Genomic DNA, 72,089 nt, shown 5'->3' with positions numbered 1-72,089 from the left:
AGAACTTTGTCATCTACCATAAATATAACCTATCAAGCCAGGTTATTTTTATAATGTAGTAGAACAATTGTCTATGTGCTACTTACTACCTCTTATACTTTAGGTGTGTGCTGTTACCTGGGGTTTTAAATAGTAAGTAGCAGTTTAAAATGAATCACATTTCAGCAGCTGTTCCCTGCTCATGTTATTGGTATAATGTCTATTCTCAGGATTTATGCAAAGGGCACTATTTTGTAATGCTACTTTCCTTCTAAAATCCTATTCTTCTTTACTAGGTATTGGTCCCGTTCATAAAAGTCAGATTTGAAAGTAAGCTTTCTTTCACACTTTTACCTTCCTTCTTTTAGAGATGAGGGTGATTACAAAATATTTTGTAACAATTCGACATTCTTATACATGGAATCTTGTATCAAGGGTTGTAACACCATTTTAAAACCTCTAAATAAAATTTCTGACAAAATTAATGATACAGAAGTCTAATTAAGCAGAGTTTTCACAGTCAAATTGGCAAGTTGCTGAAATGTATATTCGGTAAAATAGTAATATGATAATATAGTGATGATTCTGATGCTTCCTTTGGTCTGGATTTTGTCTCATGTATTAGTTGAGGATGGGGAAAAAGATCAACTCATCCAAACCCTCAAAATTTGTACTTTAGTTGAAGTAATATTTCTAAGTATGCTACAAATGTTTAGTTTTACTTTTTATTCTTAATTGTTGTATTGTACATTTGAGTTATGAAAAGCAAATGGGGTCAGTCTCTTAAATTAACTGGCCTGACGCATCACCATTGCAATGACAATTTCAAACAGCTTATGCAACATACTGTTTGGTATCAGACATGGGCTGGTTTCTCCTGTGTTTGACATCCTCTGAAGAAAAAGAGAAAATATTTTAAAGCAACTTGGTTCATCAAGTTGGCTCTTGGCATAAAACCTTTCTCTTACATTTGCTTGCATTTCTCGTTATAAAAGAACTTTGTAAGCTTTGGAAATGTATCCACTGTGTTGTCTGTGAACTGTCTTTTTGTGTGACTCTGAAATGCTTGATCACGTGCTGTGAATGGGAGGTTACAAATAAACATCTGCTCTGCATCTTGTAATGTCAGTTTTATTTTTCAAAAAATTCTCAACTTTGAATATTAGAAATCTAACTGAAATAGGGAGACTTCTGTGTGTGTGTGTGTGTGTGCGCGCGTGTGAATTTTGTGCTCAATGTGAGGAATATTAGTGCTGTGGAACATGCTCCACGTTGGGCACCTAGCATCAGCATTGAGCATTTCTGGGTCAGGTATAGCATGATTGGATACAAAGTAAAGATCTTTCTGCATTGCCTCAACAGTGTGCCTCAGACTAACAGGAGAGCACACCCTCTGCTGCATCATTGTGTGATATTTACCTCTTGGTGAGATAACCACTTTACTGCTGAATTAGAACTAGGTTTGGACTATGAGCCCATGCCCAGTAGGACCTGGACTGCACAAACTGATTTCATGTAATATGCTTACAGCTGTCCAAATTTCAACTCATTGATTTGGGATGGATGCAAACTTAAATTGTGGAGGTGAATGGCTCACTGTAGGGGAAAGTTATATTTCTTTTCATCCTGTAATAACTGCACAGCATTCTTTCACAAAGATGTACAGTGTGTACAGTAACTGAAAAACCCATGCAACAGTCCTCAGAGTTGGATTCTCTCAGTTTCTAAAGTGGCACACTAAGTATGTGCAATATAAACTGTTGAATGGCTTTTTTTAAAAATAAGACCTAAACTAAACTGACCTTTATTTCACTGAACTCAATAATAACTAATAGCCCACTCCCCTTTCAAGGTTTCTAAATGTCAGGTAGAAATTCATTTTCTCACATTTCCAGAGTTCATCACTGGTTACTAGTTCTGCAACTTTATATCTAGCCTGATCTAAAATATCCTGTGCCAATTATGTATGCTGTTCCCTTGATAATAAGGGTAACTTTTTTTCAGAGCATTGCCATTAATTCAGGGCCTAAATCCTCCCATCTCATTTGGATCCTCATCTAATAGGTAGCTACCTCTTGGAGCCAATATATTTCCAGAAGACATATCAATGCCCTTAACCAGTCATGCATATTTTTGAATATTCATACTAACTGCAATGTGAATTAACCACGGCCGATGAGAGAAAGTTTATGATCTAACTGTATAAATACATCTTTATCACATCAACATAGTAATTTGTAAAGAATCCTGAAAGCATATGAACAATTTAAGTGAGAGAATTGTGCCACAGTGAGACCCTGTAATATTTAAAGAAAACATTTTTTGCTGCTGTAAGGGAAGGGTTAATCAGACAGGCCTGAAGTCTATTCATTCAGTACTACTGTTGACTTTTTACATTGCAGTAAAATTACTTTGAAAAACTTTGTCTGTTAAGCTGGGAAGTAGATGTCAATTTAGATACAGTTACCAGTGAACTGTTGAACTAAGACTGATCTTAAAGCAATGCTTAGTTTAATCAGGTCAGTAAATTCAATTAAAAGATATGCCATTGCATAGTGATTCATATATTTAATCAGTTATAATTGGGGTTTCTGTAGAAGAGGAAATCAACAGTACAAAATGATACTGAATCAAAGATAGATTTATAACTAAAGGTTGGACTTAATGGATTGGCAATTATATCCTACAAGCGTGAAACTAGCGATAATACCGGCACAGGCACAATGGGCCAAATGACCACCTTCTGCACTGCATTATTCTATAAATGTAAAATAACAGAGAGCTGTACTTCAGAGAAATCTACAGAAAAATAGCTTGTTAAGTCAGGAAAACTGAAGTTATCAAGGGATAAATCAACTAAATTCTCCTTATGTGGAGTTGTATATATTGTATTACTTTTATATAATTATGTAACATAGAATTGCGTGGATAATCACACGGAGCAAGTAAGGGAAATGTATAACAATTTGCTGATAATGAGTATTTGGATCCGATTAAGGTCTGATCATCCCACGAAGCGAGCTTGGAATTGCGAAGCATTTGAGTCCCTCAGCTAAACTAGCAAGCTTCAGTTGTAAGTACAGTCATTTAGGTGTATGTTTAAATACTATTAAATGTGCAGTATACTTAATAAATTTGTTATGTATTCAATATTCATGAACTTAATTAATTTGAGGAGTAGATTATAAATAAGAACATATCCTTTAACACTGAGGTTTTAGTATTAAGTTATTTTCAATCTCATTATCTGTTCCCACACTCTGCAATTTCCACCTTCCTCCCCTGCAGGTGGGGATTCACGCTGGGATACTGTTCCACAAACACCACCCACCAACCTCTAGTACAGGGTTGTCCAACATACGGCCCGCGGTCCAGGACCCGCCAAAGGTTTCCTTCTGGCCCACGGATGTAAACTGTACCGGGCCATTCCTCATTCTCGCCAGGGTTTGGCAACGTATCCGTACACAGACATCAGTGTCCATGGCAAAAGAATTTGAGGTCCGTGACTGGTAATTTCAGAGATGAGAAGTTTCCCATTGGCATCTTCTTCCACACTGGCCTTTAAAAAAAAAAACCACTGCCAGTTTCACAGCTGACAGGTGCTGAGAGCAAGTTCTGACTTTATTTAAAAGCTCACCAGAAAACCCCAAATCTACCCGAAGTTCAGAAACCGCCATTCCCGCTCCCAGCACCTGTCAGCTGTGAAACTGACATTGCGTTTTTTAAAAAACTGACCAACCACAAAACTTCTCTGCTGAGCATTCCCGCTCTTGGCAACTGTCAGAGAAAGAGAGAAGGGGTGGGAGGGGCGGTGGCAGAGAGAGAGAAGGGGGGACAGAGAGAGGGGGGCAGAGAGATCCGAAATTGTCTCACTGGCCTCCCCATGTAAGACATTCATTGTAATGTGGACCCCCACACAAAAAGGTTGGACACCGCTGCTCTACTACTTCCCTCAAATGACCATCCTTTTTATGGGCATCAGAACAGTGAATGTCAACTGATTATTCATAGGGACCATGACAGGGACGCCTCTTCCAACCCCATTCCCATTCCCAATGGGAATCGTGTGAACTGCACGTGTACCCCCTCCTCACCTATAGAAAGATCTTAGTAGGGTATCGGAACATCCAAATAGTTACCTTCCTTATTTATAATACGGTGATTTAATTTCCTGAAAGAATTAAAAAATTAATTTTCTGTTCCTTAGTACTTATAAACTTGTAATATAAGAAAAGCCATTTAAAAAAATGATCTTATAAATTTGCATTTTAAATCAACAACTACATTGTTTGCACTGCTTAATGTGAGCGCAAAATTTAAATTCATATTTTAAGTTTCGGAATTTCTGCTGGTATTTCCTTTTATCTGGTTCTCACTGTGGTATGTATGAGTGCCCTGTTCCCAAGGTGGAGGAGCAGCTGGAGCGTTCTTTTAGTTCACTTTTATCATGGGATCACAATAGGGACTTGGTGAAACTTTCTGATCGCTTGTTTTTCTCGTGTAATAAATTGATTCTTTCAATTTTGCTGTATTTAAATGAACAGTTTGTCTCTCACATAATCATTACTTGAAATACCTTGATCGCTGCCAAGGCGAACCAGATGTTTTTCCGATACAGGCACTGGGCAAGATAGCTCATACTGCAGGTCTGGACTTTGGGAAATTCCCCCTACATTTAGAATCCCAAACTAAGGTATCTGCTATCCGAATTCTTTTAAGATTCCAAAAATGAAATTATTGTAAGTGTTATGAAGTTTAAAAAATGTTCTCTCCTGATGGTGTACAGTTCTACTGATACCTGCAGTACCCCCCACACCCCACCCCCCGGCCCCCACAACCATAACTGATCTGAGAGGCCGTTTACGTGAGGGTAAACAATCATTATGATTAAATTATTCTTTTGGGTGGGAGGGTGAGAGCTGCAACAGAGCCGGATCCAAACCGGACCAACCGATTTCAAAAGGAGCAGTCTTGTGTAGTATGTGTGATATCTCTCGGGACTTGATTGAGGTTTAGCCAAAGTGTGGTATAAGTCCGAGATTGAGACAGCAGCAGCAGGTTGTTGAACACAAAGGCTTCTTCTTTATTCTGTTTTAGTTTCACTTTCCCTTTGCTAGCATGTGTGTTCTACAGTAGCCTCTAGTGTACACAATGCACAATGCAGTTGCAATTTAAAACATCAAACATGCTACATCAAAGAGAGATGTCTTGTGTAGTATCAATAGGATTGCCAAACCTCCTGTATTATATGGGAGTCTCCAGGAATGGAGGATTGCTCTCCCAAGCACTGCAGTTGGTAAACCGGGAGAAAAGTACTTTGCATTGGCAGTTTGTGCCTGTATGCTTTCACTGCTTTCAGGTCAGAGATAGGCCTTGCCTGCTGTCAAGGAATTTAAAATAATAATTAGTTTAATTTATCGACTGAAAAGTGCTAATAAAATAAAAATAAATAACAACTATTTCAATCAAAACCCCTCTTGAGTTATGCTGTTATGGTATGTGCATAGAGCATGACTTGTGAACCTTTAAGACCCGGGGCTGAATTTTACCGGCCCCTCGATGCTGCAGGTTGCGGCGCTGGGGCCGGTAAAAAGCTGTGGGGGGAGGCCCGCCTCAACCCGCGACGTCGAGAATAATCCGCTACATATTACCGGCGGTGGCGGGACCGTGGTGCGGCCCCCCCCCACTCCCGGCTGCCAGGCGGTGGGCCCTTCATCTTCATATTAAAATAAGGCCGAATGAAATGCAAATTCATCTACCTGCAGGCGGTGGCCGTCCCACTCCAATATTACGGCCGCCGTTTATGTTCTGTGCACCTTCATAACTCCATACGGAGTTCCGGGCGAGAAACTGATTGGGAGGGGGAGAAATAAAATTGTCAGGGTGGGAGGGCTGGAGGAGCGGGGAGAACACTTTTTATTGGATGAGGGGATGATGGGAAGGGGTTAGAGGCCAAATGCTCAAAGGTTCAGGGGGAAAGTTCAGGAAGGGAACAAATTATTTTTTGAGAATAAATGCCACTTAAATGACCATTGGGGGCATTGGCGAAGGGCCTCAACATCTTTATTCATTGTTAATAAAACTTCCCAATGACGGCACCTTTAAAAATTAAAATTACATTGTTAGGGCTGAAAGCCCTTTAAAAATGGAGTCGTTGCCAGGGATGTGGCAGCTGTCCCCTTATGTCATCGGGGGCACTTGCTCCGCCCCCTCTATTTAAATGAGCCCCTGCACTTAATGGGGGCTCAGGGACAGCACATCCACGCGGGATGCACGTCGTTTTTAGACGAACGTCACTCGTTAGTTTAAACTAGTGTGGCAGGGGGGTGGGAACCAGAGCAGTAGGACAGCAAGTGAAATAAATGAGGGGGAACTAGTAAATAAGGCCAGTAAGGCTGAGAGGAAGAGCAGGCAGGGAGATGTTGCGGAGCACAGCGGGACTGGTGGTCTGAAGTGCATTTGTTTCAATGCGAGAAGTATAACAGGTAAGGCAGATGAACTTAGAGCTTGGATTAGCACTTGGGACTGTGATGTTGTTGCTATTACAGAGACTTGGTTGAGGGAAGGACAGGATTGGCACCTAAATGTTCCAGAATTTAGAAGCTTCAGGCAGGATAGAGGGGGATGTAAAAGGGGTGAGGGTGTTGCAGTACTGGTTAAGGAGAATATCACAGCTGTACTGCAGGAGGACACCTCGGAGGGGTCGTGCAGCGAGGCAATATGGGTGGAGCTCAGGAATAAGAAGGGTGCAGTCACAATGTTGGGGGTTTACTACAGGCCTCCCAACAGCCAGCAGGAGGTAGAGGAGCAGATATGTAGACAGATTTTGGAAAGATGTAATGGTAACAGGGTTGTAGTGGCGGGTGATTTTAACTTCCCCTATATTGACTGGGACTCACTTAGTGATGGGGCAGAATTTGTAAGGAGCATCCAGGAGGGCTTCTTGAAACAGTATGTAGATAGTCCAACTTGGGATGGGGCTGTACTGGACCTGGTATTGGGGAATGAGCCCGGCCAGGTGGTCGAAGTTTCAGTCGGGGAGCATTTCGGGAACAGTGACCATAATTCCGTAAGTTTTAAGATACTTGTGAATAAGAATAAGAGTAGTCCTCGGGTGAAGGTGCTAAATTGGGGGAAGGCAAATTATAACAATATTAGGCAGGAACTGAAGAATTTAGATTGGGGGCGGCTGTTTGAGGGTAAATCAACATCTGACATGTGGGAGTCTTTCAAATGTCAGTTGATTAGAATCGAGGACCAGCATGTTCCTGTGAGGAAGAAGGATAAGTTTGGCAAGTTTCGGGAACCTTGGATAACGCAGGATATTGTGAGCCTAGTCAAAAAGAAAAAGGAAGCATTCGTAAGGGCTGGAAGGCTCGGAACAGACGAATCTCTTGAAGAATATAAAGACAGTAGGAAGGAACTTAAGCAAGGAGTCAGGAGGGCTAAAAGGGGTCATGAAAAGTCATTGGCAAACAGGATTAAGGAAAATCCCAAGGCTTTTTATACTTATATAAAGAGCAAGAGGGTAACCAGGGAAAGGGTTGGCCCACTCGAGGACAGAGAAGGGAATCTACGTGTGGAGCCAGAGGAAATGGGCGAGGTACTAAATGAGTACTTTGCATCAGTATTTACCAAAAGAAGGACTTGGTGGATGATGAGCCTAGGGAAGGGAATGTAGATAGTCTCAGTCATTTCATTATCAAAAAGGAAGAGGTGTTGGGTGTCTTGCAAAGCATTAAGGTAGATAAGTCCCCAGGGCCTGATGGGATCCATCCCAGAATACTGAGGGAGGCAAGGGAAGAAATTGTTGGGGCCTTGACAGAAATCTTTGCATCCTCATTGGCTACAGGTGAGGTCCCAGAGGACTGGAGAATAGCCAATGTTGTTCCTTTGTTTAAGAAGGGTAACAAGGATAATCCAGGAAATTATAGGCCGGTGAGCCTTACATCAGTGGTAGGGAAATTATTGGAGAGGATTCTTCGGGACAGGATTTACTCCCATTTGGAAACAAACGAACTTATTAGTGAGAGGCAGCATGGTTTTGTGAAGGGGAGGTCATGTCTCACTAATTTGATTGAGTTTTTTGAGGAAGTGACAAAGATGATTGATGAAGGAAGGGCAGTGGATGTTATCTATATGGACTTCAGTAAAGCCTTTGACAAGGTCCCTCATGGCAGACTGGTACAAAAGGTGAAGTCACATGGGATCAGAGGTACGCTGGCAAGATGGATACAGAACTGGCTCTGTCATAGAAGACTGAGGGTAGCAGTGGAAGGGTGCTTTTCTGAATGGAGGGATGTGACTAGTGGTGTTCCGCAGGGATCAGTGCTGGGACCTTTGCTGTTTGTAGTATATATAAATGATTTGGAGGAAAATGTAGCTGGTCTGATTAGTAAGTTTGCGGACGATACAAAGGTTGGTGGAGTTGCGGATACTGATGAGGATTGTCAGAGGATACAGCAGGATATAGATCAGTTGGAGACTTGGGCAGAGAAATGGCAGATGGAGTTTAATCTGGACAAATGTGAGGTAATGCATTTTGGAAGGTCTAATGCAGGTGGGAAGTATACAGTAAATGGCAGAACCCTTAGGAGTATTGACAGGCAGAGAGATCTGGGTGTACAGGTCCACAGGTCACAAAGTGGCAACGCAGGTGGATAAGGTAGTCAAGAAGGCATATGACATGCTTGTCTTCATTGGTCATAGAGTATAAAAATTGGCAAGTCATGCTGCAGCTGTACAGAACTTTAGTTAGGCCACACTTAGAAAATTGCGTGCAATTCTGGTCGCCACACTACCAGAAGGACGTGGAGGCTTTGGAGAGGGTACAGAAGAGGTTTACCAGGATGTCGCCTGGTCTGGAGGGCATTAGCTATGAGGAGAGGTTGGATAAACTCGGATTGTTTTCACTGGAACGACGGAGATGGAGGGGGCGACATGATAGAGGTTTACAAAGTTATGAGCGGCATGGACAGAGTGGATAGTCAGTAGCTTTTTCCCAGGGTGGAAGAGTCAGTTACTAGGGGACATAGGTTTAAGGTGAGAGGGGCAAAGTTTAGAGGGGATGTGCGAGGCAAGTTCTTTACACAGAGGGTGGTGAGTGCCTGGAACTTGCTGTCGGGGGAGGTGGTGGAAGCAGGTACGATAGCCACGTTTAAGAGGCATCTTGACAAATACATGAATAGGATGGGAATAGAGGGATATGGTCCCTGGAAGTGCAGAAGGTTTTAGTTTAGACAGGCATCAAGATCGGCGCAGGCTTGGAGGGCCGAATGACCTGTTCCTGTGCTGTACTGTTCTTTGTTCTTTGAATTGCGACAAACTCATAAAATTCAGCTCCCTGAGTGTGACTTGATGTGAGAATATGTATATTGGCTCCCTCCAGTGGCGAAGGGCACATACGCTGAATAAAGCTGGAAACGTATCATGTTGGAATGCTGAATGGTGTGCAGTTTTATTTGTGAGAACAAAACATGGTGGGAGAAGTGGCAGATTTCATCAAAAATATGAAAGTTTAGGACATTGCTGATGTCTTAGGAGCAGAGGTGTAACAGCCTGAAAGATTTCTATTTTTTTCTTTACACAAAGCTGGTTGGAGTCGTGAGTACAAAATGGCATATTGCTAGATTCTGGCACCGCAGCTGATATGCTGCAAGGAGAATCTAGAGGTGAATTGGAAAGTTTTTAAAGAATCCTGACAAGATTTTTTAGTGGCTACAGAACTGGATAAGAAGCCAAAGACAGTCCAGATAGTTACTCTGAGAGCTATAATGGGTCAGGAGAGCAAAGAGAGGTTGATCACTCTTAGAATGAGTGAGGATGATGTAAAGGATAATTGACAAATTTACTTGACTAATTCTGGGGATGATGGATTTATCTTACGAAGAAAGGTTGAACGGGTTGGGCCTATACCCATTGGAGTTTAGAAGAATGAGAGGTTGCCTTATTGAAACATATAAGATCCTGAGGGGACTTGTTAGAATGGATACTGAGAGGATGTTTCCTCTTGCGGGGGAGACTAGAACTAGGGGACACAGTTTAAGAATAAGAGGTCTCCCTTTTAAGATGGATTTGAGAGGAAATGTTTTCTCTCAGAGGGTTGTTAATCTGTGGAATTCTGTTCCTCAGAAAGCAATGGAGGCTGGGTCATTGAATTTATTAAAGGCTGAGTTAGATTTTTAATAGATAAGGGAGTCAAGGGTTATGGGGGGCAGGCAGGAAAGTGGAGTTGAGATCACAGCTAGATCAGCCATGATCTTACCGAATGGCAAAGCAGGCTTGAAGAGCCGAATGGTCTACTCCTGCTCCTAAGTCCTATGTATATATAGCAGAAAGGCTGATCCAATAGACAATGAAATCAAACAGACTCATCAAGCAGACAACCTGAGATTGAGCAATGCAACATCCATCTAGGTCCAGAAAGAGATTTTGAGGGATCAGACACTACAACACTGATGTCCATGATGATGAGTGGATGGCCAGATGACAGAGCAGAATTACCAGTCTCAGGTCATGAGTACTTCAATTTCAGAGAGGAGATAACAATGCAGTATGGAATTCTCTACAAGGGCCTAAAGCCCAGAGTCTACAACAGTCAGCTTGGAGTAGATGCTTGCATCAGACAAGCCAGAGATGTACTATTCTGGCTGGGAATAGTCGCTCACCTGAAAAGAACACTATGAGCACTTAAGGACTCAGGCTCAACTGTCACCAGTAACTTGTCTCTCGATGCAGAAATCAACAGGCGCATGGGAATGGCTTCCACTGTTATGTCCAGACTGGCTGAGTGAGTGGGAAAATGGCACACTGACACGGAATACAAAAGTTCGAGTGTAGCAAGCCTGTGTCCTCAGTACCTTGCTGTATGGCAGCGAGGCCTGGACAACGTATGTCAGCCAAGAGCGACGTTTCAATTCATTCCATCTTTGCTGCCTCCGGAGAATCCTTGGCATCAGGTGGCAGGACCGTATCTCCAACACGAAGTCCTTGAGGCGGCCAACATTCCCAGCATATACACCCTACTGAGCCAGCGGTGCTTGAGATGGCTTGGCCATGTGAGCCGCATGGAAGATGGCAGAATCCCCAAGTACACATTGTACAGCGAGCTCGTCACTGGTATCAGACCCACCGGCCGTCCATGTCTCCGCTTTAAAGACGTCTGCAAACATGACATGAAGTCCTGTGACATTGATCACAAGTCATGGGAGTCAGTTGCCAGTGATCGCCAGAGCTGGCGGGCAGCCATAAAGGCGCAGCCAAAGTGTGGCGAGTCAAAGAGACTTAGCAGTTGGCAGGAAAAAAGACAGAAGCGCAAGGGGAGAGCCAACTGTGTAACAGCCCCGACAACCAATTTTATCTGCAGCACCTGTGGAAGAGTCTGTCACTCTAGAATTGGCCTTTATAGCCACTCCAGACACTGCTTCACAAACCACTGACCACCTCCAGGCACTTACCCATCGTCTCTCGAGACAAGGAGGCCAAAGAAGAAGATAAAAACATATATCATACACTTATACATTTGTTGTTTGTTATTGTTCTATGATTGGAATCACTGTACAATTTTACTATTTTTTTGGACAAGTAATTCTCAAAAAAAAGGGAGATGTTATGGTATGTGCGTAATGGATGTCTTGTTTGCTGTACTGCACCTTTAGGACCCTGAGTATAACTTGAGGTGAGTCTATGTATATTGGCTCCCTCTAGTGCCTACAGAGATGCACAGAATAAAGATGGAAACTTACACAGGGAGGCACATGTTCGAATGCTGAATCGTGTGCTTATTTGTGACAACCAAACCAAACGGCTGTGACACTATATGTGGGTTTCCTGCACACTGCACCATACCAAGGATACTCAAATTTCTGTTCTTTTTTATTTTGTGATCTGCCCCGCATTTCCTGCCTCAAAGGTGATTCTCTCCAGCCTCAATTTGAATTGTGATCTGATTCTTGATTATAATCGTTAATGGTGGATGCCCCTACCCAGAATGCATGGCTTGCTGGAATACGTCCTATCCGTTTTAGAGGTGGCCGGCGCGCAATCGTGGATGGGTCAGATGATTAATTTAATAACTCGCTCTAAAATTTCCTGCATGAAGGTATTTGTATTTCTGAGTTAACAATAACATATCTTGCTATAAATAAATAAAAAACTTGTACCCTGAAAGTGGTGGGGAAAAAATAAATTAGCTGGGAAGTTCCGAGGAACAAAGGGACCTTGGCGTGTTTGTCCATAGATCTCTGAAGGCAGAAGGGCAGGTTAATAGGGTGGAGAAAAAGGCATATGGGACACTTGCCTTTATCAATTGAGGCATAGATTACAAAAGCAGGGAGGTCATGTTGGAGTTGTACAGAACTTTGGTAAGGCCACAGCTGGAGTACTGTCTGCAATTCTGGTCGCCACATTATAGGAAGAATGTGATTGCATTGGAGGGGGTGCAGAGGCGATTCACCAGGATGTTGCCTGGGATGGAACATTTAAGCTATGAAGAGAGGTTGGATAGGCTTGGGTTGTTTTCACTGGAGCAGAGAAGACTGAGGGGTGACCTGATCGAGGTGTACAAGATTATGAGGGGCATGGACAGGGTGGATAGGAAGCAGCTGTTCCCCTTAGTTGAAGGGTCAGTTACGAGGGGTCACAAGTTTAAGTTGAGGGGCGGGAGGTTTAAGGGGGAATTTTTTACCCAGAGGGTGGTGACGGTCTGGAATGCCCTGCCTGGGAGGGTGGTAGAGGCAGGTTGCCTCACATCCTTCAAAAAGTACCTGGATGAGCACTTGGCACGTCATAACATTCAAGGCTATGGGCCAAGTGCTGGCAAATGGGATTAGGTAGACAGGTCAGGTGTTTTAATGCATTGTTGCAGACTCGATGGGCCGAAGGGCCTCTTCTGCACTGTATTATTCTGTGATTCTGTTCTGTAAGTTTACAGATGCCAGGTGATCAGATGTCACGTCATCAAACCCTATGTTGAAAAGTCACACCATAGTTAGGGATGGGCAATAAATGCCACCTTGCCAACATTGCCCACATCTTGAAGAGCAGAAACAAATTCTCTTTGCTCTGTTGGTGAAATGGTTATTGCCTGGTACTTAGTGGCACAAAACTGAACTGCCACTTCTCAGCCTAAGCCTAAATATTCTCTTGGTCCTGCTGTATGCTGGCATTTGAAGATGTTTGTACCCAGTGAACTCTCGCAGCGAAGTCCTGGCGTTCTGCAATTAGCCTCTGACAACTATGGCCATCTTCCTTTCCAATTAAATATTGGGATGGCCAAAGCCATTTTCTTTAGGCCCCACTACAAACTCCTTTCTCTAACCACCAACTCCATCCCTCTCCCTGGTCCCTGTCTGAGCTGAACCAATCGTTTGCAAACATGGTGTCCAACTTGACCCTGAGCTAAGGTTCCGACACCATATCCTATCCATCGCACTGCCATCTCTGTAACAATGCCGTTCTCCACCCCGTCTCAGCTCATCTACAGCTGAAACCCTCATCCATGCCTTTGTTACCTCTAAACTCAACTAATCCAATGCTCTGCTGGCTGGCCTCCCACCTTGCATCCTCCAGAAACTTGAGCTCATCCAAAATTTGGCTGCCTGTATCCTATCTCACACCATGTCCCCTTCAGCCATCAGCCCTGTGCTTGCTGACCTACATTGGATCCCAGTCCAGTAATGCTTCCATTTTAAAATTCTCATCTTTGTTTTCAACTCCCTCCATGGCCTTGACCCTACCTATTTCTGTAACTCCTCTAATCCTCGGAGTTCTCTACACTCCTCCAATTTTGGCTTCTTGCACAACCCCAATTTTCATCGCTTCACCATTTGTGGCTGTGTGTTCAGCTGCCTGTGCTTCAAGCTCTGGGATTCCTCCCTAAACCTCTCCACACCTCTATTTTATTTTAAGATACTCCTTAAAATCTATCTATTTGGCGAAGAGTCACTTATAGCTCGGTGTTAAAATTTACTACGCTGAAACGGAGATTGATAGGTTTTTGTTAGATAAGGATTACAGAACAAAGGCAGGTGGAGTTAAGGTACAGATCAGCCATTGTCTAATTGAATGGTGGAACAGGCTCAGAGGGCTGAATATTCAATTCCTGTTCCTATATGTGTAAGTTGGTGGTGGTGGTAGCAGCAGTGTTAGATATGACTCTAGCCATAAGATGGCTTTCCCTTGACTCCACTGGCCTCAGTTTCAGCCGAGCTATATAAACGGTGTAGTTAAAGAAGAAAAGCTCATAGGCTTTTTTTCGTGTCCCTGAACAGGTAGGGAGGGGTTTGGAGTACAGCATTCCATGGAAACTCTACTAAGCTCATACTGTTTTATTTCTCATTCAGGTCTTGCAGCAGTCTCTCAAAAGCTTCATTTATCAGATGGTGTAGGACTGGGAACTGGAAGTACTGGTTCTGCTGGTTGCACTTGCTTAGTGATTCCTTTCTGGGCAGTAATTATTTAGAAATTGAATACCTTTCCTTCAAACATAAAAATAGAAAATGCTGGAATTACTTAGCAGGTCTTGCGGCATCTGTGGAGAAACAGATTTAACGTTTCAGGTCTGTGACCTTTCATCAGAACTGGCATAAGTTAGAAATGTAATAGGCTTTAAGCAAGTGAAGGGTGGATGGGGGAAGGGGGAAGAACAACAAAAGGGAAGGTGTGTGATAGGGTGGAGGGCAGGAGAGATTAAATGCCAGAGATGTGAAGGAACAAAGGCAAAGGGAGTGTTAATAGTTGCAGTAAAGGACAAAGCATGAGTCTAGAGAGAGTGTTAGTGGCAGAATAATGAACAGTTCTGTCTGAAAGCAAAAACATGAAAAACAAGTTTAATAAAGACACATGGTTAAAAAATAAAATTCAAAAAAATTTCAAATAAATAAATAAATACATTTTAAAATGGCAGTCATGCTTTGTCTCTTGGATGCATGTAATGCAGGGTCACGAGGTTCGTGCACTCCGGCAGACATTGTCTCTTTGGGGGCATTTGTATTACAGTTCCTGTTTCAGACAGGCAATAACCTATTTATATTTCGAGGCTGAAACTTTGATTTTTTTTCCGTATTTAACTGTAGATTTTGTAAACGGGCAGAGTACAAAAACAAAAAGGATATGCTCAGTTAAGAATGCACCTTGAATTCATATTGAATGTAAAGTACAGCAGTGGAATGATGAGCTCTAATTATAGATCCAGTTTTATTACGCAAATTGTATTTTTATACACGCCCTGTTACTACTCAAGTATGCGCAATGCGCATGCCAAAGTATACATGCACTCCAAAAACACAGAAATCATTTGGTATCTGTATTTAGTAGTTTTATTTACCTATATTGTCCCACCAGCAACCATTATCACCATCAGTAATTTCTACATTGCATATTACAGGCAACATTTTAGATTATCTTTGTGTGGCAATCCAATACAGTGATCCACATAGTTAAACATCTGAACTAAGACCATCTTGGGATCTGGCTTTATTGCAACTCTTTATATAGCATCAGACTGGATGATGATTTGTTGGGATCGAGCAGAATGAAAGGGATCACCATCCTACATGAAAAGCACTGGCAAGTGAAAATTGTTGTTCATCTTCCAAAGTAATTTTGACAAAAATAAGTTACGAGTGTACAGGCCAATAAGCTGTGCTATGTTTTAGAGGCTCAAGACTCGGGGAGGCCAGGCACAGAGTTACCGGCTATATTGGCTGACAGCCTTTAGAAATCATTATTGCTGTAGATAGGTGGAGGAAAGGATGAAAAGAAACTGCTTTTAGTACCTCACAGCCAAAACCCAGCTGATCATCAGGGGAAAATTGGTTATCCAAATCCAAAAGTCCTAACTGGATGGCTCCCAAGTAAAGTAAAAAAAAAAGGAAACAAAGGCTGGAATTTTATCAAAGCCCGGATTTTCCCGCGACCGCAATCAAAAGCAGGACTCAAGTCCATGTGAACGGACAGCAGGACCCTGAGTGACATTTTACCGGCAACGGCCAATTAAGAGGCTGCTACCGAACTGCCATCCAGTTGAGTATGGTGGCCCGTCTCCCACAACTGCTGGCCCAATCAGAGGGCCAGAAGCCTCAGCAGGGCCACTGATAGAAGTGGCCCTGCTGAGGCTGCAGAAAATAGAATGAGGGCACCTTCATGTTAAGGCGCCCTCGAACGTCAGGTAAGTTTTTTAATTTAATGGGCCGGGGCCAGGCAGGCAGGCCGGCCCTGGCGATTGGAGGGGTGCACCCTATAGTGGTGACGCTGTAGCTACAGAGGTGGCTATTGCTGCCAGGGGGCCCCTTCCTGGGCCATGGACCAGCAATAACAGGAGAGCCCTTCCCCAGAATCCAATGGGAGGTCGTCACTGTTTATCTGGTGGTCTTCCCACACAGGGACACTGGTAAAATGCCAGCAGGGGCGGGAAGTGGCAGATAATTGACCAATTAATTGGCTGCCCACCTCTGGTCACCGACGGCCATGCCGCTGAGGTTCCCGACATTGAGAAAATCCCCTGGTGGCAGGAAGACGTTGGACTCTCCTCCCGACACCTTCCGCTGCCATTTTACAAGGCCTCCCGTCAATGTCCAGAGGGCTGGTAAAACCCAGCCCAATGCAACAGGAAGAAATGAAAAATGTTCTGTTTAAACTTGTGTATTGTTGCCATAGTAATCTCCCTTTGCCCTCTTGACCTGACTATGCACAACTATTGTATTTTCAGACAAAAGATGTAGGCACCTGCGCTGTGACAAAACTGACAAATATTACTAAAAGAATAGTGATCATTTTGAATACTAATAGAATACTTGCTACTAACACCTTCATGTTCATGTAAATCACAACGATTAATGGTGTTTTTAAATAAGCTGTTAAAGAGCTGTTTCTGCTCAGCTTTTACATTTATTTGCACTCTAGATAAATTGTTCAACTATTTCTCTGAATCTGTCAAGTCACAGGTGCAAATGTACCTCTTGTCATACAATTAGTGTTAAGTTGCTGATTTAATGAAATATAGACTTGCATTTATATAGCGCCTTTCACGACCACCAGACGTCTCAAAGCGCTTTACAGTCAACAAAGTACTTTTTGAATTATAGTCACAGTTGTAATGCAGGAAATACTAGGTCAGCAAACTCCCAGAAACAGGAATGTGATAATGAGCAGATAATCTGATTTTTGTGATGTTGATTGAAGGATAAATATTGATCAGGGCACCAGGGATAATGGTGAATTGTTATTGGCAAACCTAGAGAAGGTAGTGAACACTGCTCGCCATCACTACAACAACTGCAAAGGTTTAAAGCTTCATTTATTTTTAAATACTTGGTTACCCAAGCATTAACTATTCTGTCGGCTCTTCACCTATATAAAAAATGTAACCACTTGTTTGGATGTTGATGAGCAGAGTTCAATTAAGCACAAAAATATCCATGGAGAGAGTTCTGATCTCACCAGGGAGAAGTGCAGAGGCATCAGTATAGATCAGAGCTGCTCGCCTCACACAGCATACAAGGATCTTCAGTGCAACAGACCATAAGAGTACAGAAAAGTTGTGATACTGAATGTTTTTCTGTATTGCAAGTTCCTGAAAGGAATTAAAATGTGCTATTATGTATACTAACAGGAACTGGCCAACAGTTTCTCTGGGCTATCTGAGGGCTCGCCAATGTATATTTATTCAAGGTCTCAGTAAATCAATAGTTGCTCAAGGAAAAACATGGTGTATTATGTAAAATACGCACCAGTATAAACCTCAACAAAATTGCCCTTCAGTTGGCAACTTATTTTCGAGCACTGCACTGACCACTCAAAAATGTAGGCATTACACAAAAAACCCCACTTTATTTTACCTTTTGCAAAACAAAACAATATGCAACATGCCAAATAACCTATAAATCCTGCAGCCAGCATTAAGTACTCCATTGGCCAGAACCCTCTCAATTCTATTGGAAATTATACACTGAGGTTAGAGTTTAAAACAAAAATCTTAAATGAAAAATAAATCTCTTTTAATGGTGTTGTGCATTGACGCATATTTACTGCAAACTTTCCAGAGATCAATACTGCCTCTTGTATGTATATGCAGCTCAAACGCACCACAGCCACATCTCTGTAAGGCAAAAATATATACACACTAAGGCCTCCACATTCGCATCAAACATACCATCTGTAATATATTTCATTTATATGCAAGAGGTCATGTGGCGATATGTAAGTTTTGTAAGTTTTCATTTCTGCACATCACTTTTAGAAACAGTACTTTGTAGCCATTCCTTTGTGAAAGGAGAGGTCAGAACCACCAGGTGCCTTTGAATATGTGAATTCACGACTAACTGAAAGATCAAGCTTTCATGCTCTTTGTGAAAAATGTTCTTCTATATTGTTGTGATGTCCCCCAACCTTGTATAACCTGTCAAAACAAGAAGCGTACAAGCACCAGTTACACTTTTCACACTGCAGTACAAGTTATCTCACTTAAGAATTAGAACCTGTGGGTTAGAACAGAAACACAATTTCTTTGAGCTGTGTGCTTCAGCAATTCTTGGTCAGTTTATCGGAAGATTAGGTTTCATCAGTTTAGTTTGGAACCCAAAGCACTCCCTTCACAATGTGGCCAATAAGAGCCAATTCTTCCAGGTCAGTGTGTGCTCAGCCATCCTGCATGCTGGCAGAGGCACTCACACCCATCTACACACCCGTTTCAGCTCTAACAATTGAAATACCAAACACAAATAAAGGGTTGGATTTTGTGTAGAAGGCGGGCCCTGGCGCCGGGCCGAAAAGGCGGGGGGAACTCCACGTCTGTATTTTCGCGCCCCCCCCCCCCACCCCAGAGTAATCCTCCAGTGTTTTTCAATTAAAGATTCACGAGCCAGGATCCCCGTCCCTTTAAAGACAGGGATCCCGCCTCCATAAGCTGCCAACCAATCACAGGGCTGGCAGCCCAGCAGTATTGGTAGCGCCACCAGTACTGCAGAGGCCTCGGACTCAGGCTCAGCACTGGAACCCGGACAAGAGGTAGGTGAGGAGGGGTCATTGGGGCCTTCTGGAACGCCCTGGCGAGGGGTGGGGGTCGTGAAGTCCGGGGAGGGCGGGGGAGGGGTTCCCAGGGGTAATGTTATTTCTGGGGGTGGGGGTGGGGGGGGTCCTCCGTGGGCTACAAATTGCCCAAGGCAGAGGGCCCTACACCCAAGCCCGCTGGGAGGGCACCTTACGCTGCAAGGCGTTCTCCCCGCACGGCGGAGGCCCCCCCCCCCCACCCACCGCTGGTAAGATGCCAGCGGCGGGGGGACCAGGCCCTTAACTGGCCATTAATAGGCCAATTAAGGGCCTCAATTGGCCTGTGAGCAGGAAGGCTATTGTCGGCCCATTCCGCTCCCAGGATGATCTCTTGGCGACGAGCCCTCTGCCCACCGCTCCCCTGCCACCTGTCCCAATACTCCATGCCACCCTCGCTTCCTTCCATGCCACAGGGAGGCCCATAAAATCCCGGCCAAAATGTCCAAAAGAACCCAGTGTCAATTAAACCTGGTCATATTATGAGTTACTGACCTAATGGGTGGGGTGAGGAGGAAATAGTTAAAAAGAAATTAAGAAAGATAGCAAGAGAAGGACTGAAAGAAAGAGCAAAAAGGAGAAGTGATAAAGCAAGATAGAGGAGCAGAAAATGTGTGTGTGTGTGTGTGAGTGTGAAAGAGAGAGAAGACATTTTCCAGAAAATGTATTTTTCAAATCCTTTTAGCTATTCTTCACCATGAGCTGTTGGGTCTCTTCCCGTTCTCCCTCCCCCCTACCCCCACCACCCCACACCAGTCCTCGTCAAAAGGGCAAACAGATTAAGTAGGTGCTTCCAGATTTTCAGTAATTGTTCAAAGGAGGTGATGTATTATGTAAAATGCACATCAGTACAAATTCTGACAAATTTGCTCATCAGCTGATAGTTTATTTTGAACACAGTACGTACAATTTCAAAATCTGTAACTAGTGCAGAGACAGTATGGTGACTCGCCCTGTGATGTTTTTCTGCATTTTATGAGGGTGAAACACCCCGTTTGTGCTCAATTCATCACTCAAAAAAGCCAGCCAAACTCAGAAAGCAACCCACTTCCTACAGCTTCATGACAACACCTACTGGACCACCAGTCTGCCATCCCAAGACCACTAACCTTTGGAATGTAAGGCATCTTCCCCTAGAACTGGAGAACATCAGAAAGTGCAGAATTCAAGAAAGGTGTGCACACCCAGAGTCACCTGTCTCAACTCTCAGGCACCAACAATTAAATCTATCTGGCTAAATGTTAAACAGTGAATATCAAGTTTAAAATGCCAAAACTTATTGAGAGTTAATAATCCAATTTAGCTTATTTTTAAAAACTTCATTGCCGTTCAGGCGGATTCTCTATTTAGTAATTGAAAAAGTCCTTTTCGAAACAAAAAATAAAGCCATTTTTTCAACACACTGAGAAGCAGACTGATCCCAAGACAGTGAATATTCCTTCCCATGAAACACCTTCCATTCAATTATAGTATCACTTAAAATTATAGTAGTTGTGATCTGGAGCACACTGCGTGAAAGAGTGGGAGAAGCAGCTTCAATCATAACTTTCAAAAGGGATTGGATATATAATTAAAAAGGAAACATCTGCAGAGCTGTGTGGAAGTGGAACAAATTAGAGAGCTCTTTGATAGAGTGGGCACAGACATGATGGGCTGAATGGCCTCTTTCTGTGCTGCACAATTTAATTCTACTGTCATCCCAGTTGAAATTAGCTGACTGGAGATCAGAGCTGGGACCTTCTTGTTTGAGTGGCTCAGCTAACCACTGAATCTTTGAGGGAATCTTTAGATGAATTCTTCGATGCTACATTAGCACAATTCAATTTTTTTAAAAACATAAAGCCAGACCAGAAGAGAAACGGCCTACTCACCTTTGGTTCGTCACTGTCCAGGAGAAGATCATCCTCAGCTTCGTTCATCTCCTCAGTGGGGTCATAGGTATAAACAGGCAGTAGCTGGTGTCGCAGCTTGTCCAATCTTGGAAAAAGGCAAGAAAAAAAAAATCCCTAATTAACATGGAGTGATGTTCCTGTTGCTTTTGAGTATATATTTTTAAGAAAAAACAAACAGGAACAACTAGATATACTTACAACTAACCCAGTCAAATACAAGACAAGTCAATTTTATTTAACAATTAATGATATAATGTTGAAAACCCATTTTTATTTTTTAAAAGGTGCAGGCTCCCATGGTGGCTTAGCTGCTAAATACACTGTGCAGTGTGGAACTGAGTCACACATATTAGAAAACTGCTAGGTTCGATCTTCAGTTTGTGCCAAATTAACTGGTTTAAATAAAAACAAGAAATGCTGGAACCACTCAGCAGGTCTGGCAGCATCTGTGAAAAGAGAAGCAGAGTTAACATTTCGGGTCAGTGACCCTTCTTCAGAACAGATGCTGCCAGACCTGCTGAGTGGTTCCAGCATTTCTTGTTTTTATTTCAGATTTCCAGCATCCGCAGTATTTTGCTTTTATTTAACTGGTGTAAATGGTAGGCAGTCACAATTGGATTCCGCATCCTTCATATGGGGAGAGAAGAGAAAAAAAATCCAGCCAAAAGTTCCCACGTCTAACCAACACCCAGCAACTGCTTCTGAAAGAATACTTGTGCAGACAGGGTGATGATCATCTGTGTTTCTTCTGACAGCTCCTTTTTATTATTCCCACGAAAATGATGTGAGCCATTTGTTAAATGTCCTACATAAATGCAAGATGTTTAGTTTAGTTTAGAGATACAGCACTGAAACAGGCCCTTCGGCCCACCGAGTCTGTGCCAACCATCAACCACCCATTTATACTAATCCTACAGTAATCCCATATTCCTACCAAACATCCCCACCTGTCCCTATATTTCCCTACCACCTACCTATACTAGTGGCAATTTATAATGGCCAATTTACCTACCAACCTGCAAGTCTTTTGGCTTGTGGGAGGAAACAGGAGCACCCGGAGAAAACCCACGCAGACACAGGGAGAACTTGCAAACTCCACACAGGCAGTACCCAGAATTGAACCCGGGTCGCTGGAGCTGTGAGGCTGCGGTGCTAACCACTGCGCCACTGTGTTGTTGTATCCCTCCCTCTCCCACAGTGGCTGTACAACCTGCTGGCACTCAACGTCCCCTGCTCACACATCAAGTTCACTTGGATGCATTATGCGAGGGCGGTCAACATTTGTGATACTATGTTTCAACCCGAAGCGATGCCCACAGGAGAGGCAGGGAGAAGATATTTAGAGAAAAGGAAAGCAATACACTAGTGCAACAAAGATTAGATTGGTGAGAAACAAATAAAATGTAACCAATGTTCTCTTCCCTCCTCCCATTCTATTTGCTAAAGAATACAATGTGTTATGCAATATAAATGCAGCAATATGCTTAATGCCTTTAAATATTTACATATGAATGGTAGTTTTTTGGACTGGAGGAAGATATATAGTGGGGTTCCCCAAGGGTTGGTGATAGGAACCCTGCTTTTCTTGAACTATATTCATGACCTAGACTTGGGTGTACAAGGCCCAATATCAAAATTTGCAATGACACCAAACTTGGAAGTAGTGGGGACTGTGAGGTGGATGTGAGAAGGACATAGATAGGCTAGTGGAATGGGCGGATAAGTGGCAGATGAAATTTAATGCAGAGAAGTGTGAAGTGATTCATTTTGGTAGGAAGAATGAGAAGAGGCAATATAAAATATAGGATACAATTCTAAAGGAGGTACAGGAGCAGAGGGACCTGGGGTATATGTGCATAAATCATTGAAGGTGACAAGGCAAGTTGAGAAAGCAGTTAAAAAAAAAAAGCATATGCGATCCTGGGCTTTAAAAATAGGGGCATAGAGTACAAAAACAAGGAATCTATGATAGACCTGTATAAAACACTGGTTTAGCCTCAACTGGAGCATTATGTCCAGTTCTGGGCACCACACTTCAGAAAAGATGTGAAAGCATTAGAGAGGATGCAAAAAAGATTCACAAGAATGGTCCCAGGGATGAGGAACTTCAGTTACGTGGATAAATTGGAGAAGCTGGAGCTGTTCTCCTTGGAGACGAGATTTGATAGAGGTGTTCAAATCATGAGGGGTCTGGACAGAGTAGGTAAGAAAAAACTATTCCAGTTGGTGGAGCAGAAGGGTTGAGAACCAGAGGTCACCGACTTAAGGTGATTGGCAAAAGAAGCAACAGCGAAATGAGGGAAAACCTTTTCACACAGTGAGTGGTTAGGATCTGGAATGTACTGCCTGAGAGTGTTGTGGAGGCAGATTCAATCAAGGCTTTCAAAAGAGAATTGGATAATTATCTGAACAGAAAAAATTTGCAGGGCAGCAGGGAAAAGACAGGGGAATAGGACCAGGTGAGTTGCTCTTGCAGACAGCCAGCATGGACACGATGGGCCGAATGATTACCACAGAGAAGGAGGCCATTCTATGATTCTATCAGTGTCACAATCACTGATAGTGTAATAATGTGAGTACAAGTATATGCAGGTTTTTCCCTCTCCCTTTCATTACATAGGTTTCAAAAATCTCCTGGCAGGAAACTAAAAATTAGCTCCATATGACTTAAATATTAACAGCTGATTTATTTAATTTTCTCAGGGCACAATAAACATTAGTAAGCTTTTACACAAAGTTATTTTTACTCACTGGGAACAGTACAAAAAGGGATGCGATTGTAGCTGAATCACAAGGTCATTAAATGTAATTAGTTTAAGTCACTTGATCTGCAACATCTCGGTCGCAGTTCATAGTCATACTGAAGAAATGTTTGACCAGTTTTTTCCCCCCCAAGAGGGTCATCAAGAGGACACTGAAAGAAATAGTTTGGCAACAACGTTTACTGGTTGTCACATGACTCAAGTTAAAAATAGAACAGAAACCCTGGTAACTGTGGAAGATGTGCACAGAGAAGTGTCAGTCACGTGCCCCTTCATAGGGCAGAACCCCAGCTCAGCCCAGCCTATTCCGTCTCTTTAAAAAGCTTGCAGAAGGAGAAAATTCCCAAGGAAGGAGAGAAGACCACAACCCAGCTCAGCTTTCCAGCACCTCTCTAAAAGACCATGAGAAGTCCACTGTGTCAACTCATCTCATCTCCTGTCTTTGAAGAAAAGCCTGCTAAATTAATTCTCAACGCCAGCTGGAAAGATCTGTTCTAAAAGATCCCAGTGACCCATCTACGTGTACTTGTAGACTAGACTATATGTCAATTTTGGAACACAACATATCTCATCTGCTGTTTTCTTCAAGAATGAGCAAGTATTCAGCACAAATATTTTTTGTCTGTAACAGAGCTCTGAACAAAAATCTCTTTTATTTTTTCCAGTAAACCAATGCATGTGTATGTGTGAGGGGCTAAGGTAAAAAGGGAACTTTAAATATTTCAATCTGTGTATTTATGCTTTACTTCATTACTGGTTAAGACTTGTTTTATAATAAACTGATAATTTTGTTGTTCATTAAAGAAACCTGGTTAGTGTTTTATTCTGAGAAAAATACAGTATACGATTGACCATATTGGTATATGGGCAAATTTACATATATGTTGTGACCTGTGGAGAAGTGGAACTAGAATAAACAGTGCACTCCTCCCGCCTCAGTCATACCACACTTTACAATATATACTGCATTACTTTACTTAACAGTATGTTCACTGGCTGACATATGGAAATTGGTATCAAACAGACAGCAACTCTGTCTTCAGGTATTCTGAGAGATTAATGTATTAGTGGATTAATGTAATGATATCAGATTTCACATGTTTTCTATTTCCTGGTAACGTCCTATTCATGAAGTATTTATAAATGTCCGCATTCCTTTGAACTGTATTAAATCGAGGCAATTGGAATGTTTTCTGAATGTGTAATGCTACAGGGAGTAGAACGAGGAGTGGCATTAGGTAAACTGCTCTTTTGGAGAGCTAGCACAGACATGATGGGCCAAATGGCCTCCTTCTGTGCTGGAACAATTCTGTGATTCTGTGAAAAACCAAATCACATGTATTTACTAGATATGCAAGCAATATAAATCAATAACAAAACTGTATTTAGATAAAGAACAGTAAAGCTGCATTGCTTAGTCGCTCAAGATTAGTATTGGTTACCTGCGTCGCTTCTGAATATACATCACCTGATTAAAAAAAATAAAAATGATTCAGTAAAGACAAAGTTTTTAAATTAGTCTAATAAATATATGCAACAGTGCACAAGAGGTAATGTATAAACAATCACAGACATAAGAAACAGATATGCACAGCTACAAAATAAATACGCCATTCCACTTTTGCTAATCATATTCCTTAACACTGAGCTTAAAGGCTGAGATGAGACAGATAGAATGGCAGGAGACTTGTGTAGAGTATAAACACCAGCATAGACTAGTTGAGCCGAATGGTTCTGTGCTGTGTTATGCTAGTTATGCTATGCAGTAAACTAGAATGAATTCTACTGGTGGGCCAAGAAAGAATTCTAGGCATTGTAAGACAAGCGCACTAGTAGTTTTAATGCAATTAGCTGGTTGATTATCCTCCTTAGTGAACAGGGAAATCACAATAGCTGAGAATGTGTAGTGGGCAAGAAATACAGTCCTCTTTTTAGGTCTTGCACGTTTAGCATGAGAGTATAAACCCTCTATTGACTCCCATGCAGAATTTCTGTGATCTGGATGGATATCTCAAAGTGATCAAATCAATCAGTCTATATTGATCCTTTGGTTGACAGAGCACTAAGGAAATTTCGTACAGTAATTGCTTAGAACACTGAAAACAATTTTATGAAAAGGAGTGCCATCCATTCCAACAGTGAGAAGCTGGAGGGGTCCAGTACAGGAAGTAGTCATGACATATGAAAATACAATGAACTTTCCCCTACTTCAGCACCAAACAACTGAAATGCTGGCTGCACTATAAAATAATACCTAGTAACTTCTTCCTAATCAAGCAGTTGGGATGATAACATAAAACACATCCAAAACATATAATGGATCACAAATTAATTAAATTAAGAATATGCCAGACGTCACAATGACAATGCATCGCCGGGCTGCTCTTTCCACAGTAATGAAACAAAAACGGAAAATGTTGGAAATACTCCAGGTCTATGGAGAGAAAAGCAGAGTTAATGTTTCAGGTCTGTGTGACCTTTCATCAGAACTGGCAAAAGTAGAAATGAAATAGGTTTTAAGCAAGTGAAAGAGGGGGTGGGGAAGAAGAATAAAAAGGAAGGTCTGTGATGGGGTGGAGGGCAGAAGAGATTAGAGGCAAAAGGTTTCATGGTACAAAGCCAAGGGGAGTGGTAATGGAAAGATGTGTCTGAACGAGGTGTAAATGGCAGGGTAGCAGCCATCCAAAAACAAAGTCAAGAGACTAAGAAAGAACCTGGGGGGAGGGGGGGGGGGTGGGGAGGGAGAAAAAAGGAACCAGCAAAAAAAAAACTAGAAAAGAAAAAGAAATTAGGGCAGACGTTATGATCTAAAATTATTCAAGTCAATATTGAGTCCCGAAGGCCATAAAGTGCCCAGTCGAAAGATGAAGTGTTATTCCTTGAGCTTGTGTGGAACTTCATTAGAACACTTTAGCAGGTCAAGGACAGAAGGCAAGAATGTGAGCAAGGTGGAGAACTGAAATGTCAAACGAGAGGAAGCTCAGGGTCACGCTTACAGACTGAACAGAGGTGTTCTGTAAAGCAGTAACCCAGTCTGTGTTTAGTATGCCCAGTGTAGAGGAGACCACATTGTGAGCAGCGAATACAATGTACTAAATTGAAAGAAGTACAAGTAAATCACTGCTTCACTTAGAAGGAGTGTTTAGGGTCCAGGATGGTAAGAAGGAAGGATGCAAAAGATCAGGTGTTGCATCTCCTGTGCTTGCATTGAAAGGTGCCACAGGAAAAGGGGGAGGTGTTGGGTGTGACTGAGTGAACCAGGGTGTCATGGAGGGAATGGTCCCTTCGGAATGCTGAAAGGGGAATGGAAGATATGTTTGGTGGTGACATCAAGCTGGAGGTGGTGGAAATAGCAGCGGATTATCTGTTGAATATGGAGGCTGGTGGGGCAGAAGGTTAGGACAAGGGAAACCCCATCATGATTCTGGAAGGGAGGGGAAGGGGCAAGAACAGAAGTGTGTGAAATAGATTGGACAGCGTTGAGGGCCCTGGCAGCTAAAATTGCAGGGGGGGTGGGAAGACAAAACGGAAGCGCCACTATTTAAGGTTGCATTGTCCGAACAGATGTGACGGAGACAGAGAATCTGGGAGAATGGAATTAAGTCCTTGTAGGAAGCGGGGCAAAGATATGTAGTACAGGTAGCTGTGAGAGTCCGTGAACTTATAATGAATATTGGTTGATAGTCTGTCCCCAGAAATGGAGACAGAGAAGTTGAGGAAGGGAAGGGTCAGAGATGGACTATGTGAAGGTGAGAAAAGGGTGGAAATTGGAAACATAGTCAACGCAATTGTCAAGTTCAGGGCGAGAGCAGGAAGCGGCACCGATACAGTCATCAATGTACTGGAAGAAGAGATGAGGGAGGAGGCCCGAGTAGGACTGGAACAAGGAATGTTCCACATATCCCACAAAAAGGCAGGCATAGCTCGGACCCATGTGGGTACCCATAGCAACACCTTTTATTTGGAGCCTCTTCCAGTAATGAAAATTGTTCCCTTTTAAATTGTAAAAGTAATGGTGATATAGCTACAGGTGGAATCTGTAGTTTCTGGGAGAATGGATAAATTCAGCCTCAGACACAAACAGAAGAGGCATGAAACATTAAAGGTATATTCAGCAAGGCTTGCCACATGGAAGCATGTTACAGCTTTTTCCTCTATCTTTATTGAGTCTCTGCACTGGGATCAGAGATCCAATGAGTTTACTTATCTATTGTCTCAGCACTTGACTTCCACCCAAAACGCCAAAAAAAAGTAACATTTTTATATTTTGGGCAGACGCTCTGGCCAAGGTTTCGGATCATAATTCTGATGATAATCCAGAATCACAGAACTGTTACAGCGCAGAAGGAGGCCATTTGGCCCATCGTGTCCACACTGGGTCGTTGAAACAGCAATTCCCTCAGTCCCATTCCCCTCATTTAAATCCATTTAAAATTAATGAGTCACCATACTGTTTTGATTAGAAAACCTCAGCTTGGTTCTAATAAAGGATCACAACTGTACTGTTAGAAGATGAAAATTAAGTTTGTTTATTTAATATTTTTATGGAAATTGAAGTTTCTATGAACGGAGTTCTAATATTAAAGCAGTGGCATACCAGTGGCATTTGATTACTGGCTGGCTTCAACTTTTTTCAGTGGCACTGATGACAGAATGTCCAAAACAAATGCCAGTGCTAAACTTGGTGGGACTTTGATTTATTCTTTAAGACTAATATTTGTACACTTCAAATATTAAACATGAAGTGATCCCATCTGCCCAAGCTCCTTTCCTGCTTAGATATATTGTCCCTAAACCAGCCATTTCTTTCCTTGTCCATTTTCAAGACCCTAAATCCAACTGATATTTCCACTGCATTAAATAACTTATTGAGACTCTTGATTATTTGAATTCTTTTCCTTTTCCTTCCATGGATATTAACATCCCCAAGAATCCTCACTTTACCTATTACACCAAGAACCGTTCTTCGCTGATGTTGGCAACAAAATATATATTTTTTTATTCTTTCCCTATTTTACCTCAAGCAATCTAGCTCCCCTAAAAGTAGTCATCTGTTTTTTTTGGTACATCAATAGCCTTACATTTTACACACAAAAGAAATACTTCATGTATTTTGATATTTATCAATCCTCAATTTTTGTCAATCCTTTTATTTTCAAGCAAACTTTAATATCCACTACTCTCAGTCCTCAAATAACAATTAAACTAGAATATCCTCACTAATCTACTGAGGTATGTGAAAAATCTTTTGGCTAAAAGAGAAAAGCAATGGAAATTCTATGAATCCTTAAAAAACCGAGGCTTTTTGAGCAAGATTCCAGGGTATTACCTTGACCAATATTGACTTAACCATTTAATATTCAATATAACAGTATTATTTTATCATACTTCAAGATAATAAAGTTATCCTGAAAACAGAAAACATATGATCTGCTATTCTTACATCCTGTTCTCTACTATTGTTTAACCCTTCACACATTGTAGTTACACTGTCAGAAGCCTCACCAAGTCAAAGCTATAGTGTGATTGTGCAAATAATAAATGTGCTTTACCATAGCAACAGCGAATCCGATTAACGTCAGAAGACAGAAAGGCACTAGAACATATCCCGCAACTTCATTACTTTCGACAACAGGAGGCACGGTCGTTGAAGAATTATTCATTGCCAAATGTGTCTTCCACTAGAATTATGTTCATTTGCAGTAAAACCATGCGCCTTAATTCACAAGATTTTTGAGGACGGAGAACTCAGCCTTACTGGAATGGTGAAACTTCTCGTTTCACTTAGATGGTGCATGAGAATCCACAGCTAAGTCATTCTAGTTAGTCTTCATTTCTCCGTTTATAGCCATGCTTGCAAGTTTCACACCAGTGTGTCTAAAATAAGAGACAAAACAGGTAAAAAGAAAAATTAGAGTTTCTTGTCACATCCATAAGGGAGCGACACACAATTTGCAACACAGCAGCTTAGAACTTAGCGTAACAGGATTCACGGTGTTGCGGCGAAGGCAGTTCAGGGTGAAACATTCATAACTCTAATTACAGATCCCTCCCCCATAACACAGGTGAATATTTAGACTCAGTTTTGGCGACATTAAATTATGTGGCTGCATTAAAAAAATCTAGGAGAAGGAAGAAACATTGATGATGTATAAAAATACATTTAGTTACACTAACTCTTAAGCTGGTTGACAATGTCAACAACAACATGTTTATATATAAGTGTCTTTGATATAAACACATATCAAAGTGTTTGTCCTGCGGTGTTTTGCACATGGGTTCATAGAAAATGTGCACTGAACCAGGCGAGATTTAGGAGGGATGATCAGCTAGTATAGGGCCAGGAAAGAAAGTTTGGTGGTTAGGAGTTGAATGGGAGGAGATGGAGGAAGTTGGAGGTGAGCCTCGAAATGAGGTGAAGTTGATGAAGGCAGAGGAGCACAGATGGGGGAAGACTTGTAAAGACATTCAGGGCTAGAATAGATGACAGGCTAAGATTCTGGGACTCTGAAGCAGGGAGAAGGGGAGAACACAGGAGAGGCAGCTGCACAGATGGTCTCAATCTTGTTGATGGAGAAATCCAGAAATTCTTTGCACATACAACGGTGACTATGCTACAAAAAGTACTTAATTGGCTGTAAAGTACTTTGAGAAGTCCAGTGGTTATGAATATTCGTACAGGGATACATGTTGGTCAAGAAAGCAGGACAACTTCCCTGCTGTTCTTGGAATAGTACCACACAAGTTGTTATGTCCAGCTGAAAGGACAGTCTGGCATTAGTTTCACGCCTCACCTGAAAGATGGCACCTCCAACAGTGCAGCACTCTCTCTGTACTGCACTAGAGTGTCAGCCCAAACATATGCTCAAGTGTCTGGAGTAGGATTTAACCCACAACGTGTGACATCCAAAACCCTGCTGGCCTTAATTTATCTTGCAACAGGTAATGCTCATCAGTCCTGTTGATCTGCATTGGATATCTGTGCACAACAGCTCAAATTTATAATCCTCAAGTTTAAATCATTTCATGACCTCATCCTTCACTACCTCTGTAACTTCCTCCAGTCCTACAACCCTACGTCCTTAACTCGCTGTTCATCTGACTCTGCACCATCACTGGTAGCTGTGCCTTCAGCTGCATAGTCCCTGTGCTTAAAACCCATCTCTGACTAAGCTTCTGGTTACCTTTGCTAACATCTCCTTCCTTGGTTCAGTGTCTACTTTTTTTGATTATGATTTTTGGGATGTTATTCTATGTTAAGGTGTGATATAAAGGCAGGTTATTCTTGTAGCTGGTAAGACTTCAATTACCATGTTGCTCTGCACAGTTATCGTTGTCTGCGTCATCAATACCTTTCAGTTTACTGGAACAAGCTGCACAACTTCCTTGAATTCTTGTTAAACAACATTGCTCAAATTTGATCAAACCGTTGGGAGATTTCAAAAGAATGGATTTCCTTTAAGCTGCATTTTAAAAACACAAATGAACAAAACTTGAACGACTCGAGGTAGGAGTTTCTACAGGCTCACTACTGATAGCGACCAGTAGCAGCACATATTTTCTACATGCGAAGCACTCAAATATTCACTGCAATCTCGCCTGGTGCTGTGCACATTTTCTATGAACCCATGTGCAAAACACCATACTATCCAAAAGAACATACTATCAAAGACATTCATCTGTAAACATTTGTTGTTGACATTGTCAACCAGCTTGTGAACAGTTAGTGTAACTAAATGTATTTTTATACATCAATTTTTCTTCCTTCTCCTAGTTTTTTTTTTAATGCAGCCACATAATTTAATGTCGCCAATACTGAGTCTAAATATTCACCTGTGTTATAGGGGAGGGGCCTTTAATTACAGTTATGAACGTTTCACTCTGCATAATGGATAGTGCTTACAATAGTAAACACACTGGCCTGATTTTGTGGTCAGTGGTGAATGAGCAGTGCTGGCTGTTCGTTACACCTACAGTTGCCACAGACTTCCAGTGCAAAAGCCCAGAGAAACTTGTGGAGGTTAGAAATCATTTCAGCCTGGCGCTTTGTACAGGGGATCTGGGACCAGTGTGAACGGGGAATCTCCTTAACGAATCAGATTGAAGAATCCTTCCCAAGACATGCAGGGTGGGATTTCAATTCCGGAGTTGGAACCCCGATATTGTGATGACCTCTGCATCCTGACTGCACACCCTGCGGCAACGCATGTACATTGCAAGTTTAATTTGGAAATCATTAAATTGGCCCAAAGTCGCGCCTTCACCACCCAATTAGTGGCAGCATACATGGGAAGGAGGTATGATTCAAGCAGTGGTCCCGATTTAAAGTGTGGGCGGCAGCCATTGCTGAGGCTGTTGTTCGTCCAAATAATGGAAGGAGGACTTGAGCAGTGGGTAGTGGGTAGGGAGCATCCCCATGTCAGGCAGCCCCAAGCAATTTTTCTCATGCCTCATGGGAAGTGCGGCTGGATGTCAGAGGCAACAGAAAGCCTACAAGTCTCACCATGGCTGGTAGTGGCACACGAGGTCAGCAGCAGAGGAGTGCTGAGGAGGAACTGGGTGCAGTGTAGGAAACGCTTCAATGACTTCTCAGGTCTTGAAAACTGAGTCCAAAGGTAGACCCAGCTGGTATGCCTCCTGTTCAGCAGTCAGCAGAGTGCAAAAGAGAAAGGCATCCTGAGGGCACATAGAGTTCTGCTGACGATGGGAAGAGATGTGTACTCAGCAGCTTTGATGACCTATAAGCTTACGTCACAACCCTAGTGCTGTTGGACAGGAGGCTGGAATGCAGACTGCAGCATATGCAAATAGAAAGCTACCAGTGGTGAGGGACAGAGGCATTGTACTTATGGTATTTTTTTTCACTTTGCAGGTCAAATGGGAGATGAACACCAGGGAGAACGAGAAGGCTCGCCTGGACAGCAGGGTGCCCCAGCACGCAGTGCTGATACATTTTGAGCAGCTGGTCCTTGATGTGACCAGAATGTCAAGCCACAGGGATGCTGGGGCAAAGAAATGGGATTCTGCTGTCGACAGGGTAAAATCATTCCAACATTTGCAGGTTCAGGAGATGTATGGCAATGCTCCTCATGCAATGAGCTTTCAATGCATAAGCAGTCATCTTAGTTTAAGTAGCAAAAGCATCTGTTGACTGTCCCGATCTCTCTTCACCATCTTTTCCTGTTCTCCCACAAGGCCAGCTGAAGAGGGGCAGGAGTCCACGCTATGACAATGAGTTTGCAAGGAGTCAGAGGAGGAAGACACTTTGGAGCCTGCACTGTGACATCTTACTAATGCACCCTCCACCAGTGCAGACACTCGCACAGTTAGAAATAGTAGCACAAGGTGAAGCGCACATCACGTCAGAGCTGGAGGGTTCGGGGAGGTAGAGTCAGCAGCGGCCAGTCCTCTTCGGAGGGTGAAGGACAGGCATAGCCCTGTCCAGCAGGGTGGAGATGCAGAGTCTTGGAAGTCATGAAACATGTGGCTTTACCTAGAGAATCTGCATGAGATGTGTGCCCATATGTCGGAGTTACCTGAAGCTCTGCAGAGTCATGGGATGAGAATGGAGGAGTCTCCACAATGACTCAGGGCTTTGAGCACGTGAGCTCCTCCATTGAGAGTGTGACCAACCTCTTGGCGAGCCATATGCGGCATCACTCAGAGCAGATGCAGAAACAGAGTGCTGACATGCATGGAATGCATGCCAGACTTGGCAGCATTGACCAGTGGGGCAAAGAGACATAGAGCAGATGCCAGCTGTGGCCCAGTTGGTAGCCCCCTCCAGTGATCAAGGGCAGAATAAGAATCACAAAACTGTTACAGCACAGAAGGAGGCCATACGGCCCATCGTGTTTACGTTGGCTCTCCAAAAGAGCAGTTTACCTAGTGCCACTCCCCTGCCTTGTCCCAGTAGCCCTGCACATTCTTCCTTTTCAGATAACAATCCAATTCCCTTTTGAATGCCTCAATTGAACCTCCCTCCACCACATTCTCAGGCAGTGCATTCCAGATCCTAACCAGTCGCTGCATGAAAATGTTTTTTTTCATGCCGCTATTGCTTCTTTTGCCAATTACCTTAAATCTGTGCCCTCTTGTTCTCAATCCCTCCACCAATGGGAACAGTTTTTCCCCTATCTACCCTGTCCAGATCCCTCATGGTTTTGAATACCTCTATCAAATCTTCTCTCAACTTGTTCTTTTCCAAAGAAAACAGTCCCAACTTCTCCCATTTATTCATTTAATTCAAGTCCCTCATCCCTGGAACCATTCTCGTGAATCTTTTCTGCACTGTCCAATGCCTTCACATCTCCCCTAAAGTGTGGCTCCCAGAACTGTTGAGGCCGAACCAGTGCTCTATACAAGTTTAACAGAACCAATCAGCACCCTCTTCTCCTGCAGTATAATTTGTTGTGATCGTTTGAAATTTGGCAATCTTGTGATTGTCCTGATGAATACAAAACGAAAAGCTGCAGCAATATGTCTCTCTTTTCAGCAATATTCAACTTAATATTCGTGACTGCTAGTTATTCAGGAAAGATAGGGAAAACTTAAATGTGAAATTGACAAGACACCCTGTCCACCACTTCGCTCTGTGGAGAGCTGGCATGGACTCGAAGGGCCGAATGGCCTCCTTCTGTGCCGTAAACAACGCAAGACCTCCCATACAGAGATAAATGGTTAATAAACATTTTAAATGACACTGACTCTACTGCATATCCAATATTGCAGTACACTCTCAGGACTGCCCCTCTGACAGTGCAGTGCTCTCTCAGTCCTGCCTCTGACAATGACCTGGGACTCGCTGCCTACAAGGTGGAAGTGGGGACAATCAATGACTTCAAGAGGAAGTTGGATGGCCACCTGAGCGAAATAGACTTGCAGGGCTATGGAGATTGAGCCGGGGACTGCGTAGCTCCATGGAGAGGTGGCAAGGACTCAATGAGCCGAATGGCCTCCTTCCATACTGTAAATGACTCTTATGACTCTATAACTTTCTTGTTTTGTACTTTATGCTCCTATTAATGAAGCCTAGCATGCAGTTTGCTTTATTAACCACTCTCTCAACCTGTCCTACAACCTTCAATGATTTATGCACATATACACCCAGGTCTCTCTGCTCCTGCACCCCATTTAGAATTGCACCCTTTATTTTATATTGTCTCTCCACGTTCTTCCTACCAAAATGAATCACTTCACACTTCTCCGCATTAACTTTCATCTGCCACTTGTCCACCCATTCCACCAACCTATCTATGTCCTTTTAATGTTCTACACTATCCTCCTCACAGTTCACAATGTTTTCAAGTTTTGTATCATCCATAGATTTTGAAATTGTGCCCTGTACATCAAGGTCTAGGTCATTAATATACATCAGGAACAGCATGGGTCCTAACACAGACCCTTGGTGGACTCCAATACAAACCTTCCTCCAGTCTGAAAAACATTCAACAACCACCACTCTCTGTTTCCTTTCAATCAGCCAATTTGCTACTGTGCTTTATATTCCATGAGCTATAACTTTGCTCACAAGTCTGTGTGTGGCGCTTTATCAAATGCTTTTTGGAAGTCCATGTACACCACATCAACAGCATTGCCCTGATCAACCTTCTCTGTTACCTCATCAAAAAACTTCAGCAAGTTGGTTAAAGACGATTTGCCCTTAACAAATCAGTGCTGGCTTTCCCTAATTAATCGGCATTTGCCCAAGTGACTATTAATTTTGTCCTGAATTATCGTTTCTAGATACTTCCCCACTACTGATGTTAAACTGACTGGCTTGTAGTTGCTGGGCTTATCTTTAGACCCTTCTTTGAAAAAGGGTGTAACATTTGCTATTCTCCAGTCTGCTGGCACCATCCCCGAATCTAAGCAAGATTGGAAAATTACAGCCAGCGTCTCTGCAATTTCCACTCTCACTTAACCTCAGTATCCTTGGACGCATCTCATCTGGTCCTGGTGCCGTTTCAACTTTAAGTACAGCTAGGCTATCGAATCTCTCCTCCTTATCAATTTTAAGCCCTTCAAGTGTCTGAAATACCTTCTCTTTCACCATGACCAGCATCTTCTTCCTTGGTAAAGACAGATACAAAGTACTCACTTAGTACTGCAACCATGCCCCCTGCCTTCATGTGTAAATCCCTTATTTGATCCCTAATCGGCCCCACCCCTCCTTTCACCATCTTTTTACTATTTATATGCCTGTAGAAGACTTTTTGATTCCCTTTTATATTAGCTTCCAGTCTCTTTTCATACTCTCTCTTTGCTTCGCTTATTTGCTTTTTCAATTCCCTCTGAACCTTCTATATTCCGCCTGGTTCTCGGTTGTGTTATCCACCTGACATCCGTCATGAGCACACTTTTTCTTCTTCAGCTTAATCTCTATCGCATCATCCAGGGAGCTCTGGATTTGTTTGCCGTACCTTTCCCCTTCGTGGGAATATACCTTGACTGTCCCAAACTATCTTTTCTTTAAGGGCAGCCCATTATTCAGTTACCGTTTTGTCTGCCAACCTTTGGACCGGACCCAAATAAATAGGAATTATTCTTACCCCATTGAAATTGGCTTTCCCCCAGTTTATTATTCTTACTCTGGATTGTTTCTTGTCCTTTTCCATAGCCAACCTAAACCTTATGATACAATGATCACTGTCCCCTAATCCTTCCCCTACTGACACTTGATCCTCTTGGCCCACCTCATTCCCAAGAACGAGGTCTAGCAGTGCCTCCTTTCTCATTGGATTGGAAACATAATGCTATAGAAAATTCTCCTGAACACACTGTAGGAACTCTTGCCCCTCTCTGTCCTTTACACTACGACTAGACCAGTCTATAATTAAAGTCCCCCATTATAACCACTCTATAATTCATGCATTTCTCTGTAATTTCCTTTCAAATTTGTTCCTCTACATCTCCAGAACAGTGTCCCAGGAATCTAAAGCCCTCCCTCCTGCACCAGTTTTCCAGCCACGCATTCATCTGTTCTATCCTCCTATTACTATACTCACTTGCGTGTGGAACCGGGAGTAATCCGGAGATTACTACTTTTGAGGTCCTGCTTGCTAATTTCTTACCTAGCTCCCTAAATTCTGCCTGCAGGACCACGTCCCTCTTCCTACCTATGCGGTTGGTACCAATGTGGCCCATGATTACTGGTTGTTCACCCTCACCCCTCAGAGTACCCTACAGCCATTCAGTGACATCCTTGACCCTGACACCAGGGAGGCAGCACACCTTTCTGGATTCACAGTTGCGGCTGCAGAAACGCCTGTCTATTCCTTCATTGAATCTCCTATCGCTGTTGTTCTTACAGTCTTCTTTGCACCCCGCTATGCATCGGAACCAGCTGTGATGCCATGGCTCTGGCTCAGCTGCACTCCCCAGATAAACCATCACTTTCCTCAGTACATAGCCTTCCCTCTTCAATGCTGCCAGTTGCTTCTGTGTTGCTATGTGTTCAAGTCTCTGTAGCTATGGCTAACCCAGCTCCATTCATATCCAAGGTCCAGCCTGGGGTATGGTTATGTAGATGATAGGGTGATAAGGTACAATTTCTATTTGCATCTGGATTTTTACAACATGAACTTCTTTTTCTGAGTAAGCACATCGGGGACAGGCTATCATAGCACAGATATTGCTTAAACAGCAACAGATCCAACATCCATTTTCCCAATATAAAATCAGAAAATACAGTTTACATTTTGATGTAACCACTCATCAAAACTCAAATACTTTCCTGCTTCAATCAAAAACTTTTTGATGACCAATATACCAAGCAAATATGTCATCCTTTCCTTCCATCCTACCCAAATGTGGCCTGGTCATGTTTTTTATGTAGCCTAAAACCTACTTACATCATTGACTAACCTGGTGAACTAGTGAAATCTGGACAAATGAAGCACTGTCATAACAGGCAATTTGTTGTCTATATCTAACAGATGAAAACATAAGAAATAGGAGCAAGAGTAGACCATACAGCCCTTCATCCCTGCTGTGGCATTCGGTGAGATTGTGGCTGATTTTCTACCTCAACTCCACTTTCCTGCCCTATCCCTATATCCCTGGATTCCATTTGTGTCCAAAAATCTAATTAATCTGAGTCTTGAATATGCTTAACAACAGTGCTTCCACAGCCCTCAAGTAGAGAATTCACAGCCCTCTGACTGAGGAACTTTCTCCTCAGGTCAGTCAGTCCAAAATGGCATTTGCCCTGATCCTGCAACGACACCCATTAGTTCTAGATGCTTCATCTAAGGGAAACAGCCTCCCAGCATCTACGCTGTTAAGCCCTCCAAGAGTTCTACATGTTTCAATGAGATCACATCTCAGTTCTTCTAAACACCAGAGGATAAAGGTCCATTTCAATCACAGGACAATACGCTCATCCCAGGAATCAAATATTAGACTGTAGATATTGTCACTACATGGCCTCAACTAAGAATACTCTCCACTTTCTTCAATGTTGGCCAGGTCAATCTTTTTCAGAAAAGACCAACAAAGCATTCAAAAAACCACTATATAAAGCTCACTTCACAAATGCTATTTTATTGCTCTACAAGTCTAATCCTAACTATAGGAACCAACTCAGCACCTATGCATGATATCATCCAGATCTAATTGGATGATCACAAAGTCACTTGTGATGCAGCAAACATGGAAACTCTGGAATATTCCAGTTGCCTGGCACTATAAATGTGAAGTTAATAACATCATTAGTTCAGAAGAACAGAATTGGTAGTTATGATGTTACCTGGTTAACAGAGCAATAATAGTGAAAATAATAATAGTGTTGGATACGGACCAAGTGCTGGAAGGTGGGATTACATTGGGTGGCTAGTTTGTTCTTAGCCGGCGCAGACACGATGGGCTAAATGGCCTCCTTCTGTGCCTAACTTTTCTATGGTTCTACTGATCATAAATTACAAAATATTCAGCACACCTACTCACTAGGTACACATCATAACACAGTTCTTCATCATGTACCTTCAATTTACATCCTTGAAAACATCAGCAAACTTTTCCCAGCTCTGTACAGAGCTCCATGGACATCATAGAAACAAATCAGCAACAAACAACAGGTGGGTTCTCCCAATAATTTCAAGAAGGATCATACAATCAACAACCTATGAATTTTTTTTGAAAGGAACATAAATGCATTATTGAAGATCTTACTTACATGAAAATAAATCCAGTAAAACCACATTCCTTCCAGGTACAATTTTCTACTGTAATGTTCCTAGCAGTGGAGACCTAACACAGCTCTCTGTCCCTGAGCAGATGAGGTTTACAGATGAAAGTGCTTGAAGATGCTCAGCTGATACTTTGCATCTGATGTTGTCACCAGATTAGAACATCCTTGCGTTTTTTTTTAAACCTCATCAATTTGTGACATGCATCTTTCGATTTTGACCCATTAAGATTGCTCCTCATTCTGATAAAATGAAGCATTAAAATATATTTTTTTTATTATTCACTCATGGGATGCGGGTGTCGCTGGCTATGCAGCATTATTGCCCATCCCTAATTGCCCTTGAGAAAGTGATGGTGAGCTGCCTTCTTGAACTGCTGTGGTCCATGTGAGGTAGGTAAACGCACAGTGCTATTAGGAAGGGTGTTCCAGGATTTTGACCCAGCGACAGTGAAGGAACAGTGAAGGCGATATAGTTCCGAGTCAGGATGGTGTGTGACTTGGAGGGGAACCTGCAGGTGGTTGTGTTCCCATGCGTTTAGTTTAGTGATACAGCACCGAAACAGGCCCGTCGGCCCACCGAGTCTGTGCCGACCATCAACCACCCATTTATACTAATCCTACACTAATTCTATATTCCTACCACATCCCCACCTGTCCCTATATTTTGCTACCATCGACCTACACTAGGGGCAATTGCTAATGGCCAATTTACAAGTCTTTGGCATGTGGGAGGAAACCGGAGCACCCGGAGGAAACCCACGCAGACACAGGGAGAACTTGCAAACTCCACACAGGCAGTACCCAGAATTGAACCCGGGTCGCTGGAGCTATGAGGCTGCGGTTCTAACCACTGCGCCGCCCTTGTCCTTCTAGTCGGTAGAAGTCGCGGGTTTGGAAGGTTCTGTCTAAGGAGCCTTGGTGCGTTGCTGCAGTGCATCTTGCAGATGATATACCCTGTTGCCACTGTGCGTCGGTGGTGGAGGGAGTGAATGTTCATGGATGGGGTGCCAATCAAGCGGGCTGCTTTGTATTGGATGCTGTCAAGCTTCATGAGTGTTGTTGGAGCTGCAGTCATGCAGGCAAGTGGACAGTAACCCAGCACACTCCTGACTTGTGCCTTGTAGATAGTGGACAGGCTTTGGGGAGTCAGGAGGTGAGTTATTCGCTGCAGGATTCCTAGCCTCTGACCTGCTCTTCTAGCCACGGTATTTATATGGCTACTCCAGTTCAGTTTCTGGTCAATGGTATCCCCTGGGATGTTGATAGTGGGGGATTCGTAATGCCATTGAATGTCAGGGAGAGATGGTTAGATTCTCTCTTGTTGGAGATGGTCATTGCCTGGCACTTGTGGGGCACAAATGTTACTTGCCACTTATCAGCCCAAGCCTGGATATTGTCCAGGTCTTGCTGCATTTCTTCACGAACTGCTTCAGTATCTGAGGAGTCACGAATGGGGCTAAACACTGTGCATCATCAGCCAAAATCCCCACTTCTGACATATTTGAAGGAAGGTCATTGATGAAGCAGCTGAAGATGGTTGGGCCCAGGATACTGCTCTGAGGAACTCACCAAATGCATTGAGACACCAGTAACGAGAAAGGAATTAGTCCAGGCAAGCACTGCAGCAGAGGCTCCTCCGAGCCCCATTAGACTGCAGTCAGGTTGATCACTGCAACAAGTTAGCGATGTTACAACATTCTCCTTTCCGGCAGGCAGTCAGCTCCCAATACCAGGAAGTCAGTGCATCCTCAGCGCGCGTTATACGTGAACGCCAGGACATTGCATTTCCTAAAGCCAAGCAGCCCATCCCCTTCACCGATATCCTCGGCAGAATACAGTGTATACCCATCCCAACCTTTTCCTTACCTCCACTCCGATCTCTCCCCACTTCACAGAACAAACAAAATTCCCCTCTACAGTCTTTCAACTGATTGACGGTCAATCTGCCCACTGAGACACGAGGCACGGAGATGAACGGTCAACCAATCGAAAAAAATCAAAGGCGGAACTCCTGCGCTGTCAGGAAGAGTTGCAACGTCTGTGATGTGCAAGAGGGGGAGTTGCAGCAAGTGAGAGAAAGTACATCAGCATCAGGGCATCACTTCAATGAATATTCAGGGTGTCAACATCCAGGAAACGATGGCAGCCAGATTCATAATCACAAATAGGGAGACATACCCCCATTTAAACAACTGTAGCTTGGTTTATTTTCAGAGTGAAACACAGGAAGTATTGGAACTGTATTGCTTGATGGGCCTGTGTGAGGTGAATGACGTGATTTAGAGCTGTCAAGGTAACATTGGCTGCTGACATCAAGTCAACATGAGTATTGTATGACATGTGGCTCTCTGATTTTAATTCTGTCCCCAGGAAGCTGGAAGATCCCCATCTTTCCAATCTCTGATGGCTAAGCATGCATTTTTTTACTCCTTTCATGGGATGTGGGTGTCGCTGGCCAGGCCAGCATTTATTGCCCATCCCTAATTGCCCTTGAGAAGGTGGTGGTGAGCTGCCTTCTTGAACTACTGCAGTCCATGTGGAGTGGGTACACCCACAGTGCTGTTAGGAAGGGAGTTCCATGATTTTGACCCAGTGACAGTGAAGGAACGGCGATATAGTTCCAAGTCAGGATGGTGTGTGGCTTGGAGGAGAGCTTGCAGGTGGGGATGTTCCCACGCATCTGCTGTCCTTGTCCTTCTAGGTGGTAGAGGCCGTGGGTTTGGAAGGTGCTACCTGAGTAGCCGTGGTGCATTGCTGCAGTGCATCTTGGAAATGGTACACACTGCTGCCACTGTGCATCGGTGGTGGAGGCAGTGAATGTTTGTGGATTGGGTTGCCAATCAAGTGGGCTGCTTTGTCCTGGATGGTGTCGAGCTTCTTGAGTGTTGTTGGAGCTGCACCCATCCAGGCAAGTGGAGAGTATTCCATCACACTCCTGACTTGTGCCTTATAGATGGTGGAAAGGCTTTAGGGAGTCAGGAGATGAGTTACTTGCCGCAGGATTCCTAGCCTTTGACCTGCTCTTGTAGCCCACGGTATTTATATGGCTACTCAAGTTCAGTTTCTGGTCAATGGTAACCTCAAAGATGTTGATTGTGGGAGATTCAATGATAGTAATGCCATTGAATGTCAAGGGGAAATGGTTAGATTCTCTCTTGTTGGAGATGGTCATTGCCTGGCACTTGTGTGGTACAAGAGTTACTTGCCACTTATCAGCCCAAGCCTGGGTCCAGGTCTTGCTGCATTTCTTCACGAACTGCTTCAGTATCTGAGCAGTCATGAATGGTGCTGAACATTGTGCAATCATCAGCGCACATCCCTACTTCTGACCTTATGATTGAAGGAAGGTCATTGATGAAGCAGCTGAATATGGTTAGGCCTAGGACACTACCTTGAGGAACTGCTGCAGTGATGTCCTGAAGCTAAGATCATTGACCTCCAACAACCACAACCATCTATCTACCTTTGTGCTAGGTACGATGCCAACTGGCGGAGAGTTTTCCCCGATTCCTATTGACTCCAGTTTTTCCATGGCTCCTTGATGTCATACTCGGTCAAATGCTACCTTGATATCAAGGGCCATCACTCTCACCTCACCTCTTGAGTTCAGCTCTTTTGTCCATGTTTGAACCAAGACTGTAATGAGGTCAGGAGCTGAGTGGCCCTGGCGGAACCCAAACTGAGCATCACTGAGCAGGCTATTGCTAAGCAAGTGCGCTTAATAGCACTGTCAATGACACCTTCCATCATTTTACTGATAATTGAGAGTGGACTGATGGAGGCAGTAATTGGCCGGGTTGGATTTGTCCTGTTTTTTGTGTACAGGACATACCTGGGCCATTTTCCACATTGCCAGGTAGATGCCAGTGTTGTAGCTGTACTGGAACAGCTTGGCTTGGGGCACGGCAAGTTCTGGAGCACAGGTCTTCAGTACTATTGCCGGAATATTGCCAGGGCCCGTAGCCTTTGCAGTATCCAGGGTCTTCAGTCATTTCTTCATATCACGCGGAGTGAATCGAATTGGCTGAAGACTGGCATCTGTGATGCTGAGAACTTCAGGAGGAGGCCGAGATGGATCATCCACCCAGCACTTCTGGCTGAAGATTGTTGCAACTGCTTCAGCCTTATTTTTTGCACTGATGTGCTGGACTCCCCCATCATTGAGGATGGGGATTTTTATGGAGCCACCTTCTCCTGTTAGTTGTTTAATTATCCACCAGCATTCACGACTGGATGTGGCAGAACTTAGATCAGATCCCTTGGTTGTGGGATCGCTTAACTCTGTCTGTTGCATGCTGCTTACACAGTTTGGCACGCAAGTAGTTCTGGGTTGTAGCTTCACAATGTTGACACATCAATTTGAGGTATGCCGGGTACTGCTCCTGACATGCCCTCCTGCACTCTTCATTGAACCGGGTTGGTCTCCTGGCTTGATGGTAATGGTAGAGTGGGGGATATGCCGGGCCATGAGGTTACAGATTGTGGTTGAGTACAATTCTGCTGCTGCTGATGGTCCACAGCGCCTTATGGATGCCCAGTTCTGCATTGCTAGATCTGTTCAAAATCTATCCCATTTAGCATGGTGGTAGTGCCACACAACACGTTGGAGGGTATCCTCAATGTGAAGATGGGACTTCGTCTCCACAATGACTGTGCGGTGGTTACTCCTACCAATACTATCATGGACAGAGGCATCTGTGGCAGACAGATCGGTGAAGATGAGGTCAAGTATGTTTTCCCTCTTGTTGGTTCCCTCACCACCTGCCGCAGATCCTGTCTAGCAGCTATGTCCTTTAGGACACGGCCAGCAGTGGTGCTCCCGAGCCACTCTTGGTGATCGGCATTGATGTCCCCCAGTCAGAGTACATTCTGCGCCGTTGCCACCCTCAGCGCTTCCTCCAAGTGGTATTCAACATGGAGGAGTACTGACTCATCAGCTGAGGCAGTGGGGAGGAGCGGTGGTGGTGGGGTTGGTGCAGTAGTGGTAATCAGCAGGAGGTTTCCTTGCCCATGTTTGACCTGATGTCATGAGACATTATGGGGTCTGGAGTTGATGTTGAGGACTCCCAGGGTAACTCCCTCCCAACTGTGTACCACTGTGCTGCTACCTCTGCTGCGATGGTGATGGTCTTGTCTTAAAGGCCAGCTCGAGTCTGCAAAGGAAGCTCGACCTGAGTCCAACAGAACTACATCCAACTCCGAGCCTGACACTGCCCGAATACCTTCCATTTCTTCCCGCGCCCGACCTGACCTGCCTTCTGTTTTTCACTTTGCTGCTGATCTGCACAAGCTTAAAATAATTGCAACAAAACCACCTTTCTCATCCAAAAATTGCATTAACAGTGGAACCACTTACCTGAAGTGGTGATAGTGCGTGTCTGATCCGGCCGGACCTGACCTGAGCCCGAATGCCGGACCCGGAAGTGCGTCCCGACCCAACCCAACCCGAACCCGACACATGTTGTTGCGTCCTGTTGGGTTCGGGTCAGGTAGCCAGCCTTTATCATATCTCGGACAATGTCTGTAAGGTATGATTCGGTGAGTATGCCTATGCCAGGCTGTTGCTTGACTAGTCTGTGGGACAGCTCTCCCAACTTTGGCACAAGCCCCCAGATGTTAGTAAGGAGGACTTTGCAAGGTCAACAGGGCTGGGTCTGCCATAGTCATTTCCAGCGCCTAAGTCGATGCCGGGTGGTCCATCCGGTTTCGTTCCTTATCGACTTTTCAGCAGTTAGGTATAACTGAGTGGCTTGCTAGACCATTTCAGAGGACATTTTAAGAGTCAAACACATTGCTGTGGGTCTGGAGTCACATGTAGGCCAGACCAGGTAATGACAGCAGATTTCCTTCCCGAAAGGACATTTGTGAATCAGATGGGTTTTTGCGACATTTGTTTCACGGCCATCAACAGACTAGCTTTTAAATTGCAGATTTAAAAAAAAATTAAATTCAAATTCTGCCATGGTGACATTTCCCATGTCTCCAGGGGAATACCTTAGGTCTCTGGGTTACAAGTCCAGTGACAATACCACTACGCTACCACCTCCCCATGCTGAGATTCATGTAAACTCTAGCAGCGCCTCCTCTGTAGCTGACATTATGGAGACGGCTGGAGAGCCACCTTCAGTTCTCTGCTTCCCCTTTGTGTTCTGTGTTTGCTTCTTCTGCAAGGAAGTAAAGAGAACCATGACTGAGTCATGTGTTGAGTGGATGGATGGTCAACATTTGTTGTTGAGGGTTGGGGGGGGAGGGGGGGTCACTGTGAGGGATAGGTGTGGCATTGAATTAAGATGAAGGTGAGTGTCAGTGTTGGATGGTCAGATGATGATGTGAGGAGATGCCTAGACGGAGAGGGCTGGGTACACCTACAAAGTAAGTGGGTATGAGGAGTGATGTGTGTTGGGACTGCTTTCCTGTTCTATTTAATTTTATTACTTTTGTTACCCAGACATCAGTTGTAACAACTGCCGAATGAGGTCTTTAACAAGCCCATGTTGCACAATCCAAAAAGAGTAGTCAGGCAAATCATATTAGATTATTCTAATATGATAACATGATTCTTTATTATTGAGTTCACAATTCTTTATAAGAACTCAGGTACATTACACCCCACACATCAAAATCCAGTGTAACTACAGCATACAATGGTTTATTCAAACCATTTATACCAATTCTATCTTTGATCTCTACATTTCATGCATAATAACACGAAACCAATTACAACAAAAGACTCACAAAAGTGACATTAGATTAACTTGGAGCCAGGAAGATACATTTAGCTCATCTCAACTTCTCCCAATCATCCTGTTACCATGGTTATATGATCCATTTAGCTCTTCAGTCACATTATTACTATAAATAGTGACCAAAACACATGCTGGACACTAAGGACATGAATGAGTGAACTCCGCACATTCCTTCAGCTCTTCAACCTTACCTTAGGCCTGCTTCGCAAATCATTCTTGTCCAGCAAAGCTGAAAGCTGTTTTAACACATTGTATGCTGATCCCACAAACAGCCCGAGACATTTATGTGTGACGGTAATGGGAACCCACATTCCCACAATGTGCAGGAGTAGGCTTGGGAAGGCAGAGTTAGGGGGCTGTGGCATACCTTTCCTGACATGGTTAGGTAATTAAACCTCTTCTGGCACTGTATCCAGGAGCATGGCACCACATTCCTGCTGCTAACCTCCTCTGCAATCTTCAGCTGCGCCTTCTTATTTTCTGAGGCAGGTTTCTTCCTCTCATTGGCAGGGAAGAAAATCTTTTTGTGGTCCCGTACAGAGCATAGCATTAGCTCTAAGGAGGCATCGATGAAGAAAGGTGCAGTCTTGCAATGATGGGAATCCATTGCTGCAGTTCCTTCCTCTGTTGAAACACCTGAACAACCTTCAACTTTTTTCCTGGCAGGTTCCCTGTAAATACTTCAGTTGAAATAGATGCATCTGGATAGTCATCATGCCTGCTCACGCTAATTGGTCAGGAAACCCAGAAGTCACATGCTAGTGCAGTGGCTGGGTTAAAACGTCACTGAAACTTGCAGGTTCTTCACCTGCTACTGGGCTTCCCCATTGCCAGTCCAATGACTCCTTTCAAAGCTGAAGAAATTTGTAAGTTCTTTTGAGCCTGGAATGGCCTCCGGCAGAGCAGCTGTGAAGAACCCTATCTTACAAGTGCAAATTGAGGCAGAGGCTACTGAAATGCCCTTGGAAGCACTAGCCACCTGCTCTGCCAACGATAATGAGTTTGTTCCTGGCGCTAGCAGAACCAGACCTTTGTTGCTTTGCAGCTCATGAGTTCCCATGAAATTTGTTGTTTGGAAGAGCTATTTTACCTCTTTATCATTTGTTTCAGTTATGCTGACGTCCTCTCAATGCCTCATGCGCAATCTATGTTCTGGCGACTCGGCAAACAATAACAGAATACTTTATTTAGGATAGAAAAGAAATAGTTAATAATAGGTGGAAATAAAAACTATAAGGTCAAATGTTTTTCAAAAATACTTCCTCTCACAGCCGCCCAAAAAAATCTATATTATTAAACCCAGTAAGGAAATGGAAAGAAGTTTGAAGCAGGCAAAGATGGGTTTCTGTTATGAGGTGTTGCACCAATGACAATTTGCTTTAGACCACATAAAACATATTTACAAAAATAACAACTTGCATAAAAATAGTCCCAAGGTGCATCAGAAATGGGCATAATAAAAGCAGATGCTGAGATGAGAATGAAGAGTGAGGAACTGATTGCTTGATCAAAGCAATTTGCTACATGTAGGTTTGGAAAATAGGAGAGAGAGGAGCAGAGTGTGAGAGGCTTAGGTAGGAAGGTTAAAGAGTAGGCCCAAGATTGTTGAAGGGTTTACCACCAAAAGTGGGTCAAAGGGAGTGAAGGCTCAACACCAGGAATGGAGTCTTCAGAAAAAATAGAGGGCAGGAGGGGTTACAGAGTGAGGGTGGTGTTGTGTTTGATTTCTAGGCAACCGATTGCTCTTTGCTGTGCTTGTAAGACTACTCACTATGCTGTCAATCAAACCTGTGAGGGTGTGGTCCCAAAAGTGAAACAAGGACCTGGGCAGCCATCTTAAATAAAGCCTACACATACAAAAATCATGACTCTAGTTTCTTCATGCTTGGGGTACGAAACATAACATTTAGTGATGAAGAAGGTGAGTAATTTAAATTTACTGGCCTCAGCACCATTCTGTCATGACCGGGCGATCCTTTCATTCCACTGGACAGATGGATTTCTGGGTTCGAACCCTATTTGCTAGCTATGGATATGGACAGTACAGATGTAATGGCAACCCGCAAAAAGGCAATAATCGTGCATTGCCTTGGAGCAGAGGGCCAGCATATATCCAAGCAGCTAATGAATGATACATCTGTCTTTGATAAGCTGGTAAGTGAAATACTTAAGCCCAAAAGAAATTGTGATGATTGAATGATACAAATTCCACCAGAGAAGCTAAGGAAATGGTGAACCCATAAAACAATATCTGGCAGCATTGTGTCATTTGGCTTCTACACGCAAATTTGGCACACTAACTAATGAAATAATTTGTGACCAATTAATTGAAAATCTTCAATCCCACAAATTAGGGAATGCCTACTCAAGGAGGATGATGGTTTGACTTTGGAACAGGCCATGATCTTGACTGTCCAAATCAAATCTGCCATGTTAGATTCGAAGATGTTACACAAAAATACATCCTCAGGGTCAGGGTTGCAGACACAGCTTGCCCAATCAGCTCAAGTTCAAGGGTTACGAATAAAGAGACCTCAGCAGCCTCAACACTTGTCCTATCACGGTCAGGCACCCTCAAAAATGTGCCCAAATTGTGAGTGTGCCCATGGATTCAAAACACCATGTCTGGCACGTGTATCTCTATAGTAGGAAGTTCACCCTCCACACCGATCACAAAGCGTTGACTATATTGTCAGCCACATCAGGATCTGGTCATTGAGCAATGGTCTGATCACCTTCATTGGTACAACTTTGAGGTTGAGTATCTCACAGATTCATGTAACAGAGTAGCTGACATGCTTAGCCACACTACTATTGCAGACATCGTGAACAACAGTGAAGCGACTTGCGACATTGAAGACTATGTAGTCGAGGTTATTTCACACGTGACCGTGAATCCTGCGATGCGGGAGGAGTTAAAGGCAGAGTCAGTGGCAGAAAGTGTACTGCAGAAAGTAAGCCAGTACCTAAAAGCTGATTGGCCTCACGAAATAGAGGAAGAGCTGGTTCTGTACTACAGAGTATGCAATGAGCTTGCATTGTTTGATGACAATTGTATCACACGAGGAACTTGAATGGTTATCCCGAAAGTGCTAGAGCAATAGGTGTTGCATTTTGACCATGAAGGACATCCAGGTGTCGTTAAGATGAAACAACAATCCCATGAAGCAGTCTGGTGGCCAGTAATAGATTGCCACATTGAAAAGTTCATCAGAAACTGCATTGCCTGTATGTTTACACTGGGAGTTGCAGGGTTTAGTTTGTAATATCTGATTCAACTCTGAGCAAGGCAGATATCATACTTGTGTTGAATAATCAACTGGTTTATTTACAAGACTTTAAACTACATTGGTTCTTACACAATTGCAGTGCCTATCTCTCAGAGCAGCCAGTGTGTGTTCAGTAGAGATCCAAGCTGTGCTTTCTATAGAAGCTTCTAGTTGTCTTAGTTTCACTTTTACTCTGCAGCTCCACCCATAGGCTTAAGCAATCAAACACAGTGAGCACAGATAAATGGGCAGGCTGATACAATCAAATCTTGATAAATCAAACACTACACACTCAATGAACAATCTGCTAAACTGTATTCCGCACCTCTACAACTGACCCTGTGGCCAACAAAACCATGGCGACAACTCCAAGTAGTTATGTTTGGAGAAGTGCATGCAGACACTAGTTGCCTGTTGTTCATGATCTACATAGCAAGTGGCCGGAAACTGTTGCAACAAATTCCATTCCCATGACTTTGGTCATTGACATTCGAGACAATTTGTTTACAAAGTGGAGTTTACCTGAGACTATCACTATGGATGATGGACTGCAGTTGGTTTCCAGTAAGTTCCTGGAGCTCCTAGCAAGCTATGAATTCACCACCATACAACCCGCAATCGAATGGTGGTGTCAAACGTTTCAATGCTGTAATCAAGGATAGTTTGAAAGCTAGCATGTCGTAGGGGAAAACATTTGAACAATCTATTTCTATCCTACTTCGCACATATCAATCCACCTCACATTCTCTAACCGGAAAGACACCAGCTGAACTTATGATTGGTCACAACATTCACTCGCTGCTGCCCATTCTTCAACTGTCACCACCACCCAACATGAATGTCAGAGCAAAAGAAGAAGTAATCATGAAGCGACAAGGCAACGTAAAAGTGTACTCCAAAAGTGAACACGCGCAAGGAAACCAGGATTTGCAGTCAGAGTTTGGGTTCACATCAAATGTCCAAATCGCAACCACAGGCTCCTGTCGTCTCTATCATGACCTAAACAGATCAAGCAGATGCTCGGTACCAATGCCTATCTCTTGGATGACAACACTAAGTGGAAAGCGAGATGCTTGATTGCAAGCAGACCTGAGATTTTGATGGTTGTGAATACGAGGATACATTTCCTTTTCTGATTAGTGATGGTAATGTTGGCCATCTACCTCATCAAGATTATCGCGCTGAACCACAACTATGTCTTTGTCGTTCTCGGCGCCATTATAGAAGGCCCCCATATCTCGAAAGTTATTTGTGTACTTAGAGGAACAAACAGACTCTAAGAAATGACTATATTTACCTGTTTGATGCTTATGAAGGTTTAATTCAAAATAAGCTCCTTAGTCTACAAGGAGGAAAATATGTTGTGCTTGATTGCTCTGTGCTATGTTTGTAAAACTGTTCACTATGCTGTCAGTCAACTCTGAGGGGGTGTTGTTCCAAAAGTGAAAATAAGACAGATCTGGGCAGCCATCTTGAATAAAGCCTACACACACACACAAATTGAGAGCCTAGTTTCTTCATGCTTGGGGTATGAAATATAACAGGTAGGTCAAGATCATGATATGATTTATAGGTGGTGATAAGGATTTTGAATTGAATGAGTTGGGAATGAAGAACCAGAGTAGGGATGATGAGCAACTGGAAATATATTAGGGGACAGAATGCGTGCAACAGAGATTTGGACAAGTTGGAGTTTATGGAAGATGAATGATGGGAGGCCAGCAAGGAGAGCCTTAGAATCAATAATAGAAGATGCTAGAAATACTCAGCAGGTCAGGAAGCATCTGTGGAGAGAGAAACAGAGTTAACATTTTCAGTTGATGACCTTTTGTCAGAACTGGAAAATGCTAGAGATGAAACAGTTTTTAAGCAAGTACAGAGGCAATGAAAGTGGGAAGGGAGAAAAGAACAAAAGGGGAGGTCTGTGATAGGGTGGAAGGCAGGAGAGATTAAATGACAGATGCGTTGATGGGGCAATACAAAAGAGATTGGAAATGTGACAAGAAAAGGAACAAAAAGATGGGCCTAGAGGAGCACTAAATAATTACAGCAGAATTATTACCAACAGCTGCTATCCAGAAAAATGGGAGCAGTGGTAGAAGGGTTGAAGGAGAGGCAGAGGTGAAACTAAGCATTCCTGGTGATGATAGGGTGTGGCGTGTGAACTTAAACTCGGGGTCAAACAGGATGCCAAGACTGCAAATGATCTGGTTCAATCTAAAAGAATGACCAGGGAGGGAGAAGGAATCAGAAGCAAGACAGCAGAGTTTGCAGCTGGTGACAAAGATAATAGTTTTTGTCAACTTGATGTTGAACTGGAGGAAGTTGTGACTTATCAGGGACTTCATGTTGGACGAACAATTTGACAACACAAAGGTAGTCAGGGAATTGAAAAAAGCAGTGGAAAATAGAGTAGGTTAATTGAGGATGGAGACGTCTGGATGGGAATGGTTGGATAGGTCTTTTCCTGTCCTTAATCTTATATCCATATAATTGTACAGCTTAATACCATTTTGAGAACAATTACATGTGTAGAACAGACCGGCAAAAAGGTTAGGGGGCAGTCTGTATAATTACTTGATTTATGCTGCAATTAGTCGGAGTTTATTAACCACTTCTTGCAAAAGAACTAATATAAATGCTGCTCAGAAATTGCCTGCAGTTGTTGAAGCAGCTTATGACTTTAGGACTGTAATACTAATACTGAACCAACTGGTGGCAATATTATCATTCATTAAGTTCGGTTCAAAACACTGGTAAGAACTGTCGGGTTAAGAAAATGAGTCTGCTTACTATGTGATGAATTATATGATGACCAGAGGTCACATTGACAGATACCCTCCCTTTATTTGTAATGTATTGATGAGGATCCTAGTTGTGCTGTGAAATACAATATTTCTGACATTACAAAAATACAGATAAAGTAAATGAATATTTATTTATCTAAGTATATACTTATAGCTTATTCAGAACTCAGTAATTTAATTTGTAATAACTGATTGCCCGATCAGAGCTGCCATTTCTGACAGTTTGCCAGGGTTGCCACTATTGTATATAACTCTTATATGGTGAAGAAGGCACGATAAATTATGATACCCTCATAATTTTTCATGCAATATGTATCTACAAACTAATTACTGAAATGCTAGTTAATAATGGAGACATTCAGATACATGTTAAATCGAATTACATTCCATACAACTCTCTATATGATTTATTGGCATTAGGGCGAGACACTTTTAACAACAACAACAGCTTGCATTTATATGGCACCTTTAACAAGGTAAAATAGCCCAAGATGTTTCAACAGGAGCATTATCAAATAAAATTTGACACTGTGCCACATAAAGGGATATTAGGACAGGGAATAAAAAAGCTTGGTGAATGAGGTAGGTTTTAAGAAGCGTCATAAATGAGGGGAGAAAAGTAGAGATCTGGAGAGGTTTAGGACATCTTTTGACTCCCCATTCTTCAGGGATCTGTATGTAGGTCAGAGCTCAGTGTTCCTCCCAATTCATTAGTATGCCTGCGATGGACCTGCAACTAACTCAGGTGGATGCCTAGCTGCACAAATGCAGGGAAGCCCCAGAAATCTCAAGGCAAATAAAAGACGAGGTGCACAGTCAAATAGACCTCCCCCATTTTACCTGGCCTTTGCAGCAAGGGGAATGGGATTTCGCAAAGGCAAGAAAATCTGTGCTATTGTTATCATCAAAAGTGCCTTACCATTGCCACAAAAGGCTATATTCCACTGTGATGTTGTGTTATGAGAAATGCAACTCCAAGCTCCACATAGCTATCAGTCTGCATGTGGATTTCTTACCCATGCAACATAACTGTACTCATCGCTTCATTACAGGACATGATAGAAAAAAACAGCACATGTAGGAAAACATATATCACTGTCTGTAAATGTTTCAGGTGTACACCTTTTATCAGAATTGAGGCTTGAATTATGGAGTTTAATAGTTGAAATTTGCTGATGGATTTCAGTTGCATTTTATTCTTCTGTCATTCCATGATCCGCGCCATTTTCTCAAATAGTAAATGTAAATTCTTATAACAAAGGGACATTTTCTTTGTGGAAAAAAAATTTTTTGCCAATATCTTTTATGAAGGTTGCGATTTGGAGCAATGAGCCAAAATGGGCTGATCGTCCCTCCTTGTCTTTATTTAGCTTGTAATTTTGTTACCTTATAAAGTTAGGGTGCAATCATCCCATCATTAAGACTATTTGGGCAGTAAATGTGATGTAATTATTAACCACTAAAATAAAAGCAAAATACTGCGGATGCTGGAAATCTGAAATAAAAACAGCAGGTCTGGCAGCATCTGTGGATAGAGAAACAGAATTAACATTTCAGTTCTGATGAAAGGTCACAGACCTGAAACGTTAACTTTGTTTCTCTCTCCACAGATGCTGCCAGACCTGCTGTGTATTTCCAGCACTTTCTGTTTTTATATGTAATTGTTAATGTTCAGCATGCAGGTGATTTTGTGCCTTTTTCGTATGTATAGTCAAAGCTCTAAATTATGCCATTCATTGGAAGATTAGCTAGCATTATACACATTAAACAGTTTAACATGGAGGAATAAATCATTTGTGATCCAATCAGGTTTATTTTGCATTCTCAGAACCGGAGCAAAATTGCTTAATGAAACCCCGGAAAAAAATAACTTTGTGTTTTGCTGAAAGAGGAGAAACAAACTTGAAAAAAAACAGTTATCAACACTACCTACACAAGTTCTTATTTGTGTGATCAGTGATGTTGGGCACCAGAAATGAATGCATTCATAGAGAAGTTTAAGTCAATAGAATTTGTTTACAGTACTGTGCAGATTAGGAACAATTTGCCTGACCAGGAGAACATATGTCGCTAGCTTAGTCACTTTCATACCAAACTTTTGTTCATTTCATTTTATGGTTATCTCTGCTCAAGGATACGTTTGTGCCATTTCTACATTCCTCTGTTATCTGATGTCAGCTGCAATTAGCTGCCATTTTCCTCACCAAAGAGCATCTGATTATATTTTTTTCCATGTTATCTTGACTAGCTTACAACTTTCCCACAAAGAACACCTGTTTCGCATCCTATCTTTGCATAATTAGTTTACACAAGCACAACCCAATTACAAATGCTGGTGTCTAACCATTAAATTAGATTCTGAATTCGGTGATTAGTTCACACGAGCATAAGCTAATTAAAAACACTGATGTCCGCAGCAGTAAGGTTCATTTTTAGGTCAGATATTCAGTGGTCTCCATCTTGGCACATTTAGCAGCGCAACAGTATAGTTATTCAGTTTCTAAAAGCTCACCTACTTACAGTTGATGTGATTGAAGCCTGTAGAGCAGGATTAAGTGTTGTCTTGTGCCAGGAGTAAAAGCGTCATGTGGAAGCACTAGTACATATACACTCAGTTCTCAAATTCCAGAAGGTGTATTTCAAATATTATACGTTTTGCCATAGCATTTAATGCGTAAAGATATTAATCATATATAATGTAGGCTAGGGCTGATACCAGTGCAGCAAGATATTGCATGAGTTTGCAGTAGTATTAGAAGGTACAAATTGTCTTGTTCAGATAGGTAATGATCAGGAAGGTACAAGGTTTTCTGTTCAGGTTGTTAAGGTATATCTCACTAAGGATGGTAACGGTGTAGTGAGGCGCATAGTCCTTGAAATTTGATTTCCCAGTGCCTGATTTTCAATTGCGAATTGGGGGCAAGGGGTCAAGTATAGCACGTGGTCCAGCTGAGGACATGGAGCCAGGAGTCCAGGTAAGTTTGGGTTGCCTTGCCGGGGATAATCGGTCGGACCCCGGCGAGGCAAAGGTGGTCATTTGGGGGGAAGGGGGGCGTCTTGGGTCCTGGGGGTGGTTGGGAAGCGAGGGCGGCCATCAATCAGGCACCCTGTGCCTGATTGGCAGGGCTCACCTCTGGGGCGCTGAGAAGCTGGCAGCTTTTCCGAGTGGCCTTTCCCATCTCCAGGACACTTGCTTGCCATGCGTTAAAATCCGCGTGGAGGTGGGCGAAGGCCCTTAAATGGCTGTTAATTGGCAAATTAAGGGCCTTGATTGGCCTGGGGCGGGCGGCCCGTTTCCCCCCACCCCCCGCTCTACGTAAAGTGGGGTGGAGGTGGGAGTGGGTCGGGAAGGCCACCCAGAGCCTCTCGCTCCATTTTACGTCACCCCCCACCACCATCTGGCTCATTGGGGTGGCGTAAAATTCTGGCCAATTATAGAATAAAGGGTACAATTCTAAAGGGGGTGGAGGAGCAGAGGGACCTAGGTGTATATGTGCATAAGTCATTAAAGTTGGCAGGACAGGTTGAGAGAGCAGTTAATAAAACATACAGTATCCTGGGCTTTATTAATAGGGGCATAGAATACAAGAGCAAGGAGGTTATGTTGAACTTGTATAAGACACTAGTTCGGCCTCAGCTGGAGTATTGCATCCAATTCTGGGCGCCGCACTTGAGCAAAGATGTGGGGGCATTGGAGAGAGCACAAAAGAGGTTCATGAGAATGGTTCCAGGGATGAGGAATTTCACTTATGAAAATAGATTAGATAAGTTAGGACTGTTTTCCTTGGAGAGGGGTCTGGACAGAGTAGATAGAGAGAAACTGTTCCCACTCGTGAAAGGATGGAGAACGAGAGGGCACAGATTTAAAGTATTTGGTAAGTGAAGCAAAAGCGACATGAGGAAAATCTTTTCACGCAGCGCGTGGTTAAGGTTTGGAATGCGTTGCCTGATAGTGGAGGCAGGTTCAACTGCAACATTCAAAAGGGAATTAGACTGTGATATGAAAAGGAAGAATGTGCAGGGCTATGGGGAGAAGGCAGGGAAATGGAACTGAGTGAATTGCTCTTTAAGAGAGCTCTTCCTGCGCTGTAACAATTCTGTGATTCTGATGATGGAGCAATGTGAAAGGTACCTGTGCTTCACCAAGAAAGGCTGCAACTGAGCTGTATCACATGTTGCAGCCTCAATTTGAGCCCCAAACCAGGATAAGAACACCATTGTCTGTAGCTGCCAAAGTTGCTGTGGTCCTTCTCAGGTAACTTCAGCGACATTTCCCAGTTCACTGTCCTCTGCTGCATAAGGGAGGTAACTGAGACTTTATATTCTAAGAGGGACAACTAAATCTCTTTCCCCATGGGCCAAATGACGCAGGATGAGAGAGCAGCAGGTTTTGCACAGAGTGCAGGTTTCCCAAGGATGCAATGGCTCAGACTGTACACACATCGCCCTGCATACTCTACATGAGAAGTCTGGATCTATGTGAGCAGAAAGTCATACCACTCCCTCAACATCCAGCTCGTTTGGGAAGACAAGCAGGGGGTAATGCAAATCTGTGCCTGATTTCCTGGCAGAGGCTAGCTACTTGCAGACAAGGGATAACCTTGCTGTAAGAAACATAGAACAATCAATTGGTGTACACAACCAAAGATTCTGCTGCCTGGACCACTCTGGAGGACTTCTGCATCACACCTCTGACCTTGTTTCCAAATTTGTAACAGTGTGCTGCATGCTGCATAACTTTGACCTCCAGAGAGGCCAGCCATCTCTGCCTTTGGGACAAGAACTAATAGAGGAGAAGGAGGAGGAAGAACAGCTGGAAGAGGAGGAAGCACAAGAGAAAAATCACTCAACCCAGTCCTGCCAGCTGCTGGAATTCTCAGACTACAACTGATAGAGTAACGTTTCAGTGGAACCATCCCTCCCCTCCTCAATACACCAAAAGTCATGCCATTCATAAAAGCATGCACCTTACAATGACCATCTGAATGCCTTCATATAGTCTAATTTCCTGGGCTTTGCCCATTCATAACTAAAAATATTCAGATCAGCACTATCGCCACAAAAACATTCCTGGTACACCAACATAATTCAACATTCTTCATTTGAGAATTAATAATGATGAAGACAAAGAGCTAAGAATCAGTCTTGCCTAAACCCCTAATGCTTGTTGTGTGCTTGTTTATCTATCTTAGTGCTCCTTGGAATTGCATCTACAGGAACTACAGCTTGGGAGGTGGAAGGCTGTTGAGCTTCCTTTGAGAATACTTCAGAATTTAATGGAGGGCAATCTTCAGCAGCTCTGGCCCTTGAGGGTCTGACTACAGAGTACAATATTTAGCTGTGGGCTGGACAGTCTGGCACAGCTGGCTGTGTGACACTACAAAAGCACTAGCAGAGAAGGTGGCGAGGACCAGGCATGCTGTCATTCTAAAAAATGACAGCAGATGCCTCTCCAATGGAGCCAATACCACACTCATGGGACAACACTCCCACTGCTTTGCACAAGAATAGAGTACAGGAGTGATGTGATGCTCTGGATGTCCCTGTCCATGCTAGACCCTGGAGCCAAGATGGCAGCAGGGTGAACTTCCATGACAGCAGGACATTGTCATCAAGAGACTTCAACATGATGGCCTCACTGCTCCAGGGTTGCCCGAATGGTCTTGTTGGCTTGCGTGAATTCCCAACAGGAGTTGAGCTGCACATCTCCATGTACTGTGCCTTTGTGTAATAGCTCACTGGCAGGAATCCCACTGTACTTCAGAGATCCTGGTGTATAGCTATCAGCTTTCTTCTATAATCTGGGCACCTGGAGTTAACATCGAAGTCCCCGGCAGCAGAGCTGGGATGTGAGGTCACGCTCTGACAAATTAAGTCCCAGGCCATCGTATCACCCCTGCCCTGGCTCATGTACTTGTGATCAGTGTTTTGTCATATGAAGGCCTCTCCAGCTCACCCTTTACATTACACTTGGTGCCAATCTTTTGGCTTGTGCTTGCTAGAGTAATGTTGTGTGATGTTGTACCTTCAAGGGTGCTGCCTGTGTCAGAGCCCACTACATTTTCTACACTTTAAATGGAAGACAGTGACAACAGTAGGTTTTAGTGTCAAGGATAAGCAGAGAGAGATGAATGGCTGCTGAAGGCAGCTGAAATTATGCCACGCAGAGTGTGTAGGTTGAGATAGAAGGGGAAAAGAGGATAAGATGTGGAGAATCCCTATGATTGTCTCCTGCAGCCTGTCCAGTCATCATTGCCATGACATACCCCCTGCCAATGTCAAGCACCTCCTCCTTGAGTGGAGACTGGATGTGACCTTGCCCTTCCTCTGGCTCCATCTCCTTTCACATAGTGCTTGCCAACTTCTCCTGCACGAATGGCAGAGTGATTGGAATCTCTTGTTTAAAAATAATCAGATCCCTAAAAGCTTTAATTTTGCCCAAGCATTTCTAGGGGATTAAAAATCACGATAAACATTTTGGTATTGTGGCTTGTTATTACCTCAGATACAATGCATCATGGCAATACTAAAGGTAGCCATGGCAATATAAAGCTTCATGAATCATGCAGCTGTCCTCACTGTAATGGTTATTATTAATGCTTATTAGTGTGCATATTGTTTTACTAGTGTAATAATAATTAATGTAATGGTATAGAACATAAGGGAAAAGCAAATTATGTAGCAATTACATGAAGAAAGACACAGTAAGAAAATATTGACTGATGATTGCAAAAGATCGGTATAGTATGAATAAATTAACGTTTCGAAGAATGCACTGACTTTCCATTTTGATTGTTTCTCTGGTGAATATTAAAATGTTGCAAAATCCACATTTTTCATGATTCAGTTTCTCATATTTAATGTTGTGTCACACCAAATGACTTTCAGTTGGTGATACAGAATTTTTTGAAAAGTGCATATTTTGATTGCTCCAAAGAACATTTCATTGCTCAAAAGGATAAATAATTTATTACACATTAGAATTCAACACTGGAGAGTTCAGTGAAATGAGCAACCTGATTGATTTCCCAGAGGAACTGTGCAACTTTCTAGGAAAATCAGCTTTGATATGCAAAGCACACATTGAACTATAACTCTGGCAATTAAAGCTTCAGATGGAACAGATGGTTTGTTGTTAGAACTCCAGAGCACTTCTGAGAAAATGTTATTATAACAGTAGCAAGAAAATTGGTTACAAGCTGTTTCTCTTTCACGTCATGTTTTGTAAATTGCATTGAGAAGCAAACTCTGGGACTAAATTTGGTATGGAGAAAAATTATTTCATTTCTTATGAGCAGTGCTCGTTTGCTGTAACACAATACTATTGCTTTTCAAATGCTAGAACTGGAAATGGCACAGCTTGGTGATGACATTCCTCCTTTAACAAAGAACATGTGAATGCTCGTATGTCTTCTTAATTATCAACTCACCAATGAAATCACATTTTTGGAAACCACTAATTTCTTTGCCAAGATTCCTATAATGCTGTTCGTATAGTCATTAATTATGACAAAGAACAGGCATTCTTGCATTTTTCATTAAAATAGTAATTCCACCACCATTTTGTTGTAAATGTAAAATTATCCCTTTCAAACAGGCTATCTTATCTTACAAAAGTGTCTTTCCTCTCTGTGCCAAGTCAGAGGTATCCAACATTACCGTCATCAATTATTGATTCCACTGTAATGTTTGTAATAGTGGCATTGTGTAGATAAAATTGAAAGTGGGTCATAAGGTGAAACTGCATCGTCTGTGCCAATATTTTGTCATTAACTATGAGGTAACATGCATAGAAATTTACATTTGTATTAAACAGTACAGCGACAGAAATGTCCCAAAGTGCTTTACATAATTATGCATTGATTTGTCTGCAGTGACCTGCTGTGATATAGAAAAGACACACCAGCCATTGTGCGACATTGCTGTGTGTGAATTCAGCAATAAAATGAATGGGTAGTTGATGTTTCAGCTGTGGTTCAGTGGTATCACTTTCACCTCTGAGACCGAAGGTTGTAGCTTCAGGCTCTACACCAGAGAGTTGAGCACAAAATCTAGGCAGACACTCCATTACAGTACTGAGAGGGTGCTATGCTGTTGGAGGTGTCATCTTTTGGATGCGACATTAAACCAAAGCCCTCTCTGCCCACTTGGATGGAGGTGAAAGACCCTATGGCAGTATTCGAAGAAGACTGGAGAAGTTCTCCCTGGTGTCCTGGTCAATGATTATCCCTGAACTAACATAACCAAAACAGATCATCTGGCCATTATTACATTGAATCCTTTAAGCCTGGTTTCCATTTTTCCCACAGCACTGAGACTGCTGGTCAAAATCGTCTTTCGTGATTGCAATCATAAAGCAAAGCCCACGACCTTAACAGAACCATTCCCCTGCTGACACAAGAGTCTCCCTCTGTGGGGTCAGTGGCCAATGGCACCCCAGCTGGTGTCCAAATCCAAGTCAGTGTCCAGCTCTCTCTCTTTGTGCAGCCGTCTCTTGCTTGGTACGAAGTTCCCTTTACACCAAATCTACAATCCCTTCACTGCCATGCCCTGCCCTACCTCTGCAACATCTCCACTCTCGCATCTCTGGCTTATTTCAAATTTCCCTCTCTCTCTCTGCTGCACATTTTGATTGCTGAACCTTCAGTCCCTACACTTTGTTTCACTCTCCCAAATCCCCTTCACTTTACTACCTGTCATTCCCCTCTTTCAAATCCTTTAAGAACAATACTAATAGCACACATGTTAATGGGGGACCCAGGGTACCATGTTTACCCAGTGGATTGTTGTGCCCACTAATTGCAACAGGGAACAATAAGATCCAGGTTCTTGTTTGCAATTTCTGACTTATCAAACATTATTTTATCTTGTTGTGCCATTCGGGAAAGCATTTGAGCAGAAGCAAATGCCTCTATACAGAGGGAAAAGGGCAAGTAACCCAGGCAATTCAAGCACCTCTCAACTACTGGGTGCAGAGCAACATTGACAAAGACTAGAGCTGAATTTTTAGCCCCTAATGGGGGCGAGCATGGAGGCCACCAAGTGAACACAGAATTTTGCACTGCCAACCAATGTGCCGTTATCCCGAAGGTGGAAATGTGGGTGGGGGGCGGGGAGCAGCAGGGTGACCTGTCCACAAGCAGCGGGTAACCATTTGAGGCACTTAAAAGCCTCTTGTTGGAGGGCAACTGGGATTTCCAGTTGGAATCCAGGTTTCTGCAGGCAATGGGGACAGTGCAGCTGCCTGGAGGAAGCCTCCCGGTGGCAGCCCACTGGGCCAGCGCCCCAGGCAGGCTTAGAGGCCCTCCCTGCTTGCATGGATTCAGCTGCAGCCACAGGCCGCCCTGTGGTAGGACCTTCCATCCACAGTGGGGGCCCGGCTGCAAGCCGTTTTTTAAAATTTTAGATTTAAAATTTGGAGAGAGGGAGCCTCCATCTTGGGGTGCCAATTGCTCACTTATCTGCCATGGTATCCTGCTGCTGCTTGGATGGCAAGCTCGCCCTTTGCCCATTGATTGGCCAATTCGGGAATTGGTGAATGACTATTCCCCACACAGTGAGGGCTTCTGACTCCATTTGAGCCTAACAGTGGGGTCTTGAAGCCCGCAGGGGAAATCCTGCCCCTTGTATCAGCTCATTTGTCTGCAACTTCAGCCGAAGAAATGTATATATTGCAAAATGAAGTAAAATAAAGGGAAAATGATTAATTAGTTGTGGGGGGGACATGTGGTGGGTACATTGAAAATTAAATTTCAAAAATATATTTGAATCAACATATTACTGATTTATTCAAAATGAGTAGAGACAACATATTTGGATCAGTGGCGAGGGTTGTGTGCAGCGTGATATGTTCAGTCTGCTGTCTGTTATGTTGGATTAGTTATAGCCAAGATGGATAAATTAGGAATTTGTTTATGTTGTAGAGAACTGCACACAGTTCTAAAGCCCAGGACTGCCAAGAACACCATGTCCTTTAACACATAAAGGTACCTTTAGTACCTTTCCCTGGGCACAATTCCACATTAGAATTTCACTAGGAAACAAAAGCATCTCAGATTCCTAACACTGACATTCAAATGGGATCTTAACTTCTGTGAAACAATGATGTCAGTAGTTTTTGTTATTGAACTGCTACCAATCACTAACTGACCTCAACTATTGCTGAGCACAGAACAAACATTTGCCTGAGGGTTGGTGGAGGTATTAAGTATAAAGGTCCAAACGTGAAACACTTTACTTGTTAATTCCCAGAAATCACGTCATTTTACTTTATGATCAAATCCAACAGAACATTACATCTGTTGTTTTCCTTAAAAGAAACATAACAGTCATATGACAAATTCAAAATTGCTAGTTCACCACAAATATGTTATGGTCTTGCTGCATAATGGATGTTAGAATGGGTGAATTCACAAGATCCCTGGAAGGTAATTTTATTATAAGCTCGAGTTAAACTTAAACTTTTTGTTGCTTTAAGGGAAATCTGGGTACTCTATTGTTGCAGTTTAATTTGCATTTCATTTACAGAGGCGAAGATAGACTTCTTTAAAGGCGCCGTAGCCTCTACTTCTGGTTTAGCATCTCAATTCTTAATGGGGCTAGATTGCTTTCCAGCATCCATTCAAACATCTTTAGATTTATTATCTGTGTCCCCTAAACCCCTGCTACTTCCTCCTTCCTCCACTATTACTGGTCTGTCTGTACTTCCTTACTTGAATAAAAAATGTAATTGAACAAAAAATCTCCTTTTTTATATTCTATTTGATGCCAATTTTATTTTATTACCTCATTTCAGGTGAGTAATGGTAGCCATGGGCGGCACAGTGGCGCAGTAGTTAGCAGCGCAGCCTCACAGCTCCAGCGACCCGGGTTCAATTCTGGGTACTGCCTGTGTGGAGTTTGCAAGTTCTCCCTGTGTCTGCGTGGGTTTTCTCCGGGTGCTCCGGTTTCCTCCCACAGCCAAAAGACTTGCAGGTTGGTAGGTAAATTGGCCATTATAAATTGCCCCTAGTATAGGTAGGTGGTAGGGAAATATAGGGACAGGTGGGGATGTGGTAGGAATATGGGATTAGTGTAGGATTAGTATAAATGGGTGGTTGATGGTCGGCACAGACTCGGTGGGCCGAAGGGCCTGTTTCAGTGCTGTATCTCTAAACTAAACTAAACTAAGAAACTGTAGAGGGAGGGGAATTGCCAGTAGCAGAATAAAGTTACATATAGGCATTTTTCCAAAGCAGCTGCTTATTATCGCTTCCTCTGATTATGCCCTGTTGTATATCTCTCCCTTGACTGCACCATTGGTAGGTATACCTTCAGCCATCTAGGCCAATTGCTTTGGAATTCCCTTCCCAATGCCCGCCTGCCCCCCCCCCCCACCCGCCCCACCTCTGTCTCTCTACCTCCCTCTCCTCCAAAAGGACCTTCCTTAATACCCACCTCTTTAACCAACCAACCCCACCTAATATCTCCTTCTTTGGCTCAGCATCAATCTTCTTCTGACTGCACCTCTGTAAAACTCATTGGGATATTTTCTACCGTTGAAGGCACTATATAAATGCAAGTTGTTGTTGTATTAATATTGAATGCTGAGACTGGATTACAGCATCAGGTCTCAGAATAAACAATGACTGAATTTACTAATCAAGGAAAGATTTCCTGTACATGAAATGAAATCTGGAGCACAGTTATAAAGGCCAGATACTGATTTTTGCAACAAGGACCAGAGGCAAACCCCCACCCCGCAGATTTCCAATATTATTGATAATAGAAATAAAAAATGTGGTAACATAGTTATCTTTATACATTGAGTACTAAGAGTCACAAAAATCTCACAACCATCTGCATGATATATTTGTACCCTGTTTTATGGCCATTTTCAGAATGCTATGAATGCTCGTGCCTTCTGAAAGTGAGTTACGTGATGATGTGGTACTTGTATTTACGTATTGTAAACAACTGTCTGTAATACTTTGGAGACAGTGTCGGGTAGTTACATTTGTTACCACATTGGCCTCTCCACACAACAGTTGCATATGTCATCCCACTGACTCCCAACTGCATATTTAATTATAAAAAGTCTGAAGCAATGTAAACAGGACTGATGTACGAATATGGATGAGTCAAGCAGAGTCACTCAAAGCTCTAGTATAAATATAGTATTAAGAAAGGAGCGTTTCTTTTCAGGAAACTGGATTGAGAAGCACAGCTAATTCCTGCATAAAGCCAGCAAAAATATTTGGGTCTGAAAAGTTATGGACCGTTAATGCTGACCTCCAGGTGGGTCATCTAATTTACATAATGCTGGAGGGCACCTAGTAGGGTAGAATAATGGAGCACCTGGGTGCCTATCAAAAGGCATGATGGTGCAGATGATCAGTCCCTTTTGTTATCGGGTTGATTACAAAAAAATTGTTATGCTCAATTTTGGGGTTTTTCAGACTAGGATCCTATCTTGGAGATTCTGGGGTGTCCCATTTCCATCTCTACAACAATAGTTTCAAGTAACTTTTTTCCCAGTATCCAGACTGAAAGTAGGCTGGAGCCATGGGAATTCCAGTTGGGACAGTGACCTGCTTCTTCCTGACCTCCGATTGCACTCCTGGCTGATTTATACCAGGAGTACACCCCAGACAGTGGACATTTGGGCCATAGTTATTAAGTAGGTCCATCAATTATTCTGTCATTCAATTATGTATGTAAGTTCAGCATTTATCTTCTATTGTCCATTTCTGTAACTACTTCATTAATTCCCTTGATGATACACTCATCAAAACAAAACAGGCACAAACATAGATGTGAAATTGAACAATGTTAAAATTGAGCATACATATTTTTCTTAACATTTTAATTTTGTTCATGTATCCATATACAAATTAAAATTCATGTTAATGCAAACTAAAGCTTCTTGTATGGATGATCAATTTTTTTTTTATTTGCAACAAGGTCCAATTTTGCCCCCTAGGAACTTCAAAATTACTGTTGTGGTATTAGTCGAGTGGTGTCCAATGTTTATATGACATTCCTCCGTCTGCCATTATAATGCAGATACCAACAATTATCAGATTTTGGATCAAACTTTGTTGGAAAATGTGATCGAGTGAGCCGCGTGCTCATAAGTAAAAGTGATTGTTAACCCAATCGATTGTAAACGTGTATTTAAGTCTAATGGGCATATCATGTCTGAATGATTTAAATAAATATTGTGCATCCAGATTCAGCTGCAAACCCCATAATTACTTCAGTGCATCTATTTTTGAGGTATGTTCACATTCTTATACAAACAGAATACACTATCTACAATCTTATTCAAAGATTCAATCACTTCCCTCCGGTTAATCCATGATTGGCTGGATCGATTCACTGTGCAAATCTGGTTGCTGGATTAATTATAGGAATTGAGTTGTAGTGATAAATACATTCCAAATGTTTTAGTTCCCAAACGTATTTTTGCTAACTCTTTCTTCCAACATTTTCTCCTTTCATCTCTTCCATGATTACTCACAACGGATGACAATCTAGCTGGGAAAACTAAAAGCAACCTGACATTTCCTTATGGCAACTGCCATCTCGTATTTTTTTGTAGAAACCAGTACAATTGGAGCAGAAGGAGAATATGTGAAGGAGGCCTTCAGGGCATCTATACTGAAGGGCTACTTCACATGTAAAAGAGTTATTACATTAGTTACAGTTATGATGACCTGGTGACCTCCCAATATTTCAAAGCTACCACATCCTGCAAATCTTCATTTTACTTCTTAAACAAATTCCAAATTAAATGAGTAAAGTCAAGCCCCAGTCTCTCTTTAATTCCTGCTGTTGACAATTTTATTGAATAGGTCAATGTGAATACAATATGGGCAATCCCATTTTGTATTCATGCTGACTTTTTCGCTGAAAACATTGACAGGAGGAATTTCCTTAAATCTCATGATGCAATCTCTATTGTATTTGCATTAGAGGTATCAGTGGGGCCAATGGATATGACCATGACCAAAGGCTCCAATCCGACAGCAGTGTGTGATTCTACTCATGCCAAAATAGTCAGTTTAGAGCTCTAAAGTTTAAATAAAATTCATACACCAATTTTGTGTTACTATAACACAATCATTAAAATAAATTGGAAACTAATTCAAGTCAGAGCTATTTTGAAGAATTAAAATAACTGTGGGCTGTACAATTCCAATGCCACTGTAGAAGTTTTCGAATTTGAAATATGAAAAAATAGCAGTTTTCACCAGCAAGGTAGGAACATACACTGGTCTATGGCACACGTTGAGAAAAAAAAATGGCTCATAAGGCTTGTGACATCTGTTAATTTAGAATGAAACTGAGCTGAGGCGGTGGGATTGGGGGCAGAATTTTTTTCTGCCCTTGGAGGTGGGTATGGAGGTGGGGGGGGCAAGCAAAATGGCAGGGGGCGCCATTTCCAACATTGCCCAAGCCCCCTGCCATTTTGTCCCCAGCAGGGGAATTGCCACTTAAGGGCCTCTTCCCACCTCCACCTCAATTTAGCTGATGGCAGAGCGGCCCGCCGCCACGTTGAGACACTGCCAGGCAAAGCCTGGTGGCCTCCTAGTGGGATCGGGAGGGGGGTGGGGTTCCTTTCCTTTGTGGGAAATCCAGGGCCCCTGGAGGGCCTACCTGGCAGTAATCACTGCTCCCTGGGAAGAACCCTCCACACCCTCACCAACTGCCCCCCACGTCATTCCCGCGGTCTGCCTGAGTGGCCCTGCCAACCCCAATCTGATTCACCTGCCCCCGGGGTCTTCTTTTTTGGTACCAGCAGTGGGCACCGCTCCCAGTGGCAATGTTGGTGCTGCAGAACTGCCGGCCTTCCGACTGGCCGGCAGCTCTGGAGGCAGGAGCTCATTCCTTAAAGGGATGACGTCACGGAAGGCGGGCAGTTAATTGGCTACCCGCTGTTAAGTAGCTACAGGGGTCTGATAGAGGGCCGAGCAGAGGTCTCCCTGCCACCCTGCCTTCCGGTCTGCTGCTGGGATCCCAGTCACTGGAATAAAATCCTGCCTGGGGAGTCCAGCATAGAATCAAATGAAGTGCAAGGGAAGGAAGCTAAAACGGCTTATAAAACAGTTAATGAGAGCATTAAATGAAAAGCTATTAGGCACAGAAAAATAGATAATTGCATTAAAGATTAAAGAACTTGCATTTATGTAATGCCTTTCATGATTTCAGAATGTCCTAGAGTGCTTTACAGCCAATTAAGAACTTTTGAAGTGTAGTCACTGTTGTAACATAGCAAAGGTGGTAGTCAAACAGCAATATGATATTGAACAGATCATCTATTTTTGTTTTGTGATGTTAGTTGACCAGGACACCGGGAAAACTCCCCTGCTCTTCCTTTAAATCGTGTTATAGGATCTTTTTGATCCACCTGTGAGGGCAAACAAGACTTCAGTTCAATGTCTCATCTGAAATAATCATATTTAATTAAAAATGTGATCATTTAATCCTGGGATGATATTCAGGTGTTTGTTTGTTTTTTGCTATTTTTTGCTGGTGTATTTGTCTTGGCTAGAAATATACTCCAAATAAATGTATGAATCTTGATCAATTTAAATTGGCTTGATTTCAAATCATTTCCTTGACAGCTGAGGAAGGCTCTTGCAACTAACCTCACTCACCAGTTTCAGGTACTGAAGGAAAGTGCTCCCTGCTAACATCATAATTTTCCAGACTTTGGATTCAACCTTTCTCACTTTTGACAATCCAAATGTAAATCTCAAGTAGAAGTCTGAACTGGCCATATTGGTTATCCCTAGAACCTACAGAGCCTTTATTGCAGCCCAAAGAAAGAAATGTACAACATTGTCCAACATATACAACATATGCAGAGCCTGTCAATTTATTCCCATATTAGGAAGCAACATTTGGGAGTTTAGTTTAGAACTACCAGAGTTCATCACACATGCAAGTAAATAAATGGATTCTATTATGCGAGCATTACTGTGTTTGAAAAACACTGGAGTAAGATAAACAGCTAGAGCTATTCCTGTCCATAAAATCTTGACTTCAGAAAGATAGATTGTATATTTATCTGGAAAGTAATCAGCAATGTATACTAGTTATAAAGGGTAACAGTTCATCTAGAAAATCAAAGTATGACTGCCCTGAAATAATACCTCTTGTGCAAAACCCAGCAAGAGGGCCTGCCTGATGAGGGACTGCTCACGAAGGAGCTTATCAATGTGAAGTAACAGCATCATTCATAAACTTTATACCAGTTCCTTCTTTGCACACTGATCAATATTTGCCAACTGAGGTCAATACCCTATCACATTCTTACATGAGTTTCAACTTTTTTCGTGGTCCTTACATTTTCATCTATGGTTGCCCTTATAAGCCAGTCCAGGCCAAGCATTGATGATAAATAGTGACAGTACACGAGGGAATTAGGCTTCTTTATTCCACTGTGCTGTCGTCTTGTCTTGCTGTTTAGAATTGTAATGTAGGACTTGTGCTACTGCCACAACATGCCTGAATACAGAATTTCAGAAGAAAAATACTTTTAAAAAAACACCATGCACCATTTGAGGTTTGATTTGGATCAACATCACTCAGAAAACTGATGCAACTGACAAAAGCAAATTCTCTGAAGCTTGAGTCTAAATCCAGACCTATTCCTTTTTAATTAAAACTCCAATGGGTTTAGCTTCTTCTAAGTCTATTTTTCGTGCACTGATTCTTATAAATTCTTGTACTCATTTAATGAAGCCACAGTCCTGCTTTAAAATGAATGGGTTAGAGGAAATTAAACATGTGCTAAATCTTAATTGCATACTTTCTGCTCACTTGTATGGTTTCCTCTGCACTCAAAAATGTTATGAATTCTTCCTGAAATGAGAAATACCTCCCCATTCTACTCTCACTGTGACAATTCAGTGCTAAATAACTCTGTTTACCATCTTCCATGCAATTCTTGCTGGCCACCTTCTTCTCTGAACAATTTGAGTTGACTAATGTTGATAACTGGGAGATAGGGTTTGACCTCCCTATATAACTAAAAAGAGGATTTTATAGGACTGATATCTTCCTTTCTGTAGCTTACTACCTCAACTCAACAGTTTAGGGACAATTTCACAATCTCACACTTTGAGCAGGGAACTACATTTGCAGGGAACATCGGTCAGTGACAGTATTATAACATTGTAACCCTGATTCTCCAACACACGTTCCCTGTGAAATAGCTCCCACTGGACATTGAGGTTGTAGAATTTCTTCTCTTTTGACAATTCTGTTAAAAAAACTGGAAATGGCTCTAATTAACACCAAAGCAGATACAAAACCTAATGGCAATTGGGGATTGGGCGGAAGGTAAGAGGAGTAATTTTCATCTCCATCATTTAAACAGTAATCTGGCAGAGCAAATTTCCTGCTCATTGCAAAATCCTCCTGATTTTTCACCCAATGTCAATAAGATGAAAATCAGTCAGGTTCGGCGATGGGCAGATGATCCACTCCATCTGATTACTGCCCAGTTGGTGAAGGTGAAAATGAAAATTTACCCCAAGATTTGCACCTTAGAGGAAGGTCATTTTAGCACCTTCAAGGAAAGGTATATATGTTTTTGTGAAACCAGACACAATTCATCCATCTACAACTGCCTAATCACCTGATTACCAAACCCTGGGATAATTAAAACAAATTTGTTGAAAATATTTTGTTGAAACCTTTGGGTCAGAAGTATTTTAGACATAAGGGCCAAAAATACACAATCCCAAACCATCAAAACAGCAGAGCAGAAATCATGATCTGCCAGTGACCTGGGAGCCTAACCCTACAGATGTTCCTGGGGTCAGGGTCTTTTTGTATCCCTGATGGCCACTTGTCCCAGTAGAGCAATTCTTGGGACCTGCTAGTGGAGGAGCAGAGTTTGCAGTACCTGCCAGCTGCATGTGGGATAAGTCAGTAGGTCCAGCTACAGCTGCAGTAGAAAGTTGAAACCAGCCCTTTTATGTGTTTTCACTAGAGCCAAAATTATTGTTTTGGACTGTTTCAGGCCATGACCTACCCTGGTACACTCCTGAGGCCACAGTTCCACTGCTCCTCTGTTCCCAATACCAGTATCTTGTCACTCATAATACTGGGTACTTCAGGAATTCTGGTGAATAACAGTTTCCCCCTGGTCTCATCTCCTTTTGATACTTCAGGCTGCTTTGGGGTCTATGCACCTACTTTCCATCTCTGCCCCTTGAGGAAATTCCCATGCGAGTACCTTCAGGGGACAACCCAGCATAACTGAGTTCCATCCCAGCCTGTTCCACCAGATCTCTGGAGTCTGATCTACCTTGCCAGTTTTCTCTTCTTCCCTTTCTACCTATCTCACTTTATCTATCCACACACTCTCTGTGCCTGCTATATTTATTATTTAGAGAAACAGCACTGAAACAGGCCCACCAAGTCTGTACCGACCAACAACCACCCATTTATACTAATCCTACATTAATCCCTAGTCTCACGTGCAAGATGGCTCCTGGGCTGTAAGCTCCCTAGGAAGCTTCCTTGCTGTTCAACTCTATCCATGGCCATCTGCTCCCATTCTTAGTGTTTTCTCACCCAAATCTACCCTCTTAAACTGTTTAAACTCCCCTGGCTCCTTAATCAGTTCATTTTAGCCCTAACTACAAGCTAACATCTAGTTTATGTTACCTGGGCCCATTGCCCTCCCCCAGCCATACCTGCTCTTTGTTTTCTCAATGAAATTGAACGAAATCCGGACGAAATTGTAAAGTACAGCTGGTGATACTTTGATCACCGATCCTGCTGTCTACACTGTCCAGAGTGTCCGCGGCCACGGCGTGCGGTAAGTCCATCGTAGAGAAGAAGGAGCAGTGGGACCCGAGGGAAATAAGTTTACCACAGAGGGGAAGCCTTGCGTAAAGGTGCCCCGAACACGCAAAAAGCCACGAACGGCTCCTCAGCCGCAACTTCAAAGCGCCCGCGGGAGATGGCTCGGAGAGCATCTGCAGGCAATGTCGGCAATGCTGGTACCGGCGCCCGAGGATGTCGCTCACCTCCCGAAGGACGCGGATGAGCTTTCCAGGAGTCGATGATGGGAACTGAGGAAATGGCTTATTACCTGCACCCCCTTTCCCCCCCTTCCCCCCTTCCACCCTCCCTTCCCCTTCCCAGCTCCACTCCCTCAGCTCACCCCCCACCCGCACCCTCCTCCCCCCTCACAACCCCTTCCCAGCCCCCCCCTCGCACCATCGTCCCCCTGCACCCCCTTCCCCTGCACTCCCCCTACCTACTTACAGCCCCCTTCCCAGCTTCCCCTCGCACCCCCTTCCCTCCACCCCTCTCCCTCGCACCCCCTCCACCCACCGGCATCCTCCTACACCTGTGTAGGGGCCCAAACAACCCCACTGCCTTGTGGGCATCTCGGGAGAGACTAAGGCTAAGGGAGTAAACCCTAAAAGAAAATCCGGAGCGGAACCCCATAGGCGGTCATGTGTCACCCTTGGCATGTTTCCGGCAGTTTCTGCAGCCATACCAGTGCCAAACGTCATGTTCTGCACTCCTTTGGACCCCACCAGAAAGGCCGAGAGGGGGGTTTTGATGCTTGGGCAACTCTCAACCTCCATACATTCGCCCAGGCATGCGCCATGGAGAGGTCACTCCATAGTTGCCTCACAGTGACTGAAACAACATGAAAGGCAGCAGTTATGGGTTACAGGTCCAGCTCAATTGGCATAGAGATTGGGCATCATGGGTTGCCTTTGTCGGTGGGAGAGGTCATCGCACCTCATGGGACAGCTACCGCCCGCCTCAAACCGGGCAGCCCCCGGTCAATAAGGTTCTGTTCCGCCACAGTCCACCTGCTTCAATGGGTGCTTGGAGCTCAGGGTCATTGCGAGTTAACATCTGTAGCACTTAAAGCAGCCAGAAGCACTGCACAAAGAACAGCCAGGCGCTGCGCAAATGACTACTGGCAACACCTATGCAATCATATTCAGCTGGCCTCCGACACCAGAAACATCAGAGGAATGTATGATGGCATTAAGAGAGCTTTTGGGCCAACCATCAAGAAGATCGCCCCCCTCAAATCTAAATCAGGGGACATAATCACTGACCAACGCAAGCAAATGGACCGCTGGGTTGAGCACTACCTAGAACTGTACTCCAGGGAGAATGTTGTCACTGAGACTGCCCTCAATGCAGCCCAGTCTCTACCAGTCATGGACGAGCTGGACGTACAGCCAACAAAATCGGAACTCAGTGATGCCATTGATTCTCTAGCCAGCGGAAAAGCCCCTGGGAAGGACAGCATTACCCCTGACATAATCAAGGGTGTCAAGCCTGCTATACTCTCAGCACTACATGAACTGCTTTGCCTGTGCTGGGACGAGGGAGCAGTACCTCAGGACATGCGTGATGCCAATA

At 43.1% G+C, this 72,089-nt stretch overlaps 1 protein-coding gene across 5 annotated transcripts; it reads right to left on the bottom strand.

The window, feature by feature from the left end:
* Window positions 1–17,788: 17,788 nt before the first annotated feature.
* smim29 (small integral membrane protein 29) lies at window positions 17,789–40,867 on the bottom strand. Of its 5 annotated transcripts, XM_068057176.1 has the most exons (6): window positions 40,437–40,530; window positions 38,853–39,107; window positions 29,230–29,554; window positions 25,120–25,145; window positions 20,895–21,000; window positions 17,789–18,376 (listed from the first exon to the last, which is right to left on the bottom strand). In XM_068057176.1, the coding sequence occupies exons 3-6, from the start codon at window positions 29,338–29,340 to the stop codon at window positions 18,308–18,310; spliced, it is 312 nt and encodes a 103-aa protein (XP_067913277.1). In that variant the 5' UTR covers window positions 29,341–29,554; window positions 38,853–39,107; window positions 40,437–40,530; the 3' UTR covers window positions 17,789–18,307. The 5 variants fall into 5 exon arrangements, with proteins under 5 accessions (XP_067913277.1, XP_067913274.1, XP_067913278.1 ...); XM_068057173.1 differs by lacking the exons at window positions 38,853–39,107; window positions 40,437–40,530 and adding an exon at window positions 40,734–40,867; XM_068057177.1 differs by lacking the exon at window positions 38,853–39,107 and having other exon boundaries at window positions 40,437–40,531.
* Between the last annotated feature and the right edge of the window lie 31,222 nt (window positions 40,868–72,089).

Source organism: Heterodontus francisci, chromosome 25 (genome assembly GCF_036365525.1).
Source record: "Heterodontus francisci isolate sHetFra1 chromosome 25, sHetFra1.hap1, whole genome shotgun sequence".
Lineage (NCBI taxonomy): Eukaryota > Metazoa > Chordata > Chondrichthyes > Heterodontiformes > Heterodontidae > Heterodontus > Heterodontus francisci.
Note: the sequence above shows the minus strand (reverse complement) of the source record. Positions and strands in the feature narration are given on the sequence as shown.

Coding starts and splice junctions, on each gene's coding strand:
- smim29 (XM_068057173.1), bottom strand. CDS start 29,340: ATGAATAATTCTTCAACGACCGTGCCTCCTGTTGTCGAAAGTAATGAA. Junction 25,146..29,229: donor TCGGATTCGCTGTTGCTATG/GTAAAGCACATT, acceptor TTTTTTAATCAG/GTGATGTATATTCAGAAGCG. Junction 18,377..20,894: donor TGGACAGTGACGAACCAAAG/GTGAGTAGGCCG, acceptor TTGTTTTGACAG/GTTATACAAGGTTGGGGGAC.